Source organism: Fusarium tjaetaba (assembly GCF_013396195.1).
Source record: "Fusarium tjaetaba strain NRRL 66243 chromosome Unknown NRRL66243_c0000138, whole genome shotgun sequence".
Taxonomy (NCBI): Eukaryota; Fungi; Ascomycota; class Sordariomycetes; order Hypocreales; family Nectriaceae; genus Fusarium; species Fusarium tjaetaba.
The window spans coordinates 1-67,203 of NW_023501334.1; the positions used below are offsets into that span (position 1 = coordinate 1).

Consider the following 67,203-nt stretch of genomic DNA (forward strand, 5'->3'; position numbering starts at 1 on the left):
GTTGAGGGAGCTGGTCGATGGTAAGGGCGCGATTTCGGCCGGGTGGGATGTCGATGGGGGTAGAGGGCTTTAGAGGGGACGACTTCATCTTGTCGGAAGCCATGTCTGATGTTGGGGTGATGCTGTTTTTTCTCTTCTTGTGTCGATGGTGAGGGTGGTTGATGGAAAGGTTGACGGAAAGATGTTTGGGAGAGAGATGATCCGATTTGGTAGATGTGAGAATTGATATGCTGTCAGTCGTTGCCACTGTCGTTTGGGGCCTATTCACACGATCGCAACAATAGCCTCAATGACTCCATTCACTGCAAAGGTATGACGTGGAATGCAGTGGAAGCAACCTTGATGGGTCACAGAATTGTTGTTGCAATGTCGTTTGCTTGAGCATGTTTGTTCAAGATGCTCCTTCTTCACAGCCTTGGGTTGTACACGGTATTGATACCGCCAGTGACAATTGTCTTGAGAACCATGTAATCATCAACACCATATTTGCTGCCCTCACGCCCCATACCGGAGTGTTTGACACCACCAAATCTACAAAGAGTCAGTCACTGATCCTCTTCAACAAGTGTTTGCACTTACGGAGCAGCCCAATCTGAGATGACACCAGTGTTGATGGCCACCATACCAAACTCCAATTTCTCCTGCACACGGTGCGATCTCGCCAGGCCATTTGTCATGATGTAAGAAGCCAATCCGACATCGGACTTATTGGCCCTTGCGATAACCTCGTCTTCTGTCTTGAACTTGGTCAACGCCGCAAGAGGCCCGAACGTCTCTTCATAAGTCACGGCCATCGTGTCGTCAACATCGCCGAGGACTGTCGGCTGGAAGAAGTTATTTCCGAGATCTTGTAATCGCTGGCCGCCGAAAAGAAGAGTCGCTTTCTTATTGAGTGCGTCTTTGACATGCTCTTCGACCTTGTCCACGCTCGTCGTCATCGGACCATGTGTCACTGAAGGGTCAGCACCGTTACCGACTTTGAACTTGGCGACTTCCTCAATCAGGCGCTTGGAGAATTCCTCGTAGATGCCTTCCTGCACGTATATCCTGTTGGCGCAAACGCAGGTTTGACCGGTGACCTTGAACTTGGCAATGATGGCGCTGGATACCGCGGTCTCGAGATCGGCGTCGTCAAATACAATAAACGGTGCATTACCTCCGAGCTCTAGAGATAGCTTCTTGAGAGTGTCGGCTGACTGCTTCATCAGGATCTTGCCCACCCGGGTTGAGCCCGTGAAGGAGACCTTCTTGACGACGTCAGACTCGCACAGCGCAAGACCGAGTTTCGGAGTGTTGTCCAGAGCAGTGACGATATTGAGAACGCCCTTTGGTAAACCAGCGCGCTCAGCAAGAACACCAAGAACATTGCCCGAGAAAGGCGTCACGCCATCCGTCTTGAGGACAACCGTACACCCAGCCGCAAGCGCAGCAGCGACCTTTCTCGCAGCCATCGCCAAAGGGAAATTCCAAGGCGTGATCAGACCGCAAACGCCCACAGGCTGCTTAATTACCTGGATCCTCGAATTTGGTTGCGAATGCGGGACAACGTCGCCATACAGCCTCGGCGCCTCTTCCGCGAACCACTCAAAGAACCCCGCCGAGAACATCACCTCACCTTCAGCATCAGCTTTCGCCTTTCCATTCTCTGCAGTGATGATCTTTGCGATGTCGGCTTTATGCCCTGTGAGTAGCTCTGCAATTTTGCGAATTATCTTTGCGCGCTGGCGGCCTGATTGAGCTCGCCACAGGGGAAAGGCCTCTGAAGCCGCGGAGATGGCGCTGTCGATGTCGTCGACGGTGCATTCTGGTGCTGAGCCGATGATGGTGTTTGTCGCGGGGTTGTAAACTGGGAAGGTTTGAGAGGAGGTGAAGGTAGGCCATTTGCCGTTGATGAAAGGGCGCCTTTCGACGAGGAGAGAGGGATCCTTGAGGGTTGAGGCGAGCGATGACATCGTGGGCGGCAGTTGGAGTTTACACTGGGAATTGTTCTAAAACGATCGCGAATGACACGTCGGTGCTGGGATCTCCCGTACCTGGCTTGAGATGGAGATGCAAAGGTGTCAGGTTTCGTGAGGAGTTGGAGATTTGTTGTTTTATGGGAAGTTGTTGATGCGGGGAAGACCCCGAGGACCACAGATGATACGCTGAACAAAAAGGGAAGGAGTGGAAGCCTCACCAATTCCGTCAAAGTTCTTGCCGACACTTTCCTTCGCGATGCGGCCGCCCAAGAATTGGCGCCTTCGAGAATCTCGGCTTTAGAAGCCGATGCTGAGTTGAGCGCAAACCTCAACCCGAGATGGAGATGGAGATGGAGATTTGAGTCAAACACTCTCTATACTTCAGTCGAGGAGGACATAAAGGGTAAGCATCTTTATTGTTCTCATCTTCAGTCATTAAAGTCGTAGGCATGTTTTTTAACAATTTAGGATAACTTGGGGGGAGTCATGCTGAGTTTAGAGTACCTTCTTCTCATAGCTGACTTCTTGTCCAAGGGCAGGATCGCTCAACACCAAGCAAACCTTGGGATCTTCTCAAGCCTTCAAACGCAGAACTTGCATCATCACATTCAGCACACCACATTACTTTCGATTTTATCTCTTTCAACATGGAGCCTGAAAGTCGCACAAATAGAGCCATTCCTATTCCCCAGGTCACTATGCCAACTAATGCTCGCGAGGTTAAGGGCCCAGGCTGGGATCGCCGCACACCATGCGAACGAAAGTTTATATATATCTGTGAGTTCTTTCCTCTGCGATCTTCGATCCAGCCACTGACGGCATCTGCCTTAGTTTCGAATCACATCCTCCCCTTGATGAAAGGCTCCGATGAACACGAGTGGGATTTTTATGCTATTCACTCCGCGATAACCGACGACCTCGTCATGACCGCCATAGCGTTACTTTACTCGAGACACATGAACTTGTCGAGCGTCGGGAGATTCGCCCAACTATACCAAGACCACTTTGCAAAACTCCTGTCTGTGAGAGAACACACGCGTCTCTTCAGGAACGATGGAAACTACCAGACCGTTGTCGCTCTGCTTGTTGTGCTTCTTTCTCAGGCTGGCGCTCCTGGAGTTATGTTTCTAGAGACTGAAGCCAAGCTGCTTGAGATTCTGGAGCGTCTTTACCGGAAGGGTTTTACTTCAATCCAAGACCGTAATTACCATACAGCCATCGAGAAATGGATTTTGGCAGAGATCGAGCTCATGAAGAAAACAAGGGAGACACTTCTCGTAGGAGGTTGGCCGAGAGCGGTAAAACGGGAGCATAGTTAGGGGGTACGTACAGCAGTGAGAAGCATAGTACACTGATAGAGTTGAAGGGGCTTGATCATTAGGAACAAATCCAACAATCCCGCATTGAAAACATACTCATATGGTCGGACCGTAACCGCAATCAGCCAAAGCTTACAAGCTAGAGCTTTGCCTGCAAAGATTGATCCTCCAGCGCCTTAATAACCTCCTTCGCTCCAGCACGCCCCGACGTCAACGCACCCTCAAGATATCCCTTCCAGTGCGTCGCATATTCCGTCCCCACAAAGTGAATATTCCCCACCGGTTTTCCATAAACATCCCTATACTTGACAAGATGACCGATCTTGGTAACAGGGGCGAGAGCACCACGGCTAAACTCCTCATTCTGCCAGATCTGTTCCACAAACTCAACCGGGTTATAAGCCTCTGATGAACCGAAAGCATGCGCGAGCTGATCAAGAATCATCTTTCTACGAGTCTCAGGAGATCTCTCACTCCATTCTTGACCGGGTTTACCGTTGACGAAACATGTGAACCCGAAGATCCCTTCATCGTCGAAAGAGGTATCCCGTACAACGCAGGCTGGGCCGCGAAAGTCCATGAAAAAGCCATTGAAGCCGCCATTGCGCCACCAAGGCTTGTTGTAAAACACGATAGCCTTATTATAATGACCTAGTTTGGTGTTGTTGTAGACATCTTGTGCACGTTGAGGTAAAGGGGGTGAGAAGGTGAGTTCCTTGAGCATAGCTGAAGGCATCGAGATGATGAGTTTCTTGGCCTTGATGACTTTTCCAGTTGTAGTTCTTACGATGGCACTGGATTTGGTTTGCTCGATTGAGGAGACGGGGCTTGAGAGATGGATATGCTCATGGCCGATGAGATCAGCGATTCCTTTGGCGATGGATTGTGTACCGGATTTGATGCGCATGTAATTACCGCCTGTACGGTCATCTGCTCGTATAGCTAGAAGACCGTGGTTGGTACGGCAGTATTCGATGAACCACGCTGCTGATTCTTCAGTTGATTCAAGACCGTGCATTACCCTCACCCATAGGTTCACCATCTCCAGGGTTTTGGGACCGCCGCCGAGATTTCGAACATATTGATACAAACTGATTTGATCATCTTCATTTCGGAAACCATTCGGCTTCAGAGATTCGGCTTGGATGTGATCCCTCACCATCTCAAGATTGTTCTTCTCCTCGGGAGTAAACTATCCCAATCAGCACTCATTCCCCAAAATTCCAATACATATCATGCTTTACAACTTACATCCGGTGTAATTCCAAAAGGAAACTCGATCCTGTCCCCATCTGCACTAACCATCACAGCTTTATGGCCAAGTCTTTGCTTTACGATTTGATCCTCGAGTCCGAATTGTTGGATATATGACCATACAAGAGGTTGTAGTTCATCGTTCACCCAGGCTGCACCGAGATCTGCTTTTCCATTTCTGTTCTTGAGGGGAACGGTCCAGGATTTACCCCCAACGCGGTCGCGAGCTTCGAGGATTGCGATGGATAGACCGGCTTTTTGGGCTGTAACTGCGGCTTGAAGACCGGAGAAGCCTGCGCCGATTATGATGAGGTCTAGCATAGTTATAGCTGCTTATTTTCTGATATTGGAGACAGAGAGAGAATGCTCGTATGATGGCTTTGTAAGACGCTGAATTCCTCTTCCGATGGCTCCGGGCTGTTATGAGGTCGAAAGGTAATGGTTCGCAAGTCCCGTCTTACTTCAATTACAGATTCTTTCTGGTCATTGGTAACTTGCATTCCAAAGCTTGGAGTATCACAACAAAGTGCTGAACCACATGATCCTATGTTCGGATGCCCAACCCGAGACTGAAGACCATTGTACCCCGCCGTGGAGATCAAGCCGCTTAGTCTAACCCCCGTATTTTCTTCAGCGTTCCGTACCGGCTGAAACTTCTTCATCTGGTTACGTTAGCGATAGCTTCTGGAAGAGTTCGTGCACGGTTGGGGTATCTGCGGGTCTGGGTTTGCGGAGAAGGGGCCGGACTATGTTGGTTGACCATCCGATCTTGAGTCATTAATAATCCCCTCAAAGATCACTATCAAAAGACCATATGTTACTTAAATGGTATTACCGGCAGAAGAGACGGCTGTTTATCTAGACAAACTTGAGTTGAAGATATCAGCCCGGAATGAACAAAGAATGCACTACGGAACAAGAGCCGTAGACCTCAAAATTATCCTGACCTTAGGGAGCAAGAAAACACAAGACCTAAGTTTAAGGTAATAAAATAAACTCTATAAAAGGTATCCTAAACTCATCCTAAATTTATACTAAGTTACCTAAATCTTTTTATCAGTTAGGCTTAAGGTCCCGAGTTTTATTTCCTCCCCTAGCCTGAGTCTGGTATCAGCATCACACCAGGGCCTGAAAGCTTAAGCCAATGATGATTGGTTTTAAACATCTTACCACTCCAATACTTCCTCCTACAACCGTTATCATACATACTCCAATCCATATCAAACAATTGACCCGAACACCAATATCTCAAACCTACCGTTATCAACACCAAACCCACTAGCACCGCTAAACATTTCCAAAAGAGTAATTATCTCACCCCCTCACCAATCGGAAGGCCCTAGATCCCGATCCCTGCAATCTCCCCTCGAATATCTCACACACAAATCATGATAAGTGAGTGAGATCGTCATGTATGACGCCGACCTCGCTTTAATGTGCGATATGAAGAATTATTTCCTCATTGGGAGCTTTGATCCCGTGGCCAGACGCCCTTTGTTCCAGTGGCCAATGGGATATAGTGCATATTGTGGGGATCGATAGTGTGTTGTTCAATGACGTTGCGAGGGGAGAAGGTTGGCTTATCTGCCACGGCATTCCAGTGAGCGAGGGCCGGTCACGTTTGGGATGGGGGATACTTGGGTGTCTAACTGCTGCATATATTGATGGTCAAGGAAACAGCCTATCCTTTCACAGAGCGTCAGAAAGAGAATTCAGGTCAGAAATAGGTGTAGTCAATGTTGCAATAACCCTTCTAGAATGTCTCAAATAGTAATATCAGCGCAATATCTCATCATGCATCATACCAAGTCCGGTAGTCAATCGAGTGTCGCCCCCGGTAACGGCCACGTCTTAACCCAATCACTTGATCGGCATTTGTGCGGGGGTGCTAGGGTCAGTGGCACTTCACACCCAAACCAAACTGCAGGGGAACCCAAGACACTGCAGCCAAAGGGGAAAAAAAAACTGTTTTCCTTCTGGAGCTTCCAAAGATTCCTTCGACGCAATCGTAAGATAATGGCATCAGGCGCGCAGAAGGAACCTCGCAAGACAAGAAGAACAGCTAATGCGTATGTTATACCGCTTTAAGCTTTGCCCCTCTTCGTTTGGGTGGCTGAGACTGTTTCTGGGCTGACGGCGTCATAGCTGTGTCGCGTGTAGACAGAGTAAGATCAAATGCTCTGGCGATGATCCGTGTCAGAATTGTCAGCGACGTTCTGTGCAGTGTCGCTTCACAGAGGGAGGTGCAAAGGTGATGGTATCAGAAAAGTTCGTCACCAGATATCCTTATCTCACTCAACCTTCACTGACGATTCCAAGATATCTCCAAGATCTTCAAAAGCGAGTAGAGCAGCAACAGCGCTCACCGTCAAATAACATCTTCGACAATGCAGGACAAATAGACACAGCATTTACATGCCGCTCACCTCCCACGGCCTCAGCACCACCTCCATACCGCTCATCAATGGACGCAACATCCGTCCACTCTCATAATTCTCACCCCTCATATTGTTCGCCACCAATATCATCATCTCAAGTTGGAGGAGATAACTACTCTCCTGGATTGAAGCGCACTAACGATGCTGCTTTTGGAAACGATGTCAATGGTGAGTGCGGGGTTGATATCCGTCTTGCTTCTCCTTCGCTCACGGTAGGCTCCCAACAACAATCTGACCCGTCCGTTCAAGATGCAGCTACTTCGTCCTACTCGCAACAAACCGGCGAGTCGCCGTTGACTATCTGGCCGAGCGCGTTTACAATACCCTCCAAGATTATCAAGAACACTCGCAAGAATAGGCGCACGTGGAGTGAGTGCAAGAACTGGTTCATGAGAAACATTCTGACGCCTTGATAGTATGGCTTGCGCCGTGGTCGACGTGGTCTTTCACTCTACGACTCATGCTCATGCTCGGCGATAAGCTCCAACCAGGCGGTCTCAACATACCACCGCAACTAATCGAAGAAGACGTCTACAAGCTGTCCTGGCAACAACTAGACAGAGCCGACGTATCAGGCCTACCCTCCCTCGATTACGCAATCTATCTCTTCCACACCTTCAAATTCCACCTAGGCCAGACCTACCGCCTCTTCGACGAGGTAGAATTCGTGAATCAGATCCGTGATTTCTATTCTGACGCGCAGAGCAAGGCAGAGGAGAACCGCCTCTGGTATGTCAAGTTTCTCTTGATTCTAGCCTTTGGAACAGCATTCCTATCATCCCAGCCTCTCCCATCCAAGGAACCCCCCGGTGCAAAGTTCTTTGTGCGTGCGATGGGTCTAATGCCGGATCATACGGCGCTCTGGAAGGATAGCTTATTTGCGATAGAGGTTTTGGCCATGGTTGGCTTGTATTTGTATTCGATTGATGAGAGGGAGTCTGCTCACGTATATGTAGGTTTTCTGAGGAAGTCTGCGTTTCATTACTGACAAATTACAGCTTGGTCAGGCTATTCGAATAGCTCAGTTGGAGGGTCTGCATACGCAGTTACCTGACAATGAGCTCGGTAGTGAGACAGTGACATCTTGTCGTGATTTATGGTGGACGTTGTACATCATGGATCGGCATTTTTCGTCTTCTTTGGGACTTCCTATGTCTGTGCAAGATAGTGACATTTCTACACCAGTCAACCCACCAAATGTTGGGTCACAAGATGATAGCGCTCGCAGTCTTCAAGTGAATCTGTCTCATCTTCTGTCCGTGATATTAACCAGTAAGTTTTAGTCCCCGCATTTTGCACCGTTTTCTAACTTTTTAGCACTCTATAAACCAGAGAAAACACCACTTGATCAGTTCCTCGAGCAAACCAAGGCAATTCTTCACACACTTGCTCATCACGCCCAAGAAATCGAGAGGATTATCTCCTTGAAATTCAAAAACTCAGTGGATACCATGCCTCGAGGAACAAAGTACATAACACTTCTCTACCATCAAGTAAGCCATCCACTATTTTCTTGTAGTCGGTTCTAACAGTCCCAGTGCGTCATCGTCGCCACAAGACCTCTCTTACTATCGGTTCTAAAAGAGCGCCTTGACATTCTTGGCCAACCAGGAGATGAGAACTCAGAGGCATTCCTCGGTCAAACAGCAGCCGTGATCTCAACCGGTATAAAATCGGCTGTCAAAACACTTCAAATCCTCACCAGCGAGTATAGTCTTCTGGGTATGTACCCCTTATCCATCTTCTGTCTCTACTGACACCTCACAGAGGTGTTTCTCCCTTACGACCTCGAGTTCACCTTCGGAGCCGCCCTCCATCTAATCATGGCAACCGCCCTCTTCCCCGGTGTAGCAGACGACCAAGGCTGCCGGCTCCTAATCCACCAACTCCTCGACAACATGATCGCCCGCGGCAACCACCTAGCATCCGTTCGAAAGCAAGAGCTCGTGTATCTCGAAGCTCAATGCCAAGAGCTCGTGGCCCAAGTCCAGCAACAAGGACTTCAGACGTTATCCCTCGCAGTAACAGACGAAGATCTAGCGAGAAAGGCTGACGAGGAGCAACAACGACTTCTGGCGCAGGAGACGCTGGGGATGGAGGTTCCGATGAATTGCGTACAGAATCCTATGACGAGTGATATGGAGTTTCTTGATAATATTGGGATTTCTTCGGAGGAGTTTTTGTCGATTGTGCATCAGATAGGGGATCCGGATATCATGCCTGAGAATATGCTGACTTTGGAGTAACGGGAAAATTAGATAGATTTTCTTAACAGGATTCCTAAATTATTAAGTACTTAGTATTAAGCTCAAGCTGAATCATGTATTCATTATACACTATGTGGCATATAAACTACTGCGGCGTCCGAGCCGTAACAAGTATAGCTGTTGATTTGAGGTCCCAGCCTTTCCCACCATGCTTAATCTGGAGATGCTCGACCAGGATCTTATTGAAATCATCTTCATACTGCTCCTTCTGCTCCACAGTCCAATACGTGTTGATTATCCACTTAATCATCATTCCAAACGAAGCTAAAAAGCCTTCGGCATTGGCAACGGGATGGATGGAACCAACAGTTTCGATCTTGACATCAACGAAGCCGTGACGGGCCAGCTCCGTTTCAATGCTTTCAGGCTCTACCCATTCCGGCTTACCGTGAAGGGCCACCGGCATTGGGTCCGGAAACGACGTCTGGAAGGGGAGAGATTCGAGTGCTGATCGGAGATCTGGTACCCATCCGCCATCATGACCGTTGTTGGCATGCGGCACACTGAATGCCACGAGGCCGCCAGGTCGAAGAATGCGAATCGTATCTTGTTTAGCAATGTCAGATGACAGAGAGGCTATTGAGTTGAAGATGAAGACTTACCGCGCAGGACTACTGCTGGGTCAGGGATGATATGCATGGCGAAATTCATGGTTACATGACTGAACGAGTGCTTGGGAAGACCTGAGTCCTAGTTTTATCAGTATTCGAAAAGCTGTAGCACATCGTCAAGGACCTTACTTGAGCATCCAGCACGCCAGCCTCGACGTTGATCCATTGGTCTCTCCGCGCGCGCTGCAGGAGAATATCAACAAACCGCGCATTAATGTCGGCACAGAAAATCCTGCTCTGTGACAGGACCGAAGGCTGAATCACTTCTTGAAGACAGGATGCGATCAGACCTGTGCCACACCCATGGTCAAGAAGACTGAAGCTTGCAGTGGTGGAACCTTCTAGTCCTGCTCGCGCGATCAGCATGCGTGCCGGTTTTCCCATCATCTCATCCGCCTGGCGGATCATGTGCTCCACCTCGGGATCTTCCAGAGACTGGGATCCTTCTTCGTAACGCTTCTGAAGCTCGTCTTGGGCTTTTGCGTGGGCCATGTTGTCTTGCTCTCGCTGAAGCTGATGATGGAAGATCTAGTCAAGTCAAAGTAGGCAGAATTACGTCACGATATGAGTTACTGGAGAATCTCTCACGGAAGATTTGGGGCAAATTTCCCCAGGCAGGGAGGGTTTGGCGGTTTCTTAGTTATTATATGGCTTTTCGGACTCTTTTCTCTCTTTACTCGGACACTTTATGACACTTTTCGGGGACAAACATTCACCGAATCGGTGGTTGAGCAAGTTTTTAGTGGTCCAGGTAAGCGGAATATTGAACGGCGTTGCAACTAATATAGGTGATTGCAACATTAAGGCGCTCTCTTACATGAATTTTGTCTTCGTATGTAATATGCTCAAAGCTGCTCGCACTGAAATTCTAGTATAATATTTCGGGTTTATTTCTATCTAGGGCTATGGACTGATAATTCTACCCCGAAATTAATGACCAAAGGCCTATTCGGATCAGTTGAGGACATATCGTGAGTAAGATAATTGTCTAGTCACCAAGCGAGAAGTTTAAATTACATAGCGTTCTCTATTCCCCCGACATCCACTCAGATACCTACACTGCACAACCTGGTTGCCAGCTTTTGGTCAGATCATGTTGCAAGTGTTAGACGCTGGAGTCAGCCGCATATAAGATTCGATGCCGAGAAAGGAATAGAGTGTTTGTGTATAATATTTGATGAAATTGCAATCATTCTATAAAAGAGATAGTGCGTTTCTCGCTTGATGAGAAGCCCAGTCAGGATTTTCCCCGGAATAAAACCATGTCCAACAGCCACAGCTAACGCATCCTGCAGGTGAAACTGGGCTTGAAACGACACGCGTGATTGGACAACAACATAGCACAGCATCACAAATGCAGTCAGATTTTGACGCAGTGGTCTTCTGCCTAGGGGAGGAGTGCCGCCCAATGTCTGCCCAATTCTTCCAGCTTCGACTCTCCCTCCCTCAACACCGGACTTACCCATCGGCCTCAGAGGTCAAGAAAATATCTCACCCCGACAACGTAGAAGGTCGGGATGGCAACCGGATTAGAGGCCTTGGGCGCTGCCAGCGCTATTATCCAGTTGATCTCGTTTGCTGGGAGCTTAGTCTCCCTCAGTTTCAGGATTTACGATGGAAAACTTACCTCTGAGCACGAGCTTGAGGAGTACTCGATCAAGATGATGGAGGCGGCCCGTCGCGTTCAGTCTCGAGGCACCCAAATGTTCCAGGGAAACCAGGTCGGCGACAAACTATCCAAGGTATCACAGGATTGCATAGATGCAGCTACAGATCTGAGGAAAGAAGCTCAGAAGCTTACCAAGCGGTACCAAAAGGGCAAAGTGTTCAAGTCCTTCTATTCTGCTTTTGGGGCGCAAAGACATAGATCCAAACTTAATCAGTTGAATGAATACTTCAAGAAATGCAAGGAATTGATGGAGACTGAACTTCTGTTGAAGATATGGTGAGTATTCAATTCAGGGTTCATCTCATCAACGCCTGCTAACAGCTTGATATGAAAAGCGACCAGGACACCGCGATAGCTCGAAAACAGAGCCAAGGGTTCCAAAGCCTAGAGATTGACGTCCAAAACCTCATTCTGAAGATTGCGGAAGGATTTACCAGGGTAGAGCAACTCGTTTCTATCGAGGCCCAAACTACACGGGATGCCATCAACACCCACGTCACCTCCGAGTTCAAGTCTTTGGGCACCAAGAACATTTCAGACAGCCAGCGCCAACGGCTCTTGAAAAGCCTCAAGTCCGAAGAAATCAGAGAGAGATATAATAATGTGCTGCCATCATCAGACGCTTGTTTCGAAAGGGTTTTCGCATCGTATGAGCGTGTCTGTCGCCGAGACCCAAAATACAAGTCATGGGACGAGTATGAACAGAAATATGATGACGGAAGCGATGCTGAATTGGAAAAGGCAAGATTTGAAGAGGAGGTCGATGAGATTGATCATATATGGGAACACTTCAGTGCCTGGCTGCAGTCAGGTGATAAACTATTCTGGATTCGAGGCAAGCCAGGATCAGGGAAAAGCACTTTGGTCAAATTCGTTATCGACAACGACAACACGAAGCGTTTGCTTGGCTCCTGGAAACCAAACACTAGACTTCTATCGCATTTCTTCTGGAAGATCGGAAGTGAACCTCAAAACAGCATTCGAGGCCTTTTGTGTTCTTTGCTTTACAATCTCCTATCAGAAGATGCCGATGCCGTCGACGAAGTACTGGAGAGATTTAAGTTCTCCCAAGAAAAGGACTTCTATAAGGAATGGTCGCCTAAAGAAGCCCAGAAAGTTCTCTTGTATCTTTTGGATGCTGGCGCTCAGTCAACATGCATTTTCATCGATGGCCTTGACGAAATATCGAACAATGATGGTTACCGGGCACTACTCAGTGTCATCCAAAGACTCGCGTTATGTCAGCGAGTGAAAGTATGTGTGTCAAGTCGACCTGAAACAGAAATAGTCAAAGGGCTCGAAAGTATTGGAGCGCAGAATCTACGTCTAGAAGATCTCACCAAACCTGAGATGGTAGTCTACCTACGCAAGCAATTCGAGACATTGCCAAAGGAGAAGTCCGCCGGCTTACCGCTGGAAGTGTTCACGGATACCCTTTTGGATAAAGCGCAAGGGGTGTTCCTCTGGCTTGCCCTTGCTATAAAAAGCGTTACCGATGGAATATTGAAGGATGATGATCAAGCTTTGATTTTTGAAAGGCTAAGTGAACTCCCTGATGAGCTTGAGTCTCTTTATCAGACCATGTGGGAGAGACTAAACGGAAATGATCGAGTATACCGCGAGACTGCCGCAAGGTACTTCCGTTTTGTCATTGCTGACGGATGGGTTACAAGCCTGGAGGCACAGGATGGAAACTTTTGCTACATGAAAGAGCCTAACCTGGTTCAACTATCACTCGCAATAAAGGTTGAGGACCGTTTCATCTTCCCACCCAACTCTAATGAGAAGACACTGCCGGAGTTGAGTACCCTGTGCAAGGCGACAGAATGCGACATTCGAACCCGATGCGCTGGTATGCTACAAGTTGGTCGACAATGTGGTTTTGCCGACAATGGAGAGGGTCTTCCGGAAGTGATCCGTTCACTCACACGACCAGTCCAGTTCATTCACCGCACAGCTCATGACTTTCTGATTGATACAGAAGCTGGTCAAACAATCCTTACTTACAAGTCAAAAGAAACAACCTTGGTTGATACAGAACTCAAACTGCTTCAATGTCGACTCAATCTGGCGAACACCTACTACCGTGAGCTTGGGGTCGTGTCTAATGGTAATGAAGATTTTGTTAGCTGTAATAAGCTGAACGACAAGGGAGCGAATAAAGATATCATGTTGGAGATACTTGGAACAATGAGAGGCCTCTATGAAACTGGTGCTCTGGATATTGATCTATGGTTCGAGGAGCCTCTTCGGTCCTGGCCGTGTGTCGCGGCATATGGTCTTACTGCTTTCGACGATTTTGTCACTTCTTCTTTTTTGCAGACTCCCTCACCGGACCTTGCTACCAACAGCATTTATGAGTTGGCACTCGCAAGTCTACCACCGTCAAGACCCGAACTAGCAGTCAGGATAATTCAAAGAATGATTGAACTTGGTGGAGAGGCGCATGTCGCCAAAAAGCTCGATACGTCATTCCAGTGGCTGGGACACGGAATATCTATTTCCAAACACACCACGGCATTCGAGTCACTTCTCTATGGCGCATTGAGCCAGTTCCTGCCGACGGAAAATCCTTGTGGCAGGACAAGGTCGTTTCTTGACGTGATCGAAGTCCTGGTGCAGACCTGTCCGGACTTGCATAGAAGAGTCATATTATTCCTCGCAGGTGACGGTAGATGGCTGTTTTATAGAGCTTCCGAAGTGGAGGTCTGGGTCACGTTAGAGGTCGATCTACAGTTTTTGATAGACCGGCTACTGACTGTGGCCGCCTTGCGGAACATCTCAACCGAGTTTAGCAGGATCCGCGAGCTTGCAGCTTCTTTTACCAAGCCTCATGCACACGTACGACATATTGCGCGTCGTCGAGGAGAACCTCCCCGGGTTCTTTGTCATCGAATTCTCGACCAGGAGCCATTTAGAGACCTCATTGACAGCTTCGGACTCGGAGTCCCACGCGATCGCGCCCTTAGAAGCTTTCTGGACTCTACGGATTACCCTACCCTTACAGATTACAATTTTCCACAGAGCAGTGTAGAGGAGGTGTCTATCGAGGAAGAGATAGATATGCTGGTACAGGAGGGTGTAGGGCTATATAAAGAGGAAGATGCAATTATCAGTTAATTTAATTCATACTCATTAATGTCATTCTGATCCTGATAATCCAGCGCTTGAAAGTTTATAGGGCAGAGATACTTAGCTATTTACAGCGCGCCACACAACACAGCCACCAGTTCTGCCACAGCATCAAAACTCAAAACACGAAGATCAGAACATCGCGATATCGACAAAAAGAGATAAAAGACTCGAGAAGAGCAAAAGAAGAGGTTGTACTGCGTAATCAGGGAATCGAACCCTGGGCTCCCCGACGCTGCTCGGATGGCAACGGAGAATTTTACCACTAAACCAATTACGCTTATCTTGATGAATTCCTGGCGTCGTAATTAGGAACATGAAGCAATGCTGACCTGAAATTGTCAAACTGCGAGGGAGGTACTATCTCAGTTCACGGATGGCTGCGTCAATTCTTGTATAAGACTGACTGGCAAACAGCCTCATGTTCCCAATTGTTGATATAAGGCATTTACAGATCCGGTTGAGGGATAGTGTGTAACGGACATTCAGTCGGGATGAACTAAGTTCTGACTCTTGGACTAAGCTCTTAGCCACAAGTCTCAACTGCAAATAACATATCTACCTCACAACTTATACATTGTGCCATAATGACTGACCAATTGCTACAGCATAAAGCCGTCAGAGGAAAACCTAGATAATGACCCTTTGGCCGGCCTTGGAGGTATATACGAGGCTCCAATCCCTCGGCCAAGAACCTCGTCTCATACAGGGTAGGCATACACGCGCAATCAATCTCATCCGCATCTCACCAATTGCATCATATCCTCATGTTCCCCAAAAGGCATCTAAGCACGTGCAATCGAGATCTCGAGCAAATCTTCAACAGAGCGATTTCAACAATCACAAACTTGGATAAGCTTCTCTTGGGCTTTCGCCGGAGTAAGCCGCCCGCCGCCATCACAAACGGTTACACGTCATTGGATGCTCATCGTCATGGACCCACAATTACATCAGCGATCGTACCTTGCGACAGGCTCACGAGGGCAGGAACAACAATCACCTGCATTTTTTCTTCCTGCACCTGCCCAGAAAAGACCGATCGGCCGATATTCGGGCCATCAATCAACTGCAAGCGATCCAACATTGATGTCTCACCTCAATTGAAGATTGGTCGATCATCTTGGATACTCATCATTCGCATCAAGGCTTGACGGACTTTTAAGCAAATGCCAAGCTAGAGCCTTGTTCTCATCGTGGCGCGTGTCAGCCCCGCCAAATAATTCTCTCCAGATCCGCTACGCACATCCTACGTCACCACTCTCTCGACTCGATCCTCCAAAGCTTGAGAGGTGATCATCCTCCTACGCTTTCCCAAGGTCTGAAGAGGCCTTTGGACTGCAAGAATTGACTTCTTCATCATGGCGCCCTCACGAAATAACTCCTCCAACGCCGCCGCCAGGGCCATGGCTGTCAATCGAACAGCCTCGTCTGGTTCATTCCATGCTGGCGCGCCGATCCCTACTCTCAGCTCCTTGCGACGACAGTCCCATCGATACCAGACTTTTCCTACCACTCCTCCCAAGACACCTCTCGAGCAACCGTATGCTCCGTCGAATGGAAGCGATTCCGAAGATGATGACGACCACGAAGAGACGCCTCTGCCTGTGCGACAACTGCTGTTGCTGGCGTTTCTCTCCCTTGCGGAGCAGACCGCGCTGAACTCGATATCGCCGTATTTACCTGAGATGGTACTCAATATGCCCGGTATTCCTGACGACGAGGCCGGTCTATATGTGGGAATCCTCGCGAGTTCTTTCGCCTTGGCGCAGCTGTCGACCAATTTCCTCTGGGGATATGCCTCGGATGTCATTGGACGCAAGCCGGTTCTGATCATGGGCACAACAGCTTTGATGGGATGCTTCTGCGTATTCGGCTTCTGCAAGGAATACTGGCAGATCGTAGTCGTCCATGTCGCAATGGGTCTCCTCAATGGAAATGCCGCGTGTGTTCCGACTGTACTGGGTGAGGTTACAGACCGCTCTAACCAGAGTCGCGCCTTCACGTACCTCCCCGTCATCTATTCCCTCGGCAGCATCACCGGACCTGCGCTGGGCGGCATTCTTGTCGGCAGGATGGGTAAAGAATACCCTTATCTTGCCCCCAACATTCTGTCCGCTGGTCTCCTCGCTCTTAGCGTGGTGGTGGTCAGCATCTGGTTCGAAGAGACACTGGACAAGACAGAAGTCAACTTTGAGAAGCCTGCCTGGGTTGAGAAGATTATTTCCTGGTTCTCCTCACCCACGCCCCCGCCTCGACGAGCATCATGGAGCGCGCGCTGGCCTCGATCCCAATCGCAGAACCAGCCCCTTCTCTCCTCCGGACGAGCCCTCGAATCGGAATCCGATGACGAAGAGACGGAGAACGACGACGACGATAGCGACAACAAGGCGGATCCGGCAATGTCTGCATGGAAAGACCTTAGCCGAACCACGATCCTCATTCTGTTTACGTATCTCGTCTTCCAACTCTCCAACATCTCATTCAACAGCTTATACCCCATCTTTGCCGCTACACCAGCACCTGCCGGCCGCGACTTGTTGCCCAGTAAGATTGGCATCAGTCTGAGCATTGCAGGTTTGGCAAGCTGCATCTTCCAAGCCTTCCTCTTCCAGGCGCTCAAGGTCAGATTGGGTAATCTCGGTACCTACCAAATCTCGCTTCTGGGACTGGGTATCAGCATGCTGCTTATGCCATGGGTTGGCTACGCCGATAGCAAGCCTTTGTTTGGCCTGGGAAGCGGCAAAATGTGGTTGTATATTGAGCTTGGTGTGGTATTGATCTTGAAGAACCTGTGCGCCGTGGGCGGTCTATCCAGTGTCATGCTTTTGGTGAGCCCTCCAACGTTGTGCGCTATCATTCGAACGTTACTAACCTCAATAGATCACCAACTCTGCTCCATCGCACTCCAGCCTGGGTAGCCTCAATGGCATGGCGCAAACCCTCTCGGCTCTTGGTCGCAGCTTCGGACCCTTCGTGTCAGGCGGTCTCTTCAGTCTGTCCATCAACATTCGACCCAAGGGCGAGGCATTGGCCTGGAGCATCTTCGGCGGTCTGGCCATTTTGGGCTGGGTCTCATCTCTCTTCATCCGCCGCGACGGCCTTGAGAGCGACGATTGGCAAGGCTCGGATGAGAACCTCGCCGAGCAGGAAGCCGACGCCGCATGAGCTCACTGCGACAAAACAACAAAAAATACAATAGACCGGGTTGGCATTTAGCATCGGATGGGTGGGGTGCATATGGGACATGGTCGATTTGACGCATCGTCCGGGCGTATTGGAGAACAGATATGGGCTGGGGCTGCTTTTTGGGGGTTGAGCGACGAAGCAACGATGAAGACGTAAGACCTTGGGATTTACCGGTGTACAATTGATAGATAGAGTTGGATATCGCTGGTTTTATTTGAGCCGGCTGAATGAGTTCGCGATAGTTTGTATATCCTGATACTTGCTGTCCTCGCCTCTCTTGTCATGATTGAGTTGTGGTCGGCATGTCAAGGCTCTGCCTCGTTCAGCCCAGCGCAATCTATTTGACGATGTACTACATTTTCATCTGATCCGAAACAATTAGCTCAATCTACTTATCTAACATGATATCTTGATCTCATCTATTTGACTTCCTCGTTCTTCTCTTTCACCCTCCTCTCCTCCCTCTCACTGAACCGATCCCCAAAGAGGTCAAAGTGCGGCCTCATAACAATAGTATACTTCACAAGCTCCTCCATGCAATCGACAAGACGATCGCGATTTCCACTCGGTAGCATGCGACTTCCCTCGTCCTCAGATGTAAATTGTGTATAAGCCTTTGGCACAGAACTCTGATTCGGTATTGTAAACATTCTCATCCATCGTCCGAGAATTCGCAACGAGTTGACAGCATTAAAGGATTGTGACCCCCCGCTGACTTGGGCGATGGCGAGGGTTCGACCTTGTGTTGGGCGGACGGAGCCAGTTGAGAGGGGGATCCAGTCTATTTGTTGTTTGAAGATGCCGGTCTGCTCTTGTGTTAGGTGTTTATCATCGGTGGCTGGATTATTGTAGGGCTTACGAGGTTTCCATGTTGCTCTGGACTTATCCAAACATGGCCATCACTCCATTTGCTCAGCTCACGGAGCTCTTGAACTTTTGGGTGATTGTGCTGAACATCGTCTTTTTGAGGGAGGCCGGTTGGGTCGTAGACTCGAACATCACAGCCGAGACGGTGGAGGATCCGTGAGGCTTCGAAGGCGAGGAGACGGGAATATGATCTGAAGGAAGGTGAGGTCATTATTCGCATTCAAGCCTGCGGATGAATACCTACCGACTCCGTAGACTACCGTAGAGGACCAGAATGCGCAGACGATCTAGACCTTTATCGAGAATCTCAGACTGAACCATTTGGATAGCTGTGCTCAGCTCCAATTCTGCAACCCAATCATCTTTATCGAACTCGTCTTCAAGAAGAAACGGGCGGTATTTCTCTCGGATTTCAGTATCATCTTTGGATGGCTCAATGGCGAGGGATCGATAGGCGTAGGTTGGGTCGGGGGTCAGCTCAACTGCCGTCCTCCCAGCGTGGGAGTTGTTTAAATCTCCATGTCCATTCATCTTGAGAGAATAAGCTTTTGTAAATATTAGAGAAGCGATGACCCATAAACGAAGTCCTAGAAACTTTGGAGAGTTGAAAGTTGGCAGTACAAGTACAAAGTCGAAGAGTGTGACGAGGAAGAGCCATTCTGAACGCAAATTTCTAGGGTTACTTGCTAGGCTTGATGCATTATTAACTAATAATTAGGCTTTTTGACAGGTTCGCTCTACATCCGACTTTTCAAGGGTCCAAGTGCAGTCCCAGGGCCTGATCAATCACCTCTTGGGCATGACAGGGTCCCAGATCACCCAATTCTTCTGGGTGACCAATCATTGCTCGGGTATGACAAGGTCCCAACCACGTCCCATTTGAGCCGCGATGTTCGTCTCGGAATGGCCGAGGAACCTCAATATTGAGAAACACTGGACATCTGGTTATACGGGTTGACCAAGATTACCATTACTTAATGTCAGTAAGGCCTCTGGCAGCATGCTCTAAAGAACATCAGAGACAAATGGAAGAATACCAATAAATAAGTAATGTAGAATTGCAAATAGGCGCCATCAAGTTAAGCATTTTCCACTTCGGAGCTTGGTTGATTTGTTATTTGTAAGGTTGCAGATGCGGCTGAGACAAGCACGTGAAGACTGAAATCCCAATCAGGCAGTGGCTGCCTAATTTCCAAAGTACGAGGCTGTGTTTGATACAAGCATCAACCGACTTCATATATACGATGCTCTAGCGCGAGCTATTTACTTCAATCTCTGATACTGTTACTCATGAGACAATGTAATCTTCTGCATTGAAGCAATCCTCGTCCATCATGATACGATGTGTTCATCACTGAAACGGAAAGGCTTCGTGCCACTTTTATCCCTCAGCTTAGAGACACTACGTGCTAGATCCCCTGTATGGCGACGTCATGGTCCTTTTAAAAGCCCATCATATATCTATTGCTCAAGGCGTATGTCTCCCGTCAAGTGTATCAAGCTTTGCTGACTAGGCTCAAGGTAGCCTGTCATACAAATACGATGAACAATTAGGTCAGGACTCCATCCGAATATTTACGCTTGATCCCGGAAGACACGGTGATGAGCTCTGCGGTACACTACATACGCACCCAATCAAAGCAACCCCTCAGTATGAAGCTCTGAGCTATGTGTGGGGACCTCCGGATCGAATCAAGGCAATCAAGTGCAACGGTCAAGACTTGAACATCACAGACGGTCTTGACACAGCCCTAAGACGCCTCAGACTCCCCGGAGAGCCACGGCACATATGGATCGATCAGATTTGCATAGACCAAGACTCCATAGCAGAGAGATCAGAGCAAGTCAGCATCATGAGGCATATCTACTCCAATGCAGAACTAGTTAATGCATGGCTTGGCCCTGCTGATCCAGATGCAGCAGCCTCCGCAGCTGGAATCATCTCAACTCTGGCAAATCCGAAGCCTCTTCTTTATGATAAAGATGTCTTCCCTGAGGACCACGAACTGCTCGAGCTGGGCCTGCCAACACGAGATTCACCTGCCTGGGACGCCTTGAACGCAATGCTTAGGGCGCCGTACTTTTCAAGAGTCTGGATCATACAAGAAGTCGCAGTCGCCTCCGATTTCGCGCTGCTTTGGGGAGACATCACCATCTCCAAACGCGACTTCATAAATTTCAGATTAGCCGCTCTCTACTATAAACTCTCCGACGTGGACGTTGAAAAAGGCTCACCAGGCGTGTTGTGGAACCCGGTCGCCCTGTTGTACATGGGGCACTATAAAGTAGGGGAGGACAGTCTCCTGCATCTGGTCTCGTCGACATCGTCATCCACCGCAACAGACGTGCGTGACAAGATCTTTGCATTAATAGGACTCGCTGGCGATCGAGCCTACGACATTGTGCCAGACTATAGTAGGAGTGAGACAGAGGTCTTTTCAGATTTTGCTCGTTCGGTGGTAGTGGCGGAAGATAATTTGAATATTCTCGATCATTCATATGTGGAAGATCCTGAGGACCTAGAACGCCATCCTCTTTGGGCACCGAGATGGCACTATGATGACGATTCACATAAGCACTATTTGCTCAACTACCATTTCACTGCTTCACGAGACGTACCGATGGTGTTAGTTCCATCAAGGAACGAAAAGGTACTGAGTCTGAGAGGTATCCAGGCCGATTCAGTCAGAGACATGTGTGATAGAGGAACCGACATCCGCCAAGACATTCCCGCTGTCGTTGACATGATCACACATAACAAGGAAGTGTTTAACAAAAGATACGGCTTAAATATCATCCGAACGATCCTCCTGACACTGATGGCCGGCCATGAGAGCTCTGGCCCTATGATCAACCACGTCACAACCCGTCCAACCGACGACGGATACATCAATAATTTCATATCCTTTGCCCTGCAATTCATGATCCATTCTCACATCTCCCAAGACGGCAGAGAACCCGAGCAGAGGAGATACCTCGAGCTCGTGAGGCTCGCCGCAAAAGCTATTTCTCTGCCGGTAGAGCCATGCTGGACATCGCCCGAGGATTTCGAATTCTTGAAAAGAATGCTCGACACTCTTTATTCCCATGATCCCTCAGTCGTAGCGGCTGATTTGGATATGCTGAGCAGGATCGACTTCGATTTTGTCATGGGGCCGCAGCGGTTTGAAGAGTTGATTGAGGCTTCTCATGACAGCAAGATATTTCTTACAGGCACGGGTTATATCGGTTTCGGACCGCGTTGTATGAGGCCTGGGGATGTTGTTTGTGTTCTGTTTGGAGGCGGAACACCATATGTCATACGGCCAACGACTGCAGATAAGTATTTGTTTCTTGGGGCAGCTTACGTACATGAGCTTATGGACGGCGAGGCTATTGATGCTTGGGAGAAAGACAAGCGGAGTGAAAACCAAGAGATTCAGGAGAAGCTATTCAAACTCTTGTAAAGGTAATGATTAAACACAGCACATAATTATTTCATATTCTATGCCTGGTCCCATAACCGATAATGTAAACAAGACAAGCTATGCAAGGGTATAATAACTCCTAAGACACTCCTCAATCCAACGCCCGTCTAATCCTCCTTCTTGTACACCGCAAACTCATCAAACAGCGCCACCTCCTCAAACTTCTGCGCAACAGCCTGGACATCGGCCTCGTCCCTATTCGTCATGGCCAAGTCAAAATCCACAATCAAACTCGTCGAGATCCCTTCATCATGATGCCCCCCCTGCGCCTTAACCTCCGCCATCAGCCTCTTGGCCTCTCTGTTCGTGATCAACCCGTTATTTATCGCCATTGTCAGGAACGCCTGTGCTATCCCCCCGAATATGGGATATCCTACGTACAAGTGCTGCCAGTAGCGTATGCACAGGAGAAAGTAAAACTTGGCCGTGGGGTCGTTTGTTTCCCTACAGATTGTGTTGGCGATGTGGATTAGGGATATGTTGATGTAGGGCATGTAGCTGTTGGGCATTTGCTGCGTGCGGTAGAGTAGGGCGAGCCGTTTTAGCTGGTTCAGGGAGGCGGAGAAGATGGTTTTCGGGGTGCTGTCTTGGGAGGAGAAGGATTTGAGGGTATAGTTTTTGTGGCGGCCGTGGGCGAAGGGGCGAAAGATATCCAGGACTGCGCAGTGGAACCACATGCTAAAGTATCGAGTCAGCAGAATACCTCGAGGAGAGTTTGTGGACTCACTGGAATAGCATGACGTGCTCTTGGCTGTTCTGATCCCATGCCATTCCTTTACCGAGAGAATCCGCCCAGGCTAGGATTTTCTGGTATTTGGCTTCTGCGAAAGCAATGGGGACATGGTCAACGACAGGTTTCCCGTCCCCTATGGAATATACCACGGCTACCTCCTGGATCACCGTGAAGTACTCGCACAGCTTGGTGAACGAGGAGCCCATGTATTCTGGCAGCGGATGCTGAGGCCACATGTCATCATGTCGCTCATGTCCAGGTACTGGTAGAGCAGGCGGTATCGCTATACTCTCATCGTGAAAAAACAGAACATGAATCCTGTGTTGAAAAAACTCTCAGAAAAAATGCGAATGAACCATTTTTGGCGACTCACTTACGTTAACCAGTTGTAAGTGCCCCAGGCAACATGTGCAGTCATCCGGACCAAGTCATCAGGCAACTCCTGGAACGCCAGCGACGACGGACTATCCAGCGGGACGCCGTACAGGCCCAGCCTCTTCCCCATGTGGCGAGCAGAAGCAACCAGTTCCTGAGCTAGCATCTCGTGTCCGTGGAAGCGACAGGCGAGGCTGAAGGTGTTGATGGCTGCTAGGGTGATGATGTCGTCGAAGGAGCCCTCAGCGCGAAACAGCCTTTCCGTTTCTTGGAAGCAGAGACGGCCAACGGCTACGGATTCCAGATCGAAGGCTGTATATGCATGCTGTCGCCCATACTGAGTCAGTACGTGTTTGATAAATACAAGAAAAAGAAGAAACCACTGCACTCACACAAGCAACGTATAACATCGCGCTGACTAGGAACGTAGAGCAGAAATGGGGAGTTCGCTCCACAAGACTCTCGACGAATAGATCGGCATCAACAAACCCCACGATCGTCTGATCCGTCTCCAGAAATAACGAGATCATCGCCGCAGCAGTTTCATTGCTGATCGGAACTTTCGTCCAGTACGAAATATCAATCTCCTCCAGCCGACTATCGCAAAGCTGACGGCTTCTATCCGACGAAAGTACAACAGGACTCGCTGGTGATATCTTCTGCATCAAACTCTCCGTCCGCGCCACAGGAAGCGCCGGTTTTTCCAGAGGCGATATCCCCAGAGACGTAATATCAATCGGCACCAGCGTCGGGTAGACAATGCCATGCAACGCTGTGAGCTCAAACTCGAGCCTTGAATTCGTAGTCGGCAGTATAGCCTGTGCCGTCCTGTGATTCGACAGTCGCATCCTGGTATGTACACTCCCCTGCAACGACGCAAAAGCCCCATTCACATCCGCCGGGGATCTCAGCCTCTGCAGAAGCTTGAGCGCATCTGTTTCAGGTAGTGTCTTGAGCTGGTCTACGATGTCCGCGTAGTGATTAAAGCTGTGCTGCAGGGTATCAAGCTGTTTCTGAATCTTGATTGTTGAGTCAACTGTCTTGGGTGGTATGCGGTAGATACACGCCAGACTGCGAGTTTGACACTGATCACAGGTCGGTTCAATACCATTACACTTTTTTCCATTTCTCTATTAGTGACCATGGGATTGTTGAGTCGGTGATGAGACTCACGGCGCGTTTCTTTTCGCGGCAGGGATTACAGGCTATCCTGACATGCTGGCGCTTGCGTTTGGCCACGCGGAACTTGCGGTCGATCTCATCGGCGTCGTCTCTCGGAGCCGGCTGGATCTTCCTGTAGTTTCCTTGCATGGTTCAATCGCACCCTGCCTGGTTGACTTCCGAGTCATGGTGGTTTTTCTCAGGGCTGCCAGCGGGGGAGGAGGTTTATCGCAGGTTATCTGGTGGGGTGATGTGATTGTGAAAACAGAGAGGAGAAGAGGAATAAGCTTTCGGGGTTCGGTTATACTTTGATGCGTGAAATGCTTTAGGGTAAGTACATGGCTTGATTGAAGCTATCACGAAAACAGAATTGTCTGTGAGGCTCGGCAGTGTTGATACGGTATTAGATTGGTTGGTGAGAAATTGTTAGAGTTTACTGCCACGTAGAAGGTCGCCACCATGACTTGACTCGTGGGTTTGCAGGTTTGACGCTTGGCATGACTCTTGCTTCATTACTCAGCAGTCTTAGACTTTTCACGTCTCTCCATTTTTTTTTAAATAACGTTGAAGGAAAACGAACAGACCGGAAAGCACTCGGCGTTAATGCAGAAAATAAATGATAGACAGCGCTAGAAGCATGTAAAGAATTCTACGGTTTGATTCTACGACCAACCAAAAGAAACGGAGACGCCGACCGAGGTACGGAGTAGAGCGCATCAAATCCATTCTCAGCTAATTATCCGAGCAATCCACTGCTGAGCCTGCACCCCGCTCCCGTTTCTCATATCAGAATCTACATATTATCGAGAAGCAATAAGAATCTTACTGCATTGGCTTACTCATACATAGTAAACCTCGGCATGTAACATAAACACACCTTGTTTCAAGCTGTCACTGAGAGATTGCGTGATGTGATTCAACCATCATCCATGAGGTCATTACCGCTTCGGGAAACATCACCGTGTATGTGGACCATTCCCGCGCTGTGACGTTTTAGTTGTCCAAGAAATTCTCAATGCTGTTTCCTCCCTTACAAATCAAGCCTGCGACGAGCCTCGGTATAATGCCCAGCGCCACTTTGACGTGGCTTCGGTACTTGATGCACCGTGTCTTATAAAAGTTGCAGTGACGTCGTTTATTCCTCATATTCTATCATATCTTCGTCTTTCATCTTATATACCCTTCACTCTCATCTCATCTCATACACTTCATCTCATCTCATACCCCTCTCACACCACACACATCACGTACCGCCAAAATGACACAGAACAAGACTCTCGTTTACAAAAAGATCCCGACTGGTCTCCCCGTCGCCGGCGAGCATCTCGTCATTGAGGACCGCCCCGTCGATATCGACTCTGCTCCCCAGGGCGGTGTCATCGTCGAGCTTCAATATGCCTCTTTCGATCCCTACCTGCGCGGAAAGATGCGCGACACATCAGTCAAGTCATACGCCCCCGCCTTCGAGATCAACGACCCCATCGTCAACGGCACCCTTGGCAAGATCATCAAGAGCGACACCTCTGACTTCTCCGAGGGCGATCTCGTCACCGGCTTCCTCCCCATCGCCGAGTACGTCCGCGTCGACAAGGACACCCTTCCCAAGGTCAACTTGAGAAAGGTCCAGAACCCTCACAACCTTGACCTTGGACTTTTCCTCGGTCCTCTGGGCATGCCTGGTCTCACCGCCTGGTCTGGTCTTCACCAGATTGGTAAGCCTAAGAAGGGCGAGACTATCTTTATTAGCTCTGCTGCTGGTGCTGTTGGTCAGATCGTTGGCCAGATTGCCAAGCGTGAGGGTCTCACTGTTATTGGTTCTGTTGGTGATGATGCCAAGCTTGACTTCATCACCAAGGAGCTTGGTTTCGATGCTGGTTTCAACTATAAGAAGGAGAGCCCTAAGGACGCTCTTCCCCGTCTCGCCCCCAACGGTATCGATATTAACTTCGAGAACGTCGGCGGTGATCACCTCGAGGCTGCTCTCGACAACATCAACGTCGGTGGCCGAATCCCCGTCTGCGGTCTGGTAAGTTAACTCTTTTCTCCCTTTTTCTTTTCAATATCGCATAACTAATCAATTTCAGATCTCCGAGTACAACACCCCCGCCGACCAGCGCCAAGGTACCAAGGGTCTTATCAACCTCATCGCCAAGCAGGTCAAGATGGAGGGTTTCCTCGTCGGCAACACTGCATTCGGCCCTGCTTACTACAAGGAGCACCAGGAGAACCTCCAGAATTGGCTTGCCGACGGCAGTGTAAAGGCCAAGCTTCACGTCACTGAGGGTATCGATAACGCCGCTGAGGGCCTCATTGGTATGCTCCAGGGCAAGAACTTTGGCAAGGCTGTCCTCAAGCTCAAATAAATTAATGCGATATGATGATGAATTGTATAAATTGGGTTGGGTTATATAGAATCATATAATGAAAAGTTATTAATGAACTAACAATTCTGGGAAGACTTGCTGGCTGTTCTGTGATACCTTTGATGTATACGTGAGACTTTCTACGGTCAATTCGCGTTAGCAGTGTTCGCGGACAATAAATCTATGCATGAACTTCTGAGCAGACATAACGCCTCAGACTCATGGCACAGAAGGGAATGTCTCGGTGGGGAAATTTCAGGACCGTATATGACATTTCAGCTTCATAGGAAGGGTCCCGTATCGATATCTCAACACAATCTTAATTCTAGGAATTTGAATGTTTCGTCAACTGCTAGTATAGGGACACAAAATCACACTGTCCTTGCTCAATCTCACTCAACTCTTTGCTGATCAACTGAATCCGTCCATTTTTATAGTTTTAGCGAAATCACAGTTACAATAACTACAACTATTACTGTCTTTACGGCATCCCCTCATGTCGCGAACCGGCTCAACAGGGAACTATAAAGTTTGTAATTATGATTCGGTTCTGAACATCCTCTTGCTCGTTACCATGCGCTGACTTTAGAATCCCGTTTAACCGTGAAATACTTCCTAACAGGGCACGTTAAGACAGCCTATGGTATAAATAAAAATCGATAATGGTCAATTTGTATACCTCCAGCAGCTGTCAACAAGGTTACTGATTGAGTCATCACAAAAGTATATTATTCTGCTTTTAATTAAGAGGCCCTCGGGCGGCAAGAAAACACCAAACCTTGATTTAGGGTGTCAAAATAAACTAAGTAAAGAGTCCCCTAAGCTTAGGCTAAATTTACCTAAAGATTTTATTTATTTAAGGTTAAGGTCCTGAGTTTTCTTTCCTCCCCTAGGAGGCTTATCTTTGTTGAGGCTATGTGGATATTGCCTTCTAAAAGCTAAAGTTAAATGGGATTTTTCAGTGTGGTGGCTTGATATGTCTCGCCGAGGCGTCATAAGCTTTAAGTATCAATCAATCAATAATGGTCAATTTGAATCTGCGTTGTGTGGAAGAGATACTCTAGAGTCTTTGTGGGGTCAGAGAAGTGTCTCTGGAATCATTCCGGCTTTGGAGTTTGACATTAGATGTTAAAGTGAGATACAAGCTTAGCTAACGCTGGTAGAATATTCTTTTTCGGAGACTTTTAAGTATGCTAACAAGTTGACTCTGTTGATATAAGCGAGCTAATATTAATTAAACTAAAGATTGGCAGCTGAATCTTCTCCTGGCTTACCGCCTTGAAAGTGATGCTTTTATTGTTGCCAAGCTGACACTATTGCCAATAGTCCAACACCTACGGAGCAAAATCTCAGCATGATATGATCTGAACGCTCTTCAAGCGAGTAAGCTTATTTTTCTTTATGTAAATAATAAATAGGAGTTATTTCCGTCCTATATCTTGTTGTTCACTCTTTTCCTTGTTTCTGTTTGTTATTCTTCACCGTCAATGCTGTTGAAAATGAGCGCCAAGACCATCATGACTGCTTTTATAGCAGCGCTCTTACTGGCAGGCTCTGAGGCCGGTCCATGTAAGCCGAGAGCCAGGACGACTGATATACTGACTACAATTGAAATCACGTCTTCTTCCGCCAAGGCGACCAGTACAGCCGAACCTATCCTCTCAACGACCAACGTTTCCTCTGATGGCTACTTGATCTTTACTACCGACCAGTCAGAGAGTGAGACTTCAACTATGTCAAGGGATACTACTGCAACTATTGCCTCGACTACGGTGACCTCCTCAAGTATAGCTGTGGCGTCTTCAATCTTCGAGAGCAACGTGGAGCCAACCACTGCAACAGAAGACGCTACAACTACTGCGGGTTCAACTATTTTGACAGTAGAACCAAGCTCTACTATCATAGATAGTACCACAGAGACATCAACTATCTCAGATGCCACTACCACTTTGGCTGTTTTAACTACCGAGACCTCTTTAACCAGAGAGACGAGTTCCGAGATGACTGAAAGTAGTTCGGAGGAATCTACTGCTACAGAGGACTCTGCTACTATTGCACTTTCAACAACTTCAGCTTCGGAACTAAGCTCTACTGTTATCGACAGCAGCACTGAAATATCAACTATCATAGGATACGCCACTACTACCACTGCTGCTATTTCGATTCCGGAGGTTTCTTCAACCAAAGAACTGACTTCTGATTGTGTTGAGAAATCGACCGCTACAGAAGGCTCATATACTACTGCAATCTCAGTAACTTCAGCTACGGAACTAAGTTCTACTGTTGTCGAGAGTAGTACCGGGATATCTACAGTTACGGAAGACGCCACTTCTACTACCATGAAAACTTCTTCAGTCGTTGAGATTAGCTCCACTGTCATCGAGAGTAGTACCGAGATATCAACCTCATCACAAGAATCCGCTGCTACAGCATCCATCTCAACTACAGAGCTAATCCCCACCACTGTTGAGAGTACAACAACTTCTGAAGTCACAACCACAACCACTACAGACGCAGCTGGTCCTCCCACCGTCACAAATCTTTCATTCGACGACACTCTAGAACCTTGGACCGTCACCCAGCCTAATCTCGTCTCACTATCCCTCGACACCAACATCAAGCACGATGGCAGAAGCTCTGCACGTATGAGCTTCTCCCCCGCTGGCGGATCAACAAGCTACATCACCCAGGTGTTTTCGTCGCCTCCTCAAGCTGGGGTTGGATATCCAGCTTCCGCGTGGGTGCGCCCTGGAAATGGATGCACCCTGGCGGTGCTGGGTTGTGCTTATGGAAGTGCAGGGTTATTCGCTGGACGGCGAAACCTTGTTGTTGCGGCGATGGGTACGCAGCCGGGGACTATCAATCAGTGGCAAGAAATATCGTATACATGTACGTATACTCAGAGCCAGATCGATCAGGGTGGTTTGGCTCTTAATATTGGGTTTATGTGTAATGCAGGCTCTGAAGCCTGGATTGATTCGGTTACGTTTTCAGAGCCCTAATTGTATCATATTCTGTCTGGCTAATAGGTAGTGGTAATCATTAAGCTCTTGAGATGGTGAGTCTTAAGCTTGTTCATATGTGTACAATATTCTATAAGAGCAAGGTCTCAGTGGCAATTGTATCAGCCAAGCTTATGTATGCTTATCTTGCTCGGTTGCAAAATGAATTACTGGCCGATTGCGCTCAAGTCTGTACCTATTCCTTTGGGCCATTAGGCCACTGCTATTGCGACCTGCGAAACCGTAGCATAGGAAACAGGATATCTGACACGTGCGAATATAGAGAGAGGACTGGTGAGAGTACTCAGAATCTACCAGGAGTATTTTTCGGTCAGTGAACGTGCGCTGAAGAACCCATGGACATTCGACGCATGAGTCTATATCAAACTTGACTGTTATGCAGTTAGAACGAAGAGTTTACAGCCGTGCCTCGGTATCTGCCGAGGATATGTTGCTTCCTGTATCGGATATTTAAGGCCCGATGCTTTCCATGAATTTGACATGGACGTTTATGTAATATCTATGTCTCCAGGTGATTGTAGCGTGTAATCTATAAGCCCATGTCAAATTGCATTCCCGCCTTGATTTAAAGTTAGCAAATGGGAGCTGCTCTATTAGTGTCCAGTCAATGAGTAGTATCCAGATGCAGCGCAGCTGGAAGCAGAATCAAGTCAAATAATCACTTGAACTTTTTCATATCAAAAATCATAAGTATTATTATTGTCTTGCCTCTGAAGCCTGAGCGCGGTTATCATCTCATCGCGGTAGCTTACCCATTCGGAATCCACATTGAGCAAACGAGATGTCGTAAACCCCGGAGAGTGGCAGAGCAGAAAGGCAAGTGGATAAACTTGGCGAATGCTAAGAATTGACACGTGCGGGGAGCGGAGAAAGGGTCTGATGAACACCCCCAGGATATATCACTTGGCGCTTTCATGGATGGCAGATTCCAGCATTGGCATGATCCCTTGGCCGGCTTGGCAGATGCATATTACTTGCCTTTTTGGATGGCTGAGTCTAGACCTCCAGGGTAATATTTAGAGAGAAACACATGAAAGAAGGCCTTGAGCGTCTTTGGTTAATATGGAGTATTGGGTAATCTCAATGTATGTGTCACGATGATGAGCCGAAACAAACCGTGAGAGAGGAACAGAAAGATGATAAATAGTCAGTAAAGTCCCTATATAGAGAACTTGAGTTCAATCAAAGCAACCACAGTGATCAACGCTTGCTGCAATACAAACTGCAACTTAGCCAGTCCTGTGTCAGACTCATCAAGCTCGACACGTTCCACTAGCCATCTGCACATACCATCACAAACCTACTCTCCCAAAGGCAGCTCGGACAAAGTCAATTATCGAAATCTGTCATCACGCAAATACCTCAGCTCATGCCCAGCTCCACCAGCTCCGCCCCCTTCCGCACAGCACAGATCATGCATGAACAAAGATATCCATTACGTGAGCGATTCCCTCCAAGCTATGACCATTATCAGCCCCAACACGTTCCCAAACCTGCTGTTGATAATAACGTGGGATATCGCCAAGAAAGCTTCATGTGTGAACGACCGTGATCTCGGTACCGTTGCCGCGAACGGACCAACCTCGTGATAATCACCCGTTCGTACAAATCACCAGTGGACAGCATTTGGTTTTGCTGAGCTTCTAGAAACAGAAGATGTTCCGTTGGGTCTTGATAGTGAGACCATATTTACATAAAGAATTGCTCAGCGATATAGACATCACGCAACGTTAACATCGGGAACTAGGCTGAACCCACCCTGCAGTCATCTTCCGAGATTACCATACAGAGCACGGTGATGATAATTGATGACAGCCCAAGATATGCGAGATGCAGCGGCAGGTCATCCGTTGGTTACGGAGTTGCCGTCACCGTTTATCGGAAACGGTTCCGCTCTTCAAAGGCTCACTGACTGCTTGAGCATCAGTGCAGCAAATTGGAGATTCCACCAAATACGTGGCCGTACCGATGATTTCCGCTTCTCCAACGTTTCATGCCAAATGCATTGACCAGATTGAAGTTACATACGACTTATCAGTAAAAAATGCCTCGCTGATAAAGTCAGTTCATCAACAAAGCGCGGAGGCTTTCCCGATGGGATACCATCGGTTCAAGTGCAAACCCCTGACTTGACTTTGACTTTACAGGGTGAACCCCGGAAAGGTCGGTGATCTGCGACGTGCTGCCCCCTCCCCAATCGTTCGCAGCCAACCATCCTGCATGCGCGAATTGTTCCAGAAGGATACTGTATAGAGGTAAAATTTGGAGACGCACCTCTTTCTACCACTGTGTCTACTGTGTCTCTTATTTCCGGGTGCCGAGGAGTAATGCCGTGCCTGAGAAAATTTGCCTGTCTCGGCTGCACCGACGTCAGCCTTGTTTTTCTTTTTATCCTTTGCAATATTTTCCTTTGTAAAGATTCAGCTGCAATCGTACTCAGTAGAGAAGGTGATGAGACCACCTGGGAAAGCAGGCCATTTTATGATAAACGCACTGGTATTTAATCAAGGGGTCTCGGAGTGGAACTCGGTCGCTTTTCCGTACTCCACGACATTGGTAACGAATTCCACAATAATTAACTGAAGCTCTCGTGTCTGATGCTTCTGGGAGAGTGAAAAATTGGGGTTGTGGATATTTTGGAGACCGGAGCAGCTCCCGACTGCGGAGCAATGGGGTAATAAAAACTGACTCCTCAGCCAATAACACTGTATCCCTTGGGTTTATGGGGAGCAAGGCACCGCGACTCGCTATTCCCAGTGGAACTTTCAACGTCATAGCCTGACCTCTGCCTGTTTTCTTTTACGAGATGATAATTCTTGACCAAGAGTCTAGACAATTCTGTTCTGGACTCGTCAATCGTATTGAGACCCTCTTTCTCCGCGAGTTTTGTACGGGGAACCCCATGGGGACATGGAGTAGCCAAGAGACACAAAGTAGAATGTCTGAGGGGAGACTGACTTACTCCACACACCCAGATAATAAGCCTCGCCAACACCGAGTTTGCATGCCAGGTTTTGTATCACGGACTAACCTCTCTTGGGTAAACCACCACGGGGATCTACTAGGGGGGCAAAGCACCCAACCTGACTTGTTCAGCTACTGTATAGGATCGACTTCAAACTTGTCTGAGCTTGTATAAGTTGTGTCCACAATCCCCAGACTTTCTGCTTCATCTCCTCCACATTCCACTCTCTCTTCCTTCTTCGCCTCTCTACTCCTGCACTCTCAGTCTTTTGAGTTGTTTTGTTTGTTGGTCAATTCACTTTGCTCCTTCAACAATCATGTCGCATTACTCTAGTCCTGCTGAGAAGGACCTCAAGCACGATCTTGAGAATGATCAGCCTGCTTTGAACAACACCCCTTCCATCGCTGGTGAAGCACAAGTTCACGATGATGTCTTTGGTGATATCACCGATGAAGGTCCCAACTACCGCGCTGTACGTCATTCACAACAACAACCTCAGTATATTCAAGTCAGCTAACATCTCTAGGTCGGCTGGATCGGCACCGTCGCTCTTATGATGAAGACCCAGGTCGGTCTCGGTGTTCTGTCCATCCCAGCTGTCTTCGACGTCCTCGGTATCCTCCCCGGCATCATCTGCCTCATCGTCATCGCCGGCATCACAACATGGTCCGATTACATGATTGGTGTTTTCAAGCGCAACCATCCTCAAATCTACGGTATCGACGATGCAGGCTTTTTGATCTTTGGTCGAGTTGGACGTGAGATCTTCGGTATCGCTTTCTGCCTCTGTACGTACTCCGGTCTATACCTTGACAACAGCAGCTAACAAGTCAGTCTGGATCTTTGTTGCGGGCTCTGGTATGCTCGGTATCTCAATTGGTCTCAATGCCGTCTCTCTTCACGGTACTTGCACTGCTGTCTTCGTCGCTGTTGCTGCTATTTGCGGATTCCTGCTGGCCAGTGTTCGCACCCTCGGCCGCATCAGCATGCTAGCCTGGGTCGGCCTCGTTTGCATCATGACTGCTATTTTCACCGTCACCATCGCAGTTGGTGTTCAAGATCGTCCTGCAGCTGCTCCCCAAGAGGGCCACTGGAAGTCTGACTGGAAGGTTGTTGGAAACCCCAGCTTCACTGAGGCCATCTCTTCCATCTCTTCTCTCATCTTTGCCTATGCTGGAACTCCTGGCTTCTTGTAAGTTTACCTCAGCTGTGATACGTGATTCAATAAGCTAACTTTCAAAGTGCCATTGCTGCTGAGATGAAGCGCCCTGAGCATTACACTCGATCTCTCCTCATCTGCCAAGCTGGTGTCACCATCACTTACATCGTCATCGGCTGCGTCGTCTACCTCTATTGCGGCTCATACGTCGCCTCGCCCGCCCTCGGTTCCGCCGGCCATCTCATCAAGCGCGTCGCCTACGGCATCTCCCTCCCCGGCCTTCTCGCAACAACCGTCCTCGTCATTCACTTCGCCGCCAAGTACGTCTTCGTCCGCCTCCTCCGCGGAACAAAGCATCTATCTTCCAACAGCGCCGTCCACTGGGGAACTTGGCTGGCTTGCACCATCATCACCACCATCATCGCCTACCTGATCGCCTCTGGCATTCCCGTCTTCGGTGGTCTCGTCTCCCTCGTTGGTGCCTTGCTCGGTACGCTCATGTCCTTCCAGCTGTATGGCTTCATGTGGCTATATGACAACTGGGCCAAGGGCAAGCGTGATCCTAATATGAAGTGGTACCTTATGGTTGCTTTCAGCATCTTTGTTATTGTCTCGGGTACCTTCCTTATGATCGGTGGTACTTACGGATCTATTGTTGGCATCATCGACTCGTACAAGGCTTCAGGTGGCTCTGCTGCTTTCTCTTGTGCCGATAACTCGAATTCCACTTAAGCGCAGCGTTGTTTTCTTTTAGCATTATGCATTGTATACCATTGGATTTAGAGTAGAGAAAACATATTCATACATTAGAGATTGGGGTATAAATCTACCATCATATTTACACACTATGGCTCCCGCTTCCCGCAATGTGACAGTTTGACCTCGCTCACAGCAGATATTTCCCGTTACTTCTTCCAACTTCATATTCTGTGATCCGTCAAACTTACAGAACTCTATACCTATACGACTGGGCTCTCAAGATACTCCCACGCGCTCAAACTTGGGTGACTCCACTCATCATCAAACCAGCCATCACTTTCCAACCATTTCTTCAACCAAAAAGCTTGACCATCGCATTCCCCGCAAAACACTGGATAAATACCCATGATCTCTTGTGGATATCATCCTCAGCAAAACCGTTAGCCTAAGCGCTTCCCCATCTCCACTGCGCGCATTTCATCCCTAGTTCATCAATAGTCTCGATACGCATATCCACAACTTCATCATCACATCAAAGTGGGTATTTCAGGGAAGACTCCAGAATCATGATGATCAAATTTTGTCCATCCTGACGTCTGGATCTGCGGGTACTACTATACTAGCCTGTCGGGTGGCGGTAACTAGCTGACGAGGGACAGGACACGGTGCAGCTGTGCTGTACAGTTAGTCCGAACTCTAAAGTTTTCAACGCAGAGTCGCCACTTGAGTTGGAGAAAGTTGGGCCGACGTCAGGGATGTTTCATGCAGCTGGGGTCCTCTTTGGATGATACTTTGGTTCTTGTCGGCTTATGAAGACCAGAGTTCAGCATTGATCTTTGAACCATGAGTGGTGTATTTATTAACTTTATGAAGTGGATATTGACATACAGGGAGGTTGGAGATGTCGGCAATCGTCGGTAGTAGAGAAGAGATGGGGCTCTTGAAGCTGGGCCGTGTCATGCAACGGTCAACCTTAATTCGGACCCCAGATCCGATGCCGGAGTGCTCCCCGATAGTTACCCAGCCACTAAGACTCTTGCTGCTCAGGTCGGCCAGTGATTATCAGTTGATGTCGGAATCAACATGTTAGACACAGGTTGATGGAGGATGCTGCATTAGTCTCGGATGAAAGCTGGTGGTAGTGTTGTATTTTGATAGAGTCTACATGCAGGAGTTTGCCTTGAGCGCTAATACTTACCTACCCGGTCTGGATTTAGCAAGCAAGCTGATGACCACTATTGTAGATTATGAGACTTCCGGAGCAGTAAATACACAATCTCTGACCATATTATATGCCTTAGCAAAAGAGCTATGATCTCAGTCTTCTGATGTTGAATAAGAGGTCCGTCCTGATTGCTGTAGGGCGAATTTGCCACCAGTCAGATGTCACTAGTACAGGCTCAACTACCGCTGATTTCCTGTAGATAGAGGCCTCAAAGGATCGAGGGGCATTGTAGTCTTTCCAAGTAGACCCCAAAACCTCGGAAAGCTTGGACCTGCCTCCGGCAGTATCGCTGTCACTAAGGTATAGGCCAAGGTCGGCAAGCTATGCTCACAATAAGCGTCTTCGAAACAAGTTCGAGCGCTTGGCTCAAGCTCGAGGGCTATGTATAGTTTCGTAGAAATGATTAGAGAGGACTCAATTGTCTCGTGTAGCATGGTAAGTAACCTTTGAAAGGTCAAATATCTCAAGCTAAGTTCTATATGTATAAATATTTAATGCTACGGCCTTCGAGGACTTATGTGGCTGTTGGGTAGCAAGGATACTGACTGGTCAGCTCCTAGCCCGTCTTTAGCACCATGCGAAACCAACGCTACTTGGTGTCCAGGGAGATAAGATGTAAATATGCAAAATAACTACAATTTCTACAGAAAGAACTACAAGCCGATAACAGCAGATATGCGTCTACTTGGTCCAGATTTAGTAACAGCTCGATCAAGACATGAGTGACACAACCCCCGTGGTCCAATCACATCGAAGTCTGCCCTCCGACAACCCGAAGCCTATTTATTGCTTATTAGATGAAAAGTACTGGCCTTCGATTCTGATGTCCTGTTCCATTCACTGTACTGTTGCAGCTGCTCACTTGTCAGTAAGCTCGCATCAAGGAATGACGCTGATCTGGTAGTCGACACATTTATCTGCACATCTAAAACTAAGTGAGATATTTTATTATTAAATTGCTAAATATGTGACTCCTTTTCATGGTACTCGAAAGCACCCAAGTCACTGCGCAGGCTCCCTTCGCACAGGCCGTAAGACGGAGATTCGATTGCGACGATCCCGTGTGCTTGGACCCGATTAGCAACTCTCGAACAGGAAGGCCAGAAATCTTACTAACAAAGTGCCCTACTCTCATTTCTCTCCCTCTTTTGACTTTGATCTAACAAATTGGGCGTTATGTGGCAGCTGATACCCCACCAAACACGGTTGGCAAGCATCTCCGCCCACGTCGTGGAAACTTACCTATTTTGACGAAACCATTCATCTTGAGACTGATAGAGAACAACGCGGGGTATACCAATTGGTAAAGAAAGATAAAGAGAAGAAGCATATAATAGACAAACAAGAATCAAGAGTTTCATCGTAAACATTCATCTCATATCACTCACTCATTCAAGTGTCTCTTCAAATCACATACAATGGCCCCCCAAGCACTCACAGGCATCCTAGTCGCCCTCATAACCCCCTTCAAACCCGACGGCACAGTCGATCTCCCCGCCCTCGACGCCCACATCCAGCGTCAAATCTCCGCCGGCGTGCACGGCCTAGTCCCCGGTGGCAGCACTGGTGAATTCACTGCCCTCACCCTCCAAGAACGTAAAGATGTCCTCGACCAATGCGTCAAGTCAGCAGCCGGCCGTGTCCCCGTCGTCGCTGGCATCGGCGACCTCACCACCTCTGGTGTTGTAGAGCTCGCTAAGCACGCTGCTGAGGTTGGGGCTGCTGCTACTATGATTGTGCCGCCGTTTTACGACGCGCCTAATCTGAAGCAGTTGAGGGAGATGTTTGGGGAGATTTATAAAGAGAGTGGGTTGCCGATTATGTACTACAATATCCCCAGTGCGAGCGGTGTAAGCTTGTCGCCTGCGGAAATCGCTGGTCTTTCAGATGTTGGAGTCAAGTATCTTAAGGATACTTCTGGAAATGCACCCGCTCTTACAGATCTTCTCTTCCACCATCACAACGACATCACCGCCCTCAACGGCTGGGACACACTGACTTTCTACGGTCTCTGCGCCGGCGCCAAGGGCTCAGTCTGGGGAACTACCAATGTTCTCCCCGAACTCTCAGTGCAGCTTTGGAATGCCATCGCTGTTGATGGCGATTTGAAGAAGGGACGTGAGCTATGGTCCAAGATCTTCCCTGTGTGCAAGTTTTTGGAGGCGCATCATTATGGTGCTGGTATCAAGACTGGTATGGAGTTGCAGGGCTGGAAGACGGGAGGTCTGCGAAAGCCGTTTGCTCTGCTGGAGGATGATGAGAGGGCTGAGCTTGCGCAGCTTCTGAAGGATGCTGGTGTCAAGCTGGCTTGAATGAATATTTTGCATTAGGTAGTTTAATGATTAAAATAGTTAAATAGACAAAATGACTTTATGAGAACTCAAGAAGACAAATGTGAGAACCGAAATCAAGTGTCAATCTCATACCTATGCTAGACTCTCCTGCACAAGACTCTGCCAACTCGTAGTCCAATCCCCAGACTGCTTCCTCCTCTCCCAAATCAACGGCACAACAACCCCCGCCGGCCTATTCGTAAAATAAACCCCTTTATCATCCGTAACCCCCAAACACTTCAACGCTCGCTCCTGTAAATCCGGACTAACAGCTTCACAAGCCGCCACAAAAGCAGGCCACGCCAAACTTGTCGCAAAGTCCTGATCATCGATCAACTCACTCAAACACGGCTCAAGATACTCTAGCGTTTTACGCACAAGATCTTGCAAGATCATGGCGTTCATGTCGTAGACTCTTCGGTAGAAGTATATCACCAACGCTTGGTGGATTGCTAGTGTCATGGAGCGGACTTGAGGATGGCGGACGAGATCTTCGTCACCTGTGGGCATCTTGACGGGTTCGGTGGGGTCGAGGGTTGAGGGCCATGCCCAGATTCTATTTTCGAGGGTTTTTGTGTGTTTTGAGAGAGCTTCTGATATTGAAGGGTTGCAGCGTGCAACAGTCTCTAGACGGTTCTTCTCATTGGACAACGATACTGTTTGTGACAGGAGTGTCATGAGAGATTCCGGAATACCGTAAATGACAGGGTAAAGAGTTTGGGTCCAGCGACCTTGAACTTCTAGGTGAATATCATTGTATCCAAGCTCATCAGTCTTTTCTTGAGCGGGATCAAGACCCATGTTCAAGCCCTCTTCCGTAATGCGAAATGTTCGGAACTGCTCACGGCCTTGAATCTCTGAAGAGCTTTCCGGAAGAGGCTCACTCCAGAGGGATATACTCTCTGCGATTACACGAAGATGAGTGTACATATGATGCAGAAGCCGTGATTTAAAGGGATTCTGGGCTTGGTTCGCTAGACCGCGAAGGCGAATGAGACGTTCTGCATCGAGGAGGAAGATGCGGAACGCACGAGCTCCGTTGTGTAACTGACTCTATTAGCGTTTGATCATAGATTCAGAGATAAGGAACTTGCCGAAGTCATCGCCATTGCAAGAATAGCCATCAAAAGCTCCTTATAACTCGCCTGTCTCGGTCCAAACATCTCATGCTGCAACGCCTGTCTCAGATGACTCTGTGCTCTCTCATGATTCTTCAACCCAATCTCCTTCCAATCCGCCGCCAAAGAATTCGGCGCCTTTGACATGTGCAGTTGCAACGCACTATGAGCTAGCAGCGTATAAAATATCGAAGAGCGAGTATGAGAAGCTTCGTTCCATAACGATAACTCAGCAAATGTTTCAAGTGCACAGGGAAGAAAGATTATTTCCCATGGAGACTTGCGTTTGGCTTGCATTGTTGAGCGTTGGCCGGCGATGTGTTGTCTGTAGTGGCGCAGTAACGGCTCTGCTTCTTCGGGGAGGCCAGAGGGGGTTGTTATGTTTCTTGGGTAGGGGACTACTTCGTTCATTGAGGCTTGGAGATTGGGATCGATACTTTCTTCTTGAGCGGTGGTGTCGTTGCCCATGACTTGGGATATGAAGCCTGGGCTGAAGAGTGCGAGGCCTTCAGCGCCCATTGGATCATCGACAAAGAAGTTTGCCATAGAATCATTAATATTCATCTGATCGCCCGCTGTCAGTTCTTCAGAGTTGATGTTAAAGCTCGGATCCAATGAAGCTGTAAAGATATCCAGGTCATCTTCGGGTAGCTGATCCGGCCAGTCTGTTCGCTGTATCTCTTCAATGAACCCATCAGTCTCAGCATACATGCTCGTCGATGTGTTATCAGTGTTAGTATCAGGAGAGCACTCAATCGTATCCAGCGTCAACTCCCCCTCCACAGACTGAAAGACCCCAAAAGGACCTTTCATCAACGCATCTCCAACATCACTCTTCTCACACGCAGAATCAATATCCGCCAACAACGCCAACGCCGTTCGTTTTCCCAAACTACCCTTCAACTCATCACTCATCAACCGTCTCTCGCTCTCTACATTCATCAGTCATAGTCCCCAACACAGACTGGAGCACTTACCGGAGAATAGTGGATACCGATACTCCGAGCCTCGATGACTCTGCTGCAGCTCCGGGCGAACAGCATCATCCCTGATCCAAAACAGCCGTGCTCCATAACCTCCACACGCAAGCCCCAGTCGTTTACAAGTCCCACATCCAGGCTGAGCCTCGTCGCATTTTGCGTGGCGCGAGCGACATGTCCGACAGCCTGTGAAGGTGCGTGTTCGCTCGACCTTTTTGGGCATCTTGGATAGGAAAGTGGAGAATCAAGATGAGATGAAATGAGACGATTTGGGTTGATTGCTTCTTCTCGCGAGGGAGATTGATCCCGGGGGAAGGTTGTGTTATTGTGTTGTTGGTGAGAGGGCGAAATGGGAATGTTTCCGCGGGGTGGGGTAGCCCGCTTATCGGAGTGGCCGTGGCGAGGGACGTTAGGGGGTTAGCTTGAGCCAGTCAAGGTTCTGGATTATGGCATTTGGAGAGCCTGAAGTCTTCTCGGGCTTATACCTTTGTGGGATAAGATAGTCTAAGGGCAGTCCCTCGTCTTTGAATGGCTGATCATTAGTCATTTCTGATAACCGTGATACTTTGGAGGGCAGATGCTATGTTGACGTGCCGGAGTGCAAGGCGATGACGGGTAGTTATATCAGCAGCTCAATTTCTTTACACGGTTACTTTCACTCAATACTATAAGTAAGTATGCGTGCTGTAAGAGAGGAGTATGATCAGTCATTCCCTCGGTCTGAAATGGGAGAAGCCACCAAGATCAAGCTCTCGGGCAAATATTGACACTAGCAAAGCAACAGGGAGAACTACTGGTATCAACACTAGAGTATTAATCTATCTATTTTTGACAAGCAATCCAAGCTATTCATTGCTAACCATAATACCGGACTACACTTGTAGATAGAGTTCCAGAGCAGTATTGTAGGATAGTTGAGTGCTGCCTATGAGGTTAGGTTTCAGGCTGCCAACACAAGTGAGGAGGACATCATAGTCTTAGTTAGAGTATATACTTCTACTTCAGAAGCTTTCACGATGACTAATAAGTACAGTTCCATAGGCATGGCCGAACAAAGATCGGGATCTCGGCGTCTAGAGCGAGCCTTACTTAGTAGCGCCGAACCAGGAAAGAATGTCTTCTGATACTCAATGTAATGGTTCTGCAAAACCTCATTAAACTCTTGTTTAAGCACCAAGCCAAGACTCCCAAAGAGCTCATTGTTTCCGTTCACATACGCTTGACCTCTGGGCCTCGGTCAAACACTGAATAGTCAATGTCGGTGAACTGGGCGACCGGTTCATTAACGTATATAAGAATCGACTCTCTGGTCGTACCAGAATGTTCTCTAGTTCTAATTTCAGCTGCTTTTATTCCTTGCTTCCGTGCCGTTTGACAGAAGATTTAGGCTCTGCTACCAATAAAGATACGACGGCAACATTTCGAGTCACAGCCTCAAACCCCTTGGTGATGGACCTCAAACTATAGAACAAACGCCTCTTTACGTCGTGTCCACTTGCGGGTATGTAGCCTGTCAGTATCTGCCCTCGATGAAGCATATGTTCTTCGTACTTCCCAACAAGGCCACTCAAACGCTGAATGCATGCAGTCAGTCTTGCAGCATTCAGACAAGAGGTATGCTATAAGCGAAGAATACATAAGCCCTTCATGCAAGATGAAGCAATGCACTTGGAATCTTGCACAGAATTAGCCAAGGACACTACGGACGGCTAGCAAAGTGATCAAGAACCGCCAGAATGCAAACGATGACCATTATGTATTTTTTTCCCCTTGTCGTCAGCCTTGTACAAGGCTATGAAGCCTTTGGCTTTTCAAACAGAGGCTTAAACAATGAGGCCCCCATAGTAGGCCAGCATCACAGAGGTCAAAATCAGAGAAGGTTTATTTGCCTCAGTGGCGTAATTGCTGCCTTAACCAAGCAGTATAAATACAGCCTACAGGTTTACCCCTCGCACCAAAATGTATACTGATTCTCTAGGTGACCTTTCTTTTCAGGGTCAGCATAAGCGGACGAAATGAGCTTACCTCAAGCAATCTGCTCGTGCTCATGTCTCCGAACAGTAAGCACATATGGGAGATCCAACCCTCTGTGCTGAGGATGTAATTAGTGGTGATACCTCTAAAGGAATACCCTTTATATTCCATCATATTGACTCTACATCCTACCCTTATGTTCCAAAAGCACTATGTATATCATCGGCGAAGAGTGGTGCAGTGGTATCTACCTATAACCTATAACTCTCTAAACTCCGAACCTAAAATCCTAAAAGTCTCCTCCCTGCGCCACTCTTCGTTTTTGCAGGTCGTGCGTTCGAATCCACGTTCATCAATCTGTTCCTCTAGAGCTCACAAGGTCCATTCACAATCCTTTTGCTTCTCGTTCAGCTAGTAGTTGGTGATACGGCTGTCTCCACTTTGCGATGTGGCATTCCTCATCTGGGGCGGGAGACACTAAAAAGGCAAGTCTCCGCGACAACTGCATTTGATCGCATTTATAACATCATTATTCAAGTGGCTGATAAATGGATGCGCATGCAAATAAAATCCAGTAATTCACGCGCCATTATCGCCGCAGTGTCGTAATTTTAGTGATGCACAGCTTAATAATATTCGTGACACAGCGTACACCCATAAAACCCCATCTCCATAGCCGCAGCACCTCTCCAGCACAACACAGCACTCCCAACACCAAGTAAACACACACAAAATGACCTCAATCTTTCTGTAATACCCCAAACCTATTCACCTTCCGCTTACTAACCCTCGCAGCACCGGCGCATCGGGCTACGTAGGCGGCCAGCTCCTGCACGAGCTCACACAAGCCCATCCCGAGTACACCATCGCCACGCTCGTGCGCGACGCCAACGCAGCTGAGACCATCGCAAAGGCGTATCCGAGAGTGCGCACTGTGGTGGGTGACCTAGATGATAGTACACTCGTGGAACAGGAGGCTTCACAAGCTTTGGTTGTACTGAGTCAGTAGTGATGTTTCATGATGTTTTGGTGGTGTGGTGTTGCTGACGGCGGGGTAACTTAGATGTTGCGTCGAATAAGCATATTGGGTCGTTGCAGGCGATTCATCGGGGATTGGCGAAGAGGGGAAATGGTAAGACAAGATGAATTGAGTGAGAGGGATTGTGTTGACGATGAATAGGTTATTTGATTCAAATTTCTGGTGCGAGTTTATTGCCCGTCAAGGACTTGTCTTCACCGTCCTTCAAACCAGGTGAACCCTCCAACCAAGTCTGGGATGACCTCGATGGCGTCTCTTCCATTCTTGATCTCATCCGCAGCCACGACTCTCGCGTGGTAGACAACTACATTCTCAAAATCGCAAAAGAAACACCTTCTATCAAGACAGCTCTCGTTCTCCCTCCCATTATCTACGGCAAAGGTCAAGGTCCTGTTAAGCAGCGCAGCGTCCAAATCCCCGCACTCTCAAAAGTCGCGATTGAGCGCGGTCATGCCGTCAGAGCGGGTCGCGGTCTAGCAGCCTGGACAAATGTCCACGTCGCTGACCTCGCGAGATTATTTACACTTTTAGCTGAGAAGGGTGCGGAGGGAAGTGAAGATGAGAATGTCTGGGGTGAGAAGGGGATTTATCTTCCTGGTGTTGGCGAGCTGGTAAGTCAAGTCCCGTCCCATCACCATTTGGCAAAGCTAACAATTTAGACATGGGCCGATATTTCGGATCGAGTCGCCAAAGCAGCAAAGGACCAGGGACTAATTGACACACTTGAAGTCGAAGAACTGTATAAGCCAGAGGTCGACACTGCACTCCCGGCTGGCTCAGTATTCTTCGGCAGCAATGCCCGAAGCAAACCCCGTCGCGCCACTAAAGTCTTGGGCTGGAAGCCGAAGGAGACGGGGCTCGATGAAGAGATTCCGCGAGCTGTGGCTGAAGAGGCAGAGACTCGAAAGTGAATGGAAGCTAGTCTTTAATGAGATAATTGATAGACATTATCTTATCTTTGAGTCATTATATGAGGTGTCGCTTGAGATGTAATTCTTTGCCCAGTGTGAGCAGGTCGATGGAGATGCGGGGTAGTTAGTTAGTGGAGTTCAGCGCTGTCGTTGTAGGCTTCACTTCCCTATCTCGGTAGTGGAGATGATTGCGAGGGGGAGTTAAAAAGAGAAGGTCTGCGCGATCAAGACGACGGAAACAATCGCCATTCTCATCGGTCTATATCAGATTGGATTGAGAGCCAGTCAGTATCATACTAGATTCATCAAGAGTTCAAGTACAAGAGGCCTTCTGCAAGCTTCCCAGTCCATCAACACTAACCAACTCATCTCATCACCAAAATGGCTGCCTCAATTGAACTCACAGCTCCCAACGGAGTGAAATGGTCTCAACCAACCGGCCTCTTCATCAACAACGAATTCGTCCCCTCATCAAGCAACAAAACCCTCACATCAATCGACCCCGCGTAAGTCCCCTACCCCTCCCTCTATACCTCACTCACCCCACTAACACATGCCCAGCACCGAACAAGAAATCGCAACAGTTCAATCCGCAGATTCAGAAGACATCGACAAAGCCGTCAAAGCAGCCAAGGCCGCACTGCGCCATGAATCATGGCGAGACCTCCCCGCCTCAGACAGAGGCCAACTCATGGCCCGTCTCGCTGATCTGATTGAATCTAAGCGCGAGCTCTTTGCTACGATTGACGCCTGGGATAACGGCAAGACGTACATCGAGACACTGGAGAATGATCTCGTTGAGGCTGTGGGCGTTATTCGGTATTACTCTGGCTGGGCTGATAAGACATTCGGTCAGACTATTAATACCACGCCCAAGAAGTTTGCGTATACGATTCGTCAGCCGATTGGTGTTGTTGCGCAGATCATTCCGTGGAATTATCCTCTGTCTATGGCGACGTGGAAGCTGGGCCCTGCGTTGGCTTGTGGGAATACAGTTGTTATCAAGGCAGCTGAACAAACGCCCCTAAGTCTTCTTGTCTTGGGTGAACTTATTAAAGAAGCTGGTTTTCCACCTGGAGTAGTCAACATCGTCAATGGTCTGGGCAAAGACACGGGCGCTGCGTTGGTGCAGCATCCGTTGGTGGACAAGATCGCTTTTACAGGATCAACAGCCACAGCAGCTAGCATCATGGGCGTCGCTGCAAAGACACTCAAAAACATCACCCTCGAAACGGGCGGGAAATCTCCATTGATTGTGTTTGATGATGCAGAGCTTGATCAGGCTGTAAAGTGGTCGCACTTCGGCATCATGTCGAACCAAGGACAGATCTGTACCGCGACATCGCGAATTCTCGTGCAGGAGACTATTTACGAGAAATTCATCAAGGAGTTTATTGATACGCTCAACACGGTTAGCAAAGTTGGTAACCAGTGGGACAAGGAAACGTATCAAGGACCGCAGGTATCCAAGGTTCAGTACGAGAGGATCCTAGAGTACATCGACATTGGCAAGAAAGAGGGCGCCACAGTCGCAGCAGGCGGTCACCCTCTAAAAGTCGGAGACTCAGACAAGGGATTCTACATTTCTCCCACTGTCTTCACAGACGTCAAGCCCTCTATGAGAGTGTTTCGCGAAGAAATCTTTGGTCCGGTCGTTGTTGTTTCTACGTTCAAGACGGAGGAGGAGGCGATTGAGTTGGCGAACGATACGACGTATGGACTTGGCGCTGCTGCTTTCACGACAAATTTGGAAAAGGCTCATCGCGTTGCTGCTGCGATTGAGGCGGGCATGGTCTGGATTAATAGTTCACAAGATTGCGATCCTCGTGTGCCGTTTGGTGGTGTTAAGCAGAGCGGCATTGGGAGGGAGCTTGGTGAGGCGGGATTGGAGGCGTACACGCAGATTAAATCAGTTCATGTCAACATGGGAAACAGGCTATAGATGATTGCATTTAAGTAAATAGACAAGTCTAAATTACATGTTGCGCGCACTCAATTGAGACATTCGGATCGGGACCATGATGCTTCAAAACTCATCTGTATTATCGCCAACAAATAGATTGACAAAGAAAATGTAACCAGATACATGGTAGTACTATACCAGTGGGATATGAACAAAAAACGAAGAAATGAAAAAGAAAATGCCCAAGGTAAACAAGAGGATATATATATAAAGGCCACAAGACCAGGCAAACCATCCAATCCAATCCAGTCCAATTCCCATGAAAGCAATCTCGCAGACTCCAACCCCATCCCAAATCCCAAGCATTCATCATCTTACAACTCAAATGACCCAGTAAATTAAGCAGATTTTGTCATGGCATACTCCCTCAGAATCTGGACTGCCTCCTCCCAGCCTCGCGACGCAGCAATCTCAGTGACATCTCGATCAAGCTCATCCTTCACATCGAGATCAAACCCAGCCTTCTCGCCCAGAAGACGAAGGATCTGCTCATCACCGTTCTCAACAGCCTGCATGACACCGTTCCAGCCTCGGTACACCTTGTTAGGATCAGCGCCGTGCTCAAGCAGAAACTCAAGGATCTCCGAGTCTCCGCGGTAGCGGCGCAGGGCCTTGACGACGGGGAGGTGCTCGCCGGGCGCGTTAATGTCGGCGCCGCCCTCGTTGATGAGGAACCACACGATGTCCTTGCGGTCCTCGCGAATGGCGGATGTGAGCGGTGAGAAGACACCGCCGTTCTTGTCCTCGACTGATACACCGGCTGCGAGGAGGAGCTTGACGGACTCGAGCTGGTTGGCGACGACGGCCATTTCCATCACGCCCTTGAAGGCGCGGGGCTCAGCGAGCACAGAGAGGATGCGCTTGAGCACGGGGGGGTTGCGGACGGCCATACACACGGGCCAGTCTTGACCGCGAACGTTAGGGTCAGCACCGTGGCTGAGTAAAAAGTCCACCATCTCGACCCTGTTCTCGCGAATAGCAGTCGTCAACGGTGAGTGACCCTTGGGGTTCTTATCATTAGGGTTCATGCCCTTCTCCAGCAGCCATGTGAGAGCCTCCATGTTGTTAACACTAACAGCAGTCTCGACAATGCCCTTGGGAGAGCTCAGGTTCACGCCCGCGTCGACAAGGGGCGGGAGGAAGTGAAGACGGTTGTGCGTGATGCACTTGAAGGCGGGATACTCGCTGGCGGGGACGTTGGGGTCCGCCTTGTTGGCGAGGAGGAGGTGGAAGATGTCAGGGCGGTTGTCGCGGATGGATGTGCAGAGGGGCGTGTAGACGCCGTCCTTCTTCTGGTTGGGGTCGACCTTTGCGTTGAGGAGGACCTTGACGGACTCGATGTTGTTGACGCTGACGGCGAGCTCCATGATGCCGGGGGCCTTCTTGGGGTCGGCGCCGTGGGCGAGGAGGACTTGCAGACAGGCGCTCTGGTAGGTGGCGGGCCAGAGCATGTGCTTGGGACCAGGCAAGTTGGGGTTCGCGCCGTGGTCGAGAAGACTTTGCACAATATCAACGCGCGAGTTTTGAATGGCCTCAAACAAGGCAGTCTTTCCTTCGCGACTCTTTAGGTCGGGATCAGCGCCATAGTCGAGGATGAGATCGATGAACTTCTTGGGCGTCTTCTTGTTGATAGCGCTGCTGAGGAGTGTCTCGCCGGTGGCGGTCAATTGATTAGGGTCACCGCCGTAGATGAGAAGCAGGTGAGCAAAGTTGACCTTGTTGGCGATACAAGCAGCGGCGAGGGGAGTCTCGTTATCCTCGCCCATAGCGAAGCGAGGATCAGCGCCGTACTTGAGCAGAGGAACGGCACCAGCCAGGAAAGACTTTTCCACCGAGGCAAAGAGCGGTGTTACACCATCACGATCAGTGCCGTTGGGATCAGCGCCGAAGAGGAGGAGCAGACGAACGGCCTCGGCGTCGCTGTTGAGAACAGCTTCCTTGAGAGCGAGATGCTCAGGGCCAGTGTTGGGGGATACACCGCGATCTAGGAGCTGCTCGATGAGTTTGTGGTTCTTGCCGCGCACGGCGGTGAGGAGAGCGGACTTGAGGTTTGCTGCGTCGGCGCCGACGGTGTTTCTCGGGTTCCAGCGGGGCATGCTGAAGGGATCGGCCTTGAGTCGCACGACCTTTGTGCCACCGTTGAGATCCAGACCCGAGAGCTCCTCAAGCGATACCTCACTATCTGACACGGCGGTGTGTTGCGACCGTGCCTCGTGGTGTTCGTCAAAGGTGCTCATGCGGTCAAAGGTAGCGGTGGTACCAGAGTGATACCGCTCATTGGAGGCGATGGAACTAGCAGTGTTGTGATGATGACCGGTAAATGAACGAGCATCCGCCTGATGCAGTGACGCAGCGAGTGTGTCCTCGCGCATAGACGACGATCGCTCCGTCCAGGGAAGAGGGGGCAATGGGGGCTGAGAAGCCATCGACATGGCGGCGCTGTGTCCCTCCACACCACGATGTTGCGACGCAGAAGAAGGTCTGTACTGCGACCCGCCGTGGTCAGAGAGCTTCGATCTCGGCGCCATGCCAGCACGGGTATCCATGCGGTCGAGGGCAGCAGCGAGGCCAGTGTAGCCGATACCAAGCTCATTCTCAATCTTCTCATTGCCCAGACTCCACTGAAACATGAGCGCACTCATACGCAGGCTCTCGCGCGTGCGTCCAAGGGCGCTGATCATCTTCTCGATGTCGTTGTCGCCAAAGATGCGACCCCAGCCGCGGCGCATGCGGCCCATGGCGCCCTTGCGCTCGTTCTCGAGGAACTTGCCGAGCATCTGGTCCAGCAGCTGGAAGTCGGCTTGGGTCACGCGGAACTTCTTGCTCAGCTCCGAGATGACGTCGCCGGGGAACGTCTGCTGGTTGCGGATGCACTCACCGAGCCCGGCCTCGATGGAGAAGAGGATTTCGCACGTGTCGAGGAAGTCGTGGGCGAGGGTGTCGAGGCCGTGCGGCTGCTTGGTCACCATGGTGAGGTACTCGAGCATGCGCACGGAAATACGATCGCCGAGCCCCGTGGTCTTGTGGCACAGCTCCAGGCAGGCGCTCTGCGCCCTTGTCGAGTTGGCCATGGCGCTGCTCTTTTTGCTGGTGAGCGATCTCGGGGCTGTAGGGGTGGTGGTGTTGGTGGTGACGCTGGGAGCTCTCCTCTGCGACGGCGCTGTGGTAGGGCTCTTGATGGGACTGGCGACGTGGACCTGCGAGGACACAGGAGCGACGATCTGCTTCTTCTGAGGAGGAGTTCTAGGTCGTGTGACGGTGGTGACCTGAGCGATGGATGGGGCGACGGGGAGGACAGGACTGCTCGGGGATGAGGGCAGGCCAAGAGCTTCCTTTGATACGAGGGAGAAGGACTCGCGGGGACCTAGAGCAAGGGCTTCAATGAAAGAGTATTCCTTGTCGTGTCTCTCTGCAGCAGCTTGAGTGGTTCCCACGGCGGTCATTATTTTGTATATAAAAACGAATGGGGAGAGGAGCCAACAAGAGCTGGGGGGGAGGGGACAGAGGGGATCTTGTTCCCTTTGAGCGAGAGCGGGCGGAAAACGAGATACCAAAAGCTGTTTTAGCTTTAAAAATGGGGAGGGGAGGTCAATCAGCCTTTATGGCGCTTTGGAACCAGTTCCACACCAGGAGATCGGGTCTGGTGCATGCCAGTCGAGAATTCCTACCGTCAGGTACCGCACTGTACATACATCCATCCATCCTAGCCATCCCAGAGAGTGTTGACGGAAGTCGTCTAAGGCGGAACGGATCTGCCGGCCTGAACGAGTAGCGTTACGCCTTCAAGCCAAGATCCCAGGGGGCGGCGGGGGGGTCCACATCCGTCAGCTCCCCATCCCATCGAGGCGAGCTAGAAAGACTAGGGGAACCCCTGTTACAGAGCAGAGCAGATCGACGCTTTGACTGTAAGACCCAAGTGCCACGGACCCTGGTTACGATGGTGAGGGGGGAAGTTGGGCGACGCGCGATGTGATGTCGTTAAGGAAACGGGGAACGGGTGTATTGCCCGCCTGGGCCAAGTACGATATTTCCAATTCAAGGCATGAGCTGCAAGGAAAGATAACGATCCGAGTGGGAATAAAAAGGCGGTAGGGAGAGAGATATGCAGAGGATAGATCGCAAACATGAAACCAAAGTGTATGTAGTGCGGGCAATAAAGACATGTACGCTCGGACGAAATGCAACCACGATAACTGAGCACACTCAAATCTCAGCACTGAAGAAATGGTCACCTTACGTTTACTGCTCAAGTGCTGTAGAATAGCAGAGGCACAGCCCGGGGACAAATCACATCGTCACCCGAGGGGCAGGCCCTGCTCACATTAAGCTTTGCAGGGGTGCAGGGGACATCTCATCCCCAATCGTCAGCAAATTTCACAGGGTCCGTGTCACGCATTTCACAGTGCAACACCATCAATTCAGCTGGTATTGCTCTGGCCGAGGCTACACTGTGTCCAGATCTATTGTTAGTGCCTGTAGCTAGCGTAGAGCACAAGGGGGCCATCACGATCACGTCGGGATTAAAGCAAAGAAACCCTGTGAGATGCCATGGGATCAAAATGAGAACCTGCAGAAAATGGATATTTCTCTTGGTCATCGCTGTCAGGGTCGTGACTCTTTACTCTTTCGCCTGAAACATTTTTAAACGCAAGGGTTTGCTTTATAGGAAAGATCTGCTCAATGGGGGGAGCTTAGCTTGCGAGGCAGCACTGGGATAAAAAAGTCAACTCGCTGTAAGCCAGAAGCCTCATGGCGACAGACTCTGGCGCTAGAGCTGAGGGCGAGCACGGGAATACAGAGAAGCGTTCCTGACGCCAAACGCGGAACAGGGACATGGATTTGAGAGATTATTTGACGTCGCTTCAATCGAGAGAAAACGAAGGAAGAGAAAATGGTTCAGAAAAAAAAGAAAGGAAAGTGTTCGTTTATGTATGCATTTCTTGGCTCTTCCCTTGCATTTGAGTCACGATGCGATGCGAAGAGTGCTACCTACTTGTCGAGTGCGCTGATGTCTCGGACCCCTGGTCATCTCTCCACCAGACGGTTACCTTACCTACCATTGTGATTGTGAGATATGAATGGATCGTGAGATAACCGAATAAGAGAATTGACTGGATGATTAACCAAATGCCACCTCCAGCCACGTCAATACCGCATGAAATGACAATTTACAGCGTCGTACAGTATAAAACATGCCAGTAAGCTGCCATCCCTGCTTATTATACCTCTTACCAATATATACAGGGTCCCCATCACGAGCTCAGCCCAGCTCAAGATACAGGCGATAAACACTGCAAGATACTGTATAAACAAGTTCCCAAATCTGAATGCCACGTGGAAGAACAAGTGCGTAAGGTAAATGCAGGGGGGGAAACCTGTACCCGAGTGAGTTTGGCAAAGTCTAGACTCATAACGAGACAAGCCCCGAAGTATGTCTCCCTCCATCTCTGATCCGGATCAAGACATGGCCCCTAAAAAAGAAAGGGGCCGCTGGACGAACTGAACCTTGATTTGTGTGTGTTTTTTCATCCCTTGTGATACAGGTTGCTTGCTTCTTTGACGTGAACCATTGAGAGGAGACGTGTCGTAAACGAGTTCTTAGCCCTATGATGAATCCATGCATGGCATCATTGATATTGCTTTTTTTCCTCCTTCTTCCCCATAATATGCAAGTCAATCAAATGATGAATCAATTTCCACGCATCAGTCCCAACGAGCCGGGACCCGTTCCCGTTTGCTGCACCACTTTTTTTTTTTAATCTTTGGAGGCGTTGAGGCCAAGTGGGCTTTGTTCACAACTACTGTAACTCTGATTTAAATACGCTCTGGTGCCTTTTTTTCGCAAACGGCACTCGAGATGCATCTTAAGCTTTACGCGCGGCTGTGCCGCATTCCAGGTTCCTGGAGCTGATAAAGTTAAGTTAAGTTTCCGGGGGAAATCAGATCGATAGAATTATGGGTTCTTTGTTTATTTGTCATTCCAGATCTGATCTGTAGTATTTTTGGTGATCTCCCTGCTTAGACCTCCACCTGTTGCTGCTTCAACCCTAACCTCACTGTGGTGCTGTGAATATCGCGAAGGATTCAATGTAAGGGAGCTGTCTCAAAGACAAACGATATATCGTACCATTATGCAACCGTTGCGCATGCGTAACTGAGACTCTTTGCTTTTTTTTTTCTTCTTCTCCTCAATTGAACCGACTGTCACGTTTTTACGCCCGAGACTTGCATGGCCTCGTAAATGCCCTCACAGCTGGAATGACGCCAGACTTTCAGTCCCGCCCGCAAAAGCCATGCAATTGAACAATACCAAACCCCCGTTTTAACTCCACAGGAAGCAAGGGAAACACACGATTAATTGAACATGTCACATCCCGTATTCTGACGTCTCACACGTTCAAAGAGACAAACAAAAAAAGGTGATGTAACATTGGATGTCCGATAGACGACGGCTCGGGACGGAAAGGCAATCTCACACAATGAGATAAACTGTGCTCGATTTCTATTGTGCATGCACACCTACCTTATCTGCCTGGCGAGTAGTTTTTGTTGGCCACCACCAAATTGTTAGTATCAGTGCGCATCGGCCGCGTACATAGAGCCTCCCGTATCTGAGCACCCATCTCCAGGCGTTTTCGTGGCGTTTCTGTACCTACAGGGGGGCTGTTAATCTGCCCGCACTGGAAATGGCTTTTCGTTTTCCACAGCTTTGTAATTTAGAGGCAACAAAGTGGCTTGCGTCGTTATTGAATAGCAGGGTATTGTCAATGAAACTCTGTTGTTATTAGCGCTGCAATCTAGACGTCGTCTTCTTCACCAACACGCAAACCCAAGCAGGCCACCAACACGGCAGACTCGCGGACAATTCCCTCCCGCAATGGTCAGTGCCAAAAAGCAGTGCTCGGACATGACGCCACGATTCTCTTTAGATCTGGCCCTTCTCTGCACGCCGTTCGTCTTTTTTTTATCCCCGTGTGCACTTACTTGACTCTTGACCCAGTAGTCTCTGCACTAAAGCTCACTACCAGCCAGCCACAGACCCCGTCTAGTCCCAACAGACCGGGACACCAGAGAGAAGCACTCGGGATAATGCCAAAATCAGTCCGAGGCAATTAATTGGGGAATAAAAGAGACGTCGCGTCACATACACGCAACGCAATTGGCTCGAAGGGTATGGAGATGCAAATTACCGCTTCCTTTCGGACGGCGCTATTGTGCTTCGGAGTAATTCCGCTGGGGGTTAGTCACTGTCACTGGCACCCGAGTGCTTGGGTCGTAAATACGGAGTACTATATCCACAATCAGGCGTGAAACGGTCAATCAATTACCATCTCATGATGCGACGACAACATGTCAATCCAAAACGCCTAATAAGAAAATCTCTTCCTTCTACTCTCGTCAGGACGATCGCAGTTTCACGTATGGATCCTTCAATCCTCCACCGTCTAGGGTAAGCCTGGTGCCTGGAAGATTAACAACACGAGTTGTTGTGGTGTCGGGCTAGAACGAAACAGGGGAAAGAAGACGAAGGCTAGGCGGCGTCGCGTACCTGAAGATCGAGCTACCATGATTGGGCCAACTCAATCGGAATCTTCCACTGACGCTAGTTAAGGTGAAAAGTGAATCTGAGTTCTTGCTCCGAAGAGGGAAGTTGGAAATTACGATTACTATTTGTTTATTATAATTTGTCGGAGCGAGAGATGTGCTTCATTCACGGAGAAAACTCGCTCATTTGCTTCAAGGCATCAAGTAATACCGACGGGATAATTCACATGTAAAATATCCGTAGAGTTGAGTTGATAATCGTGTAAAATGTTTGTCTTGTCATACGCAACAATCCATTACAAAAGATAGCTTTATGCAAGGTACAAACCTCAATCAGCCCTATCACTTCTCACATCACCCGATCTCACTACCCATATCTCCCAAACACAATCTCGTAGAATTACACCGCACCGCAATATCATCTCCCTCATCCACTTCAGTCCAGACCGCGGCGTCCTCCGCGCTATCGACCAAAAACACCGCCACTACCGAAGAATCGCGGTAACTACTACGGAGTAGCCCACAAGTTCCTGTTTTCCTTCAGCAGTGACGAAGTTGGCCGATGTCCCGAGGAATGCGGAACAAAAGAGCCTTGGCCACCGAAATCGCCACCAGATCGGTATATTGGTCAAAGCAGTCATGATCGACAATGCGCAAGCGAAAAAGGGTTCACGCACGTCAAAGATGCCAAATCTTGCTAGTCTGCGTGCTAATCGCCCACCGACCGGTTCTACCGTTGACAGCGGATAAAAACCCCTGAATGACAAGAGCTTTGATGATGGGCTAAAGTGGTCATGTCTAGTTCGACGGTGTGGCTAGACTTGTTCAATTCATTGAACGGTGGCCTGGGAACCAATCTACGCGTTTACTATGAATGACGGCGGCCTATAAGGTTAAGCTTTAGGCTGCGAACACAGATAATGACAAGTATTCTTGTGATCGAAAGCCGTGAGTCTCGCCTGTCCGCGGGTCACCTAGTTGATGCCCTCCTTCAGGATATAGAATTGCTGGTCATAACTTGTCTAAATTCTACTAAAGATGCCTAAGTTTATCCTAAAGTGATCTGAGAAGTTCTGTCGCTTAGTTTCATATCCCCGAGTCTCTTGCTCCCCTGGCTTGGTCAATTGTTGATTACTGATAGGGATGGTCATGGTGAGGAGCGTCACGTTACCCTACACAAGCAGCAATGAATTTCACATACGGGTTCCGCACTTTATACTTCAAATCATGCCTTTCTGATTCTAACTGCACCTAATATACCAATAGCCTCACGATCCTTTGACTCTTGTCAACACTTGAAGTAGAGGTCCAGCCCTGCAGATCTCATTCACCATATCAACTAATTCATTGTCAATATAACATCATGTTATAACCTGTATCCTGTAGTCTAAAGAACCGGTCATAACTTGTACACACTACGCTGAGCATGCCTAAGCTTTATCGTTTTTTAGAGTACAGGTCTCGAGGTTTGTTTTGCCCCCCTTTTTTCGTCCTTGCTCTTCCACAGCCGCCTCCTCTGTCACCTGTCGTGGTCACAGAGTCAGTCCTTTGAAATGTCACCCTCACTAAAAGAGGCATGCGCGGGTAGTCGTTTATCTTAAGAAGGCAGGTGCTGATTCGCTCATTCGTGGAACAAGCATCAAGAATCCCATGATGCACTGTTATTCAGCCTCAACGTGTGACAAGCTTCTCATTGATTGACAGTTAAAGTTTGTGATGTCTTAAAAGATATTGCAAATTAACTTCAAGTTCTCAAAGGCAGTGTACAAGAATGAGTCTCCTGATTTGAAGAAGAACAACATACTTTCGTGATATAATTTTATAAGAAACCTTCTGTATAGCTTCATGTGGTATAAGAAGCCGCCTCGACATACCTTACCTGCCTTTACTTTTTCTGTTCATGTCGGAGTCCATCATCCAAACAATCCGTTTTCTCACCTCAACATCAACACCTTTTTACTCATCATCAGGAAGCACTTGATCTAAACTTACAAAGAGTCGCCTAAACTTGGGTAAGATTTCCCTAAATATTTTCATAATCATCACTTACAGTCAAGGTCCTATCCACACCATCAATAATGGCCGAACGACCCAACAAGCTTGCCCTTATCAAGCTCCAAGGCACCGGCGCCAGAGCCTGCATGCATGCCGGCCTGCTGGGTTACTGGAAGCAGCTGCTCAACCGCCGCCTCGCATGGATCCGCCACCATCGCGACAATCCGCGTATCAACCCGGACGTCGACACGAATAAGCTGATCAGCGACGTCGACGGGCTGCCTACCTGCGCAAACCTCCCCCTCGAGCCGGACGCCTTCGAGCCGCTTCCGTACAGCGACAAAGACTCCAACACCGTCGAGATGAAATTGCTCTTTGAGCCTGCCAACCGCGCCTGGGCAGGAGAGCATGTCGCGCCGCAGCGCTTCATCGACGGGGTCACGCACATCCTGCAGGGAAAGCCGGCGACGACGCACTTTGCCTGGAGCCGTGTCTTTGACTGGCTCTACACTCTGGATCTGAACAGAGAAGTCAAGACTCTTGATCTGATGGAGCAGATCCTGGACGCAAGACGGATGTACGCCCGGGACCTCGAGCAGCTTGAGCACTTTGCCCAAAACCCGCACAGCATCACGCAGCGACGCGAGTCGTTGTGCATCAAGACCATGTGCCGGTTGATCGGACTCGACGTCGACGACGAGAGGTTCGATTGGTTGTATAAGCCGTTTGTCCATATGCAGCTCAAGTGTCGCGAGGAGTGGATCCGGAGTACCATTCTGCCAGCGCACGAGGCTCTTGCTGCGAACAAGCCTGAGGAGAGAGCACGCACAGCCGTGTATGTAGCTGAGTGTGTGAGGTCACTGCTGGAAGCAGACCACAATGTGTACCTGTATCAGCAACTTGATGACCAGTTGATTGATATGATGAACGAGGTCCGCAACTCGATACCTCCGCTTTAGGTGTCAGCAATTGCCATGGGTAGGCCACTTTAGCTAAGCTTAATGTATACAATAGAAAATTTGAGTGAATTTAGTATTGCCATTCTAATACTTTCAACCAATATCGTCAGTTTTTTTTACTCCTCGAGACAAAGCAAATCAGCCCCCCCCTTTTCTCATCGGATCCTGCAGCCTCGCAAGCTCCAACAACAACCTCCAAGTATAAATCGTCATATCAACCTCCCTCACAGCCTTTCCCATCCACTCCCTCCCCTGTCTCGCCACCTTCTCCGCCACCCTCTGTCCCGCCTCATTCAACGTCAAGTAGTTCACCAGCTCAGGTAATTCTTCCAAGCTTTGACTGACGGGTATGTAGTGCACCCACGGGACCAACCGCTCATCATGCCACTCTCGAAGAAGAGCTTGTTTCAGGGGGAGTGTGTTTGAGGATAAGAGTTTGTAGTAGCGACCGCTTATGCCGTTGCCGTCGAGGTCGAAGGCCAGTTTTGAGTGGAATGCTGCGTCTTTGTCGGCCCATGGTTTTACGGGGAAGAATGTTTTTTGATCACGGCAGAATTTGCGGTCGCATTGGAAGATTCTTGTGAAGCCGACGTCGTATAATCGACTGTTTAGGAACCATGACTTGAAGCTGTTGATCACGCCGTTTTCCTCTGTAAGGTATGTGTGTTCTTGCTGCTCAAGGTTCTGCGCCAAGGTAACGAATCTCTGGCGTTGGTGGTTTCTCCACTGATCGTCGAGAGCGTAACCTCCTGTAGTCGAACCGGTCCAATAGAGGTTGTTCTTCTTCTCTGACCATGGAATATCATGGGTCTTGTCGTACTGAAACTCTTCTTCGACGTATGCTGGACTTGGGAAGAGGATATCGCCCATTGTTGAGAATGTACCTGTTGATAATACTGGTGCCAAACCTTCGATGAGATGAAAGGTCTTTGGGCTGATGAAAGTGCCGTGCATATCTTTGTATTCAGGATGTTTGCACAAATCTGACTGGGAGAGGTGATCTTTGACAAAAGGGAGTCCAAATGTCTCGACTATAGATCGGTCGTCCCTAGAGGATTTATGTGATGGGCAAGACGTTGTCAAAGCGTCCCAAGTGGACTTCATCGACACATCAGTCAGTCGGATAGCTTTGCCCACAGCGTCTCCCTGAGGTGGTATGATAACTCTCGGCTCATCAAAATGATTGATGAGAAACTTGACATCCGGCAAAGCTCCCGGAAAATTCCACAACAACTTATCAAAGATATAGCTGTAATGCCGATCGTAAAAACGATTCGGATGCTGACACTTTGTCCTAGCAGTCTTTCCCGAAAACTCACAGAGCCAGACCTCACTCTGCGGCGTTTTATATACCTTATCCATCATCTCCGAAACCTCTTTTCCACTGAGTTTCAGAAATGGCGATATGGCGCGGTGAATATTGTCAAACTCATCGATGATGGGTGAATTATGTTTCAGCGCGTATTGGAACCATGCCTCGAAACCGGGTGGTGGATCAAGACCGTATCGCTTTTTGTACTCCTTCACTGCTGCTGGATATGTTCGAGATTGGTCAAGAAGTTTCCTTCCGAAGATTGGTGCTGCTTCTTGAGTTAATAATTTGACGGGGTGAGACGGAGAGATGAACGTGGAGGATGTTGAGTCATGGATCATGGATTCGTTGTAGAGATATGGAATCAAAGATGCTGATAAGCAGGACCAGAGGAGAATTTTGCCTTTGGATTGTTTGGGGAGGAGTTGAGTTGTTTGATAGAGGGTTAGCGTCGAGACTGCGACGTGAGACAAGGCTTGAAGTTGGGAGTTTTGTAAGAAGGGGTTTCTGGCGCAGGCGAGAGCAAAGGTTCCTATTGTGGTGGCTATGCACCAAGAAGTTTGTCGTGCCTGCGTTCGTTAGTGTCTGGGTGCAAAGTTATTATCAGGTCTACGTACGGCTTGGATGATGAAGAACCAAGACAAGGCTTTGACCAATCCTGCGAAGAGCACGAGAATGACATTGCTATTGGGAGGTCCGAGGACCAAAGTCTGGAAAGCTGCAGCAATGAGAAGGAGGACTATTGTTCGGCCTGCGATGGCCTTGATATTTGTCTCGATGTCGACTGATGAAATCGATAACATTCTCACTTTGAAGTCAGGACTGAAGATGCTGTAGACAATCAGGAGAGAAGCCACTAATATGACCGATATTAGAGAGCCGAATAGATCTCCATTTGAAAGTGAGAACACTGAAAGGACAGCGACTAGTGTTGTCCCCTTGATGGTGCTGATGAGAGGTGATGTAGGAGCTGGATCAGATAATATGCTCGACTGAGAGTATGTCTGTACTGTGAGGAGAAGAGGGGTCAAAAGAGGCTTCATCGGTCAGTACGGTCTCACCAGATTTAGTATCCCGTGCTAAACTTACATAGAGACCAATAGTTGTACTTTCGGCTCTGTAAAAAGCAGCCGCCACGATACCCAAGGCCACAAACCATTGTGACAACGATGAATGACGCTGTTTCTGCGGGTCACTCAATAACGGCGAAGACGGCCGGGTGTTCGGGAAAGCAGTATATCTGAAAAGAAAAGGAACAACAGCCCAACAGACAATCTCAGAGCACAGCTCCAGTCGTCTCGAGGGGATATACTGCGACACCGTCGTGAAAACAACAGCCGCTGTAGCATAACCCACTACAAGGTCAACAAGCTTAAGGGGCGCCATGCCCATTCTGAATAGCGTCACCTGCAAAACATAAGAGACCAAGCTGACCAGGCAAAGCTGAAGACCCAACAAGCTCAGCTGGAATCAAATAACTAAGAATAAGCCCCAGAAGAACGGCTACCAGTAATTTCAAAAGGGACAGAACGTAGAATGTTCCAAAAGAACAGCAAAACCCTCCTTAAAGACTCCCCCCGTTCCCCCCAAAGAGCCAAGCGAGCTTGGCATGCTAAAAGCATTCTTGGCGTCCGCGGTGAAAATTGCCCGGGCGAATTGAACGACTAGGCACCCGCATAACTACGATCCCGTTGGTTTTTTAGTGAAATGTGACAGCGACAGAAATCCTTCGGGGCTGTGTCCCATCCTCCATCGTCACCTTGGTGCAAATGCCGGGGTGTTCATGACGATTTCCCACAATTCTATTGGACGGTAGTGCCGATCATCCGCATTTAAAGCCGTTGGTTGAGGCTTTGAGCAGAACCAACACGAGGAGGTCTAAATAGGAAGTTGCCGAGGTGCCGAAGAATCTTATGGTTAGGGAACCTTGAAGGGGCTTTGTTATTCCCCGCGGTATTTTTTGCATTTTGTATTTTTTATGCAGGGAGGAAACGCGTACTTCAAAGTTCAAACCCCGTGCTTTAAGCCAAGGAATTTGATCAAGAGGCTAATTCAAGCTTAATAAGATGGTCACTGGGATCAATGCGCGCTATCAAGCTGAAAGCGGTTAGTATGGGGCAGTGTACGCTGCGCTTCATCTTATTCGTCGTCATGATTTGTTAGGATAAGTCTTGGCCTCGTGAAACGAGAGATTGATTTGAGGACCTTATTCATGTTTGTTTGGAGATCGCGGCCATCTTGGTTCACATCTATGTATCTGTGCTATAATAGTATTGATCCAAATGATAGAAGTACGAAGCTAGAAGATATCACTGTCATCTCGTACAAACAATTATTAAGCCGCGCGTCTTAGACACTCTAGCTGCTTGGCGAGAGTAAGCGGGGGATAACGTGCACCAAACACCAAACTTGTTCATTTGAGGTAAAACCCTGCGATGGCCGGCGTTCCTAAAGCTCAAGGCTGCGACGCATGTCGGAAACAAAAGAAAAAGGTACGTCATGACAATCAAATGGCTGTATCTGACAATGCTGATAAGATCAGTGCGATCAGGCTAAACCAGCCTGTGCACGCTGCACACGTCTCAAGCTCAAATGCACAGGAATAGGCGTAAAGCGCTTCGTCTTCAAGTCCGAAAACACACAAGCAGCCAAGAAACACACCAAAACAGTAGCCGCACCCTCCTCGGCGCTGAGTAATGAAAAGACCCGAGTAGCGGGTAAATTGGTGCATATTCTTGAGTTCGATAACCCAGGCTATGACATCTCAACGTATGGGTGGTTCGTCAAAGATTTACCCCGGCAAGTTGGGTCGAGTAAACCGCTTGATGCGGCTATTACAGCGTTTGTGACGGGTTTTGGACCGTTGAAGGATAGGAGTGTTTCAAAGGTTGATGCGTTGGATAAGTACGTTTTTGCGTTGAGGACGTTGAGGGAGGCGATGAGGGATCCGGAGCGGGCGTTTTCGGCGGATAATATGTATTCGATATACTTGATATCTATCTGCCAGGTAAGTTCCCTACCATCTCGTGGTGCACAATGTCTGACTTGGTTGTTTATAGGAATGGCTTGGGAGTGGCGGTGCTGGCATTGGTGTTGGGAGTGTCAACTCGAAGCACCATGAAGTCCTCGCGTACTTGCTTCAGAACGCTATCCAAAAGTCCCAATTTAATCCCTCCGACAAGCCGTTCATGCAAACCATATTCTCCATTGTGGTAAGTCCCTCTACTTATTTTCTCTGCCGTACTCACACCAGCCAGGTTCTCGAGAGTTTCAGCAATCCCAACATCCAACTCGGCCCCTGGTTCTGGCAAGCTCTCTCTGTCCTAAGCGATGCAGCACGTCCTCTCAAATCAGGAGACGGCACATCCTTCGCAAGCCTCAATATCGGAACAATGGGTGAAATATCCTGCTTCATCCGCGATCCAGATCGATACCTCTACCAGATCCAGTGCACATACGCTCTTATCCAGACAGAGCACCCTAGACTTGTCAAAGCAGCTGAAGAAGCAGTCACTAAAGCCAAAGCATCAGGCTCAACGTCTCTCCAGAGAAGAATGGGGATCCGTTTTCATGCTGCGATCGCAGCCATGCTAACGATGGCTACTATTCTGAATCGCATCCTGCGGTCCTATGATGGCGACCCTGTTCTTGTTTTGGATGCCAGGGGCTATGTTGATGAGAGCATTGGACTTGGAAGAGCTGCTAGCTTTAATCGACCGATTGCTGCCTCTGCTGTGGCTTCGCCTCTTGCGCTGTCATTAGCTGCGCTGGGTGATTATAGACGCGAGGAAGTTGAAAAGTTGCTGGTGGAGTATCAAAGTGATTTCCCAGGTTTGAATTACTTTTCTGATGTCAAAATGATCAGGAGGGGTTTTGATGATATTGATAAGAATAATCAGAGGAAAGTGAGGTTACTGATATCAAGTGAAGAAGATTTTGATAGTAGTTCGGGTGGCAATGACACAGATACCGAGATAGGACCGGGGTGTACAATACTGTAGATAAACAAAAGATAACAAGACAAAGCAGAATCTTTCAAGGTCTCCTTCTCTCAGGCTTCCGGCCAAAGTATAGTTCATAAGTGTCTTATCACAGCTCACGCATCTTGCTCGATATCCTTCAAAAACGCAACAATCGCCTCAACCATCTGCCCCAATCCCGGATCCTCAAGCGGATAGTGTCCCGCCGCCTCCAACATAACAGTCTTGACCTGAACTTTATCAAGATCCCTCAAAAACGCTTCCGAAACCCAAAGCGGCGTCCACCTATCCTCAGCCGGCTGCGTCAACAAAATCGGACACGTATCAAAATCCTTCGGTTCCTTAGCCGGCCTATACGTCGTAAATGACGATAAAAAGCTCATAGATACCCATGCGTTAGCAGAGGTGTTGTCGCGCATACAAGCTGCCAAAGCTTGAGGATTGTTAACGAGTGTTGACATTCGGCCGGTGATGTACATTGGCATCGACATCCATCCTAGACCAAGAGCGTGCATAACCCTCCCCATCGGCGCACCGACACGACTCATGAAGAGATTCCGACACGCAGCGTCAGCGACACTCTGAATCCTCATATCCATAAAACACATCCCCACGATGCCCCTAACACGCTCATTCATCCCCGCAACATGAAACGTCAAACCACCCCCAGCACTTAATCCATAAAGCGCAATAGGCCGTTCATCACTCTCATACTCATGATCCACAAACTCACTCGCGATATCAACCCACTCCTCATAATCCCAAACATGGCCCTTTTTCGGAACCGTGCAGCCGTAGCCGGGCATGTCGATTGCGACGAGTTCGAAACCTGCTTTGTGGAGGGGCACGCCGAGGAGCATTGACATCATGCGGCCGTTTGTGCCCATGCCGTGATGCATTATTAGTCTGATGCGGGCGGAGGGGTTGCGCCATCTGTCGAGGTGGAGAGCGTGGCCGCGGTGATGCCATACTTCTTCGGTGGGAGAGTGGGAGGATGTGAAGTGTAGACGGTCGGGGAGGAAGGATTGGATGGTTCTCCATTCTTGTTGTTTTTCATAAGTTGGAAGTTCAGACATTTTGATGTTGATGATGGTATTTGGTCTGCTTATCTGACAAGATTGGTTATTTATACCCAGTCCTGCGGTCTGTGAGCGGACAAGAAATCGTCTGAGCCTAAGCTGAGGAACAAAAAGCAAGGGATCATAAAGCTACTCTAAATTTACCTAAATATTCCTTTTATTTAGGATAGAGCTCATAAGTGCTATCGCCTTTGCGTGCTGCTCAGAACCTTTTTATAGTGTGCGATTCGCTGACGTGAGAAATCGAGAGAGGCGGGAAGTGATTCGCACTCGGCTCAGAACGTGTGGCAGCAGTCTTCCAAGGGATCCAATTACAGCTATCAGGAATGTCTAAAGGAATGTATATGGTATAAGCTTAGTAGATGTCGAGACCAACAATTCTTCTTGATGTAACTCATTCTTCAATATCCTCATGCTGACTTCTTATAATCGACTGCGGGGAAGCTCTTCTCATTATAGACTCGTCATAGTAAGCACCATGTTTGATACGACACGTAACAGCTGGTAATCTTGAACAGTAGAGGCTCAATGTCATTGGCCGTGGGACAGTCGTGCGGTCGTACTCGGATGACGGCAGCTCTAAATTGGTATGTGGCTTAGGCCGAGACCCCAGAGACGGATTGTGAGAATTGACCAATCGAGTTGATGATTGGTTGCTCACTTATACCACTATTAAGAAACGAGTAATGAAGTGTTAGCAATAAAACATTTTAGTGTATCTTAGGGTTTCAACATAATAAAGGAGAGATGAAGTATCTCGGCTGCTCGGGAGTGAGCTTCACCAACTCAGACAGGTTCACTCCCATTGGCCTTGCGATCGATCCCCGAAACTGACAACCATTCGCGTATGCAAGAGCGTTGCATCGTCAAGAATGCTGCAACAGGGTGACATTTTTCTGTTGCAGTGTATGAAACGCCACAAGGATGAGCAATAAGGTTATCAGATCAACAAACTCAATCGCCAGTGTCGCAGACTACCCTGCAGGCATCCAATTACGGTCGCACTCCAGCTTTGCCAACACGCAACCTCCGTGAATGGAGGAGCATATGTGTGATGATGACAGCTGAGGATTACATGACCATTAGTCACTATTCCATACTGCGTGAAGGAAACAATCACTGAAATCGCCAAGGTAACGTCGTACCATCTCGCCTCACAATAAACTTGACAAGCTTGGCATCAAAAGGGCGCCGACCACGGCTCTCGTTCTTTGCGGCTTACCTTCCCTCTCCAGCATAAACTCCAACGGTCTCGGACATTTAGATTACAGGAATAACCATAAACCCGCCTCTTGAGTCCACCAACCATGCGCGTTACGCAAGGATCTTCACGCGGCCCGTAGGCATAGAACATTTTTTTCTTCTTTCATCCCAGTTTTCATCATGTCACGTAACTCCACCGTCAACCTCCGATCGGAACAATGTGGATTTCGCGTATGTAAATGCCCAGCTTTTTTGTCTCCATTTTCTACGTAAAAGAAATACCATAAACACGAGTAATGGGGGTCCACTGTCAGATGTTGTTTTTGAAGTGAGCTCAAGGCAGACATAACCTTAAAAGTGTATTCCAGCGAATTGGCTATGCTAACCGAAGCAGGAAAAAGAGTATAGTGGTGAGATAATAGCAAATAAATGCCGTACGGAGTCAGGGCCGGATACTCGGACATACGTAATGCTCCACCAGCTGCAAAATTGAAAAGCTGACGGAGGCAAAGGCCCCACTGTTCCGGTGCTCCATCCGGCGGATCTGCCGGGGTGGCCGAGGACCAATCGGCAGGGAGGTATCTACAAAACCTCAGCATCTTTGAGATTACCTACCTTCAATCTCTCATCAAGGGACCTTCCTATCCTGTGTTACAAACGAGGTTATCACGTAATGAACTGAACAGCTTCACTTCCCCCACGGGGTCTCTGCGACAAGCTATCCTCTTGAGTCTTGTAATGCTACAGCTGCAATTGGGCCTCGGAGCACGTTTTCCCCATCGAACCACCAAAAATGTACATCATAGCTCCCGCCACAACCTCCGATCGGAGGTCGTTCGGCCTGGGGTATAACATAAAAGGGTGATAATATGGAGAACTACGGGCCGCTAATAACGTCAGGTCTGCCCACGAACCTTCGATTGACTTTTCCTTTTCACCTTCTACCTCCTTTCCCAATTCACTCTCCCCTTTCAATCTCCATCGCCTCACAATTGGAAGTCAGTTGCTACGCAGGATCGTAGCACTTCACAATGGGCATCATGAAGTTCTCAAAAAAGCCTGCTGAGCCTTCACCACTGACATCTCACCCTCCCGAGTCCAGCGCCTCAGACACAGAACCACCAAAAGATGAAGCCGATTTCCAAGCTGTCCCCGCTGGCACTGAAGAAAAGGGTAATATCTTCGATCAAGGCGGGAAGAATTACAGGACTCTTGGACGATGGGATACCGTCCTTATCCTCTTCACAAACCAACTCGGTCTCGGAATCTTATCCCTCCCCTCAACGATAAAAACCCTCGGAATCGTCCCCGGCATAATCGCCATCCTCGGCATCGGCGCACTATCATGGTACGCAGCCTACGAGCTCCTCCAATTCTACCGCAAGCACCCCAATGTCGTCAGCATCGTCGAGATGACCCGCATCGTCGGCGGCCCATGGTTCGAGTCCTTTGCCGGCTTCGTCATGATGATCCAAGTGGTCTTTATCGTCGCTTCAGCTACTGTCACGCTATCCGTTGCGCTGAATACGCTTAGTAGTCATGCGACGTGTACTGTGATATGGATCCTTGTGGCGTGTATCGCGTGTTATGTTTTGTCGATACCACGAACGATGAAGTTTGTTTCAAAGGCGGGTATTCCTAACGCTGTTAGTGTTGTGGCGGCTTGTTTGATCGTTTTGATCAGCTTGGCGGTTTCGGGACCTGCGACTGCGCCGGAGGGGTGGCATAAGGAGATTAAGGTTGTTGGAAACCCTACGTTTCGCGATGGTCTTAATGCGTGCTTAAGAGTTGTGTTTTCGTACGCTGGCACATTCACATTCCCGTAAGTTCTCCCCTCGATGTTGATTGAACCAAACTAACAGCGGACAGCTCATATATGGCCGAAATGCGCGACCCCGCAAAGGACTTCCGTTTCGCCCTCGCAGTCCTCGAGATCGTCAGCACCCTCTTCTACATCGCCATGGCCGTCGCCCTGTACTGTCTCGCCGGCGATCTCACCACATCCCCCGTCCTCTCCGCCGCATCCTCCATCCCCGCCAAAGTCGCTTATGGAATCATCCTCCCAGCAGTCGTAGCAACAGCCCTCTCAATCGGCCACACAGGCTGTAAGTACGTCTACGTGACCGCGATGCGCCAAATGCGCGCTACCCACCAAGTCACCGACAACAGCGTCAAGTCTTGGTTCACATGGATCTTGTCCGTAACCGGATTTTGGGTTCTGATCTTTGTCATCTCAAACGTCATTCCTATCTTTGACTCGATTCTGTCGATTACGGCTGCGACGACGATTCCGTGGTTTACATATGGCTTTGCGGCGATTTTCTGGCTACATCTTAATAAGGGCCTTTATTTCTCAACGTGGCAGAAGGGACTGCTTACAGTGGGAAATGTTGTCATGATTGGGCTTACGCTGTTCATGAATGCGGGTGGATTATGGGCGGCTATCACTGAGCTGCTGGATCTCTTTGCTAATAACAAAGATGGCATTGGAGGTGTTTTCTCGTGTGGAGATAACTCCATCTTCTGATTCAAGATAGAATGTCAATTGACTTTTCATTGTTCATCTTGTCTCCGATATAGTCGTGATATTGCATCTCATCCATTTTGATAGCTAGATTGGAGTACATATCGACATCGTTACCAGATCGCCAGCCTCACTCAACATGATGGTATACATTCCCTGTCGCATCCAATATTCGCACAACCACGATTCTCTGCGATCATGTCCGCCATCGCGTACATATTCTCGCTATTTCCCCGAGCCCAAGAAAGTCCCTTTCGTACAATACCAATCTCCCCCACTGTGGCTTCATCACGACATAAACTCTCATTCATTTCAGCTGTTCATTAATCCTCAAAAGAAGGATTTTGTTTTGTGAAGCGTCCCACCAACCTTTGACCTTCGAGGCTCAGGAGTCAGGTCTGTTCCTGGGATCCTCCA

At 48.8% G+C, this 67,203-nt stretch overlaps 24 protein-coding genes across 24 annotated transcripts in view; 14 read left to right on the forward strand and 10 right to left on the reverse strand.

Moving 5' to 3' along the window:
• FTJAE_6932 (succinate-semialdehyde dehydrogenase (NADP+)) lies at positions 1–1,952 on the reverse strand (the record flags this gene model as incomplete). Its single annotated transcript, XM_037353596.1, has 3 exons — positions 1–260; positions 427–531; positions 580–1,952. Coding segments are annotated over 3 exons (1,738 nt in total), but the record flags the coding sequence as incomplete, so codon positions are not given.
• Positions 1,953–2,605: 653 nt separating this feature from the next.
• Positions 2,606–3,277, forward strand: FTJAE_6933 (uncharacterized protein; the record flags this gene model as incomplete). The annotated part of the gene is made up of 1 exon (XM_037353597.1): positions 2,606–3,277. The coding sequence occupies one exon, from the start codon at positions 2,606–2,608 to the stop codon at positions 3,275–3,277; it is 672 nt and encodes a 223-aa protein (XP_037205880.1).
• Positions 3,278–3,416: 139 nt separating this feature from the next.
• Positions 3,417–4,852, reverse strand: FTJAE_6934 (monoamine oxidase; the record flags this gene model as incomplete). Its single annotated transcript, XM_037353598.1, has 2 exons — positions 3,417–4,469; positions 4,529–4,852. 2 exons carry the CDS (start codon positions 4,850–4,852, stop codon positions 3,417–3,419), a joined length of 1,377 nt encoding a protein of 458 aa, XP_037205881.1.
• A 1,695-nt stretch (positions 4,853–6,547) lies between these two features.
• On the forward strand, positions 6,548–9,215 carry FTJAE_6935 (C6 transcription factor; the record flags this gene model as incomplete). Its single annotated transcript, XM_037353599.1, has 7 exons — positions 6,548–6,600; positions 6,851–7,338; positions 7,386–7,921; positions 7,968–8,241; positions 8,302–8,462; positions 8,508–8,691; positions 8,737–9,215. 7 exons carry the CDS (start codon positions 6,548–6,550, stop codon positions 9,213–9,215), a joined length of 2,175 nt encoding a protein of 724 aa, XP_037205882.1.
• Positions 9,216–9,321: 106 nt separating this feature from the next.
• Positions 9,322–10,339, reverse strand: FTJAE_6936 (s-adenosyl-L-methionine-dependent methyltransferase; the record flags this gene model as incomplete). Its single annotated transcript, XM_037353600.1, has 3 exons — positions 9,322–9,782; positions 9,839–9,926; positions 9,977–10,339. 3 exons carry the CDS (start codon positions 10,337–10,339, stop codon positions 9,322–9,324), a joined length of 912 nt encoding a protein of 303 aa, XP_037205883.1.
• Positions 10,340–11,364: 1,025 nt separating this feature from the next.
• FTJAE_6937 (uncharacterized protein) lies at positions 11,365–14,636 on the forward strand (the record flags this gene model as incomplete). The annotated part of the gene is made up of 3 exons (XM_037353601.1): positions 11,365–11,792; positions 11,852–12,756; positions 12,805–14,636. The coding sequence occupies 3 exons, from the start codon at positions 11,365–11,367 to the stop codon at positions 14,634–14,636; spliced, it is 3,165 nt and encodes a 1,054-aa protein (XP_037205884.1).
• Positions 14,637–16,006: 1,370 nt separating this feature from the next.
• Positions 16,007–17,813, forward strand: FTJAE_6938 (tetracycline resistance (probable transport); the record flags this gene model as incomplete). Its single annotated transcript, XM_037353602.1, has 2 exons — positions 16,007–17,476; positions 17,529–17,813. 2 exons carry the CDS (start codon positions 16,007–16,009, stop codon positions 17,811–17,813), a joined length of 1,755 nt encoding a protein of 584 aa, XP_037205885.1.
• A 440-nt stretch (positions 17,814–18,253) lies between these two features.
• FTJAE_6939 (arsenic resistance) lies at positions 18,254–19,232 on the reverse strand (the record flags this gene model as incomplete). The annotated part of the gene is made up of 3 exons (XM_037353603.1): positions 18,254–18,640; positions 18,694–18,892; positions 18,946–19,232. The coding sequence occupies 3 exons, from the start codon at positions 19,230–19,232 to the stop codon at positions 18,254–18,256; spliced, it is 873 nt and encodes a 290-aa protein (XP_037205886.1).
• Positions 19,233–20,134: 902 nt separating this feature from the next.
• Positions 20,135–22,147, forward strand: FTJAE_6940 (heterokaryon incompatibility 6 OR allele; the record flags this gene model as incomplete). The annotated part of the gene is made up of 2 exons (XM_037353605.1): positions 20,135–20,176; positions 20,261–22,147. 2 exons carry the CDS (start codon positions 20,135–20,137, stop codon positions 22,145–22,147), a joined length of 1,929 nt encoding a protein of 642 aa, XP_037205887.1.
• A 128-nt stretch (positions 22,148–22,275) lies between these two features.
• FTJAE_6941 (conidial development fluffy) lies at positions 22,276–24,587 on the reverse strand (the record flags this gene model as incomplete). The annotated part of the gene is made up of 5 exons (XM_037353606.1): positions 22,276–22,846; positions 22,896–23,219; positions 23,279–23,613; positions 23,669–24,361; positions 24,450–24,587. The coding sequence occupies 5 exons, from the start codon at positions 24,585–24,587 to the stop codon at positions 22,276–22,278; spliced, it is 2,061 nt and encodes a 686-aa protein (XP_037205888.1).
• A 1,108-nt stretch (positions 24,588–25,695) lies between these two features.
• FTJAE_6942 (endo-polygalacturonase 6) lies at positions 25,696–26,800 on the forward strand (the record flags this gene model as incomplete). Its single annotated transcript, XM_037353607.1, has 2 exons — positions 25,696–26,463; positions 26,522–26,800. 2 exons carry the CDS (start codon positions 25,696–25,698, stop codon positions 26,798–26,800), a joined length of 1,047 nt encoding a protein of 348 aa, XP_037205889.1.
• Positions 26,801–28,317: 1,517 nt separating this feature from the next.
• FTJAE_6943 (uncharacterized protein) lies at positions 28,318–29,802 on the forward strand (the record flags this gene model as incomplete). The annotated part of the gene is made up of 1 exon (XM_037353608.1): positions 28,318–29,802. One exon carries the CDS (start codon positions 28,318–28,320, stop codon positions 29,800–29,802), a length of 1,485 nt encoding a protein of 494 aa, XP_037205890.1.
• A 3,302-nt stretch (positions 29,803–33,104) lies between these two features.
• Positions 33,105–34,679, forward strand: FTJAE_6944 (neutral amino acid permease; the record flags this gene model as incomplete). The annotated part of the gene is made up of 4 exons (XM_037353609.1): positions 33,105–33,260; positions 33,315–33,546; positions 33,611–33,980; positions 34,031–34,679. 4 exons carry the CDS (start codon positions 33,105–33,107, stop codon positions 34,677–34,679), a joined length of 1,407 nt encoding a protein of 468 aa, XP_037205891.1.
• Positions 34,680–37,289: 2,610 nt separating this feature from the next.
• Positions 37,290–38,183, forward strand: FTJAE_6945 (dihydrodipicolinate synthase; the record flags this gene model as incomplete). Its single annotated transcript, XM_037353610.1, has 1 exon — positions 37,290–38,183. One exon carries the CDS (start codon positions 37,290–37,292, stop codon positions 38,181–38,183), a length of 894 nt encoding a protein of 297 aa, XP_037205892.1.
• Positions 38,184–38,297: 114 nt separating this feature from the next.
• On the reverse strand, positions 38,298–40,525 carry FTJAE_6946 (ARG81-like transcription factor; the record flags this gene model as incomplete). The annotated part of the gene is made up of 3 exons (XM_037353611.1): positions 38,298–39,255; positions 39,423–40,254; positions 40,300–40,525. 3 exons carry the CDS (start codon positions 40,523–40,525, stop codon positions 38,298–38,300), a joined length of 2,016 nt encoding a protein of 671 aa, XP_037205893.1.
• A 2,484-nt stretch (positions 40,526–43,009) lies between these two features.
• FTJAE_6947 (nucleoside-diphosphate-sugar epimerase) lies at positions 43,010–44,226 on the forward strand (the record flags this gene model as incomplete). Its single annotated transcript, XM_037353612.1, has 4 exons — positions 43,010–43,026; positions 43,072–43,277; positions 43,457–43,926; positions 43,975–44,226. 4 exons carry the CDS (start codon positions 43,010–43,012, stop codon positions 44,224–44,226), a joined length of 945 nt encoding a protein of 314 aa, XP_037205894.1.
• A 381-nt stretch (positions 44,227–44,607) lies between these two features.
• On the forward strand, positions 44,608–46,168 carry FTJAE_6948 (aldehyde dehydrogenase (NAD+); the record flags this gene model as incomplete). The annotated part of the gene is made up of 2 exons (XM_037353613.1): positions 44,608–44,732; positions 44,788–46,168. The coding sequence occupies 2 exons, from the start codon at positions 44,608–44,610 to the stop codon at positions 46,166–46,168; spliced, it is 1,506 nt and encodes a 501-aa protein (XP_037205895.1).
• A 359-nt stretch (positions 46,169–46,527) lies between these two features.
• FTJAE_6949 (ankyrin protein) lies at positions 46,528–49,632 on the reverse strand (the record flags this gene model as incomplete). Its single annotated transcript, XM_037353614.1, has 1 exon — positions 46,528–49,632. One exon carries the CDS (start codon positions 49,630–49,632, stop codon positions 46,528–46,530), a length of 3,105 nt encoding a protein of 1,034 aa, XP_037205896.1.
• A 6,180-nt stretch (positions 49,633–55,812) lies between these two features.
• FTJAE_6950 (uncharacterized protein) lies at positions 55,813–56,688 on the forward strand (the record flags this gene model as incomplete). Its single annotated transcript, XM_037353616.1, has 1 exon — positions 55,813–56,688. One exon carries the CDS (start codon positions 55,813–55,815, stop codon positions 56,686–56,688), a length of 876 nt encoding a protein of 291 aa, XP_037205897.1.
• A 138-nt stretch (positions 56,689–56,826) lies between these two features.
• On the reverse strand, positions 56,827–59,392 carry FTJAE_6951 (beta-1 2-xylosyltransferase 1; the record flags this gene model as incomplete). The annotated part of the gene is made up of 3 exons (XM_037353617.1): positions 56,827–58,569; positions 58,618–59,037; positions 59,090–59,392. The coding sequence occupies 3 exons, from the start codon at positions 59,390–59,392 to the stop codon at positions 56,827–56,829; spliced, it is 2,466 nt and encodes an 821-aa protein (XP_037205898.1).
• Positions 59,393–60,435: 1,043 nt separating this feature from the next.
• FTJAE_6952 (uncharacterized protein) lies at positions 60,436–62,001 on the forward strand (the record flags this gene model as incomplete). The annotated part of the gene is made up of 4 exons (XM_037353618.1): positions 60,436–60,492; positions 60,543–61,007; positions 61,060–61,212; positions 61,258–62,001. The coding sequence occupies 4 exons, from the start codon at positions 60,436–60,438 to the stop codon at positions 61,999–62,001; spliced, it is 1,419 nt and encodes a 472-aa protein (XP_037205899.1).
• A 95-nt stretch (positions 62,002–62,096) lies between these two features.
• FTJAE_6953 (uncharacterized protein) lies at positions 62,097–63,056 on the reverse strand (the record flags this gene model as incomplete). Its single annotated transcript, XM_037353619.1, has 1 exon — positions 62,097–63,056. One exon carries the CDS (start codon positions 63,054–63,056, stop codon positions 62,097–62,099), a length of 960 nt encoding a protein of 319 aa, XP_037205900.1.
• Positions 63,057–65,293: 2,237 nt separating this feature from the next.
• On the forward strand, positions 65,294–66,789 carry FTJAE_6954 (neutral amino acid permease; the record flags this gene model as incomplete). Its single annotated transcript, XM_037353620.1, has 2 exons — positions 65,294–66,084; positions 66,132–66,789. 2 exons carry the CDS (start codon positions 65,294–65,296, stop codon positions 66,787–66,789), a joined length of 1,449 nt encoding a protein of 482 aa, XP_037205901.1.
• A 382-nt stretch (positions 66,790–67,171) lies between these two features.
• FTJAE_6955 (uncharacterized protein) overlaps positions 67,172–67,203 on the reverse strand; it is a gene marked incomplete at both ends in the record, with an annotated part of 1,806 nt that continues 1,774 nt past the window's right edge. Inside the window, one exon of the mRNA XM_037353621.1 lies at positions 67,172–67,203. This exon is cut by the window's right edge and continues 1,774 nt beyond it. Coding sequence (XP_037205902.1) covers positions 67,172–67,203 — 32 coding nt within the window.